The sequence below is a fragment of the Ranitomeya imitator genome, chromosome 1 (assembly GCF_032444005.1).
Source record: "Ranitomeya imitator isolate aRanImi1 chromosome 1, aRanImi1.pri, whole genome shotgun sequence".
NCBI classification, from domain to species: Eukaryota; Metazoa; Chordata; class Amphibia; order Anura; family Dendrobatidae; genus Ranitomeya; species Ranitomeya imitator.
This window is the reverse complement of record NC_091282.1, coordinates 819916305-819977252: the sequence shown is the minus strand read 5'-3', so window position 1 is coordinate 819977252 and position 60948 is coordinate 819916305. Positions and strand designations below refer to the sequence as shown.

The 60948-nt window shown below is 46.0% G+C and overlaps 1 protein-coding gene across 1 annotated transcript; it reads right to left on the bottom strand.

Annotated features, from left to right (window-relative positions):
- Positions 1 to 13226: 13226 nt before the first annotated feature.
- Positions 13227 to 41950, bottom strand: ATP5ME (ATP synthase membrane subunit e). Its single transcript, XM_069740104.1, has 4 exons — positions 41786 to 41950; positions 26593 to 26647; positions 14567 to 14662; positions 13227 to 13397 (listed from the first exon to the last, which is right to left on the bottom strand). Exons 1-4 carry the CDS (start codon positions 41933 to 41935, stop codon positions 13372 to 13374), a joined length of 327 nt encoding a protein of 108 aa, XP_069596205.1. The 5' UTR covers positions 41936 to 41950; the 3' UTR covers positions 13227 to 13371.
- Between the last annotated feature and the right edge of the window lie 18998 nt (positions 41951 to 60948).

Here is a 60948-nt window from a genome sequence, read left to right as displayed (position 1 = left end):
AGCGACGCGAGGAGAAGACGACTGAGGGTATTTCTGTCCATGGTTCCTGGCCAGATCATGAAACCAACTGGAGTTTCAGAGAAATGCATACCTTGCTAAAATTGTGTAGCCAGGCTCGAATCCATACAGTCCGACAGGTTCCCTTTAGTATAGGAGCTGATTAATACAAGTTTGGCTACTATAGGGAAAATATACTGCGTTCCAAATTTTGATGCAAATTAGATTTAAGTGTCATCATTAAGATAAAAAATTGTTTTTCAAATAAACTAATGGATGGTATTGTGTCTCAGGGCTCTTTGGATCAGTTTCAAACACTTGTGAATATTAATTTGCCAGGTGAGAGCAACTAAAACTACTTAAGAAGGACGCTCCATATTATTAAGCGGCCACAGGTTTCAAGCATTATGGGAAGGAAAAAGGAACTCTCTGTTGGTGAAAAGCATCAAATAGCAAAAACCTTCTATATGGCCACCCCTAAACAGTGTTCACAAGCAGAAACGGATGCAGTGGGCCCAGACATACATGAACAATAATCTTTTATCACTGTTGTTTACTGATGAGTGCCGTGAAACCCTGGATGGTCCAGATTTTGTTTACCATAAGATATTTCAGTGAGGAGTCTATATTTACCTCTACAGATGACATATCCATCAACCATTCATTTTGACATGATTATTCCCTTTTACTTTGCCTGTTCTTTTAAATAGTGGAATTTAAGTTATATTCTGACTCCATTAGTCAATGTTTTTGATATACTAATTAATTTACTTTCTTTATAATATGTTTTTGGAACTCATTTATTAATCTTGGGATCCACTGTGATGATTAAATACGGTGCATTATGTTACTTACTCTTACCTTTACTGTGACTTTTCTTGGTACATTTATAACATTATTCTGATGTATCTTGTATTTTTACCTTGGATTTTTTTTTTCAATAAAATTGATAGTAAAAGTACTCCATTTTTCGCTTTTGGCATGAAAGAATACATGAGTAACATTGGCTGCTATGGGCACATAAGAATAGAAATTCATGGTGTGGCCACCATCCTCCCCGGGCCTCAACCTTATGGAGAACATCTTGAGTATCCCCAAGCAACATATCTATGAAGGTGGGAGGTGATTCACATCAAAAGTCTATTCTGACTTCATGCAAAAGAAGAATCAAGCAGAAGCCATCCGATACCTCACAAGTACAATGGTCGCAGAAATCGTGAAGGAGATATGAAAGGAGTCCTATGTTACCATGTAACTTGGCCTGTTAGGAGGTTTTTCCACTGGAAAAGCTTTTGATTTCAGCAAATCACCATTTTAATTTCTTCACAAGCTATAAAATGTTGGTAATTCTGTTGTGCTTAATAATTTGGAGCAGGGCATTGTGAGTTATTATTGGGAGGTCTGTCCAATACAATGTGATTTATACCCCGATGATTGGATTATTATACTGACTCACAAGCATCGACCATTTAGGAAAATCAGAGAAAAATGGAATTTGTGTAATAATTGGGAGCACAGTGTATGGAATTACATGCATCATTCAGATGAATCGCCACCGTGCAATACATGGATGCTCCACAGAGAAGTGCGGCTTATTAGCTGGTCCGTGCAAGAGCTCATAGACCTCTCCACCTCGACATCCCAATAAAGGCAAGGTCCAGACACCATTGCCAACTTTTGTAGCCTTTTAAATGGATTCTGTTCTGATCTGATCACACCTTAGGCACACAGCAGGATCAGATCTGGGCTCCAGTTGTGTAAAAAACAAAAATGCCCCTTCGGAGGAAAGTGTCTTTGACGATCCTTTCCCTACAGTAAAAAAAAGGAAGAAAAAAAGTATGTTTTTTGCATATTCTGGGTGCAGGAAAGTGAAAGATTTGTCACAGATGTATAGTAAAAACTCCCAACATATTGCATAACACAAATGTAGTTTGCTGAGCTCACATCTCCCTTTTTGGACTGCATATTGACCGATACAGGCCTTAACATCTACTGTTATGTCTTCTACAATTATGTGATTTGTGATTCAGGTCATTACTTATTTTTCTAACCAAATTCATACATATGTGGCACTCAGCAAGAAGTGTAGACCCATGGCCTAGCTGTTTGTTAATGTACTGCACAGTCAATAGTCTATGACTCAAAGTCATGTATTCTTCCAATCAGTTGTATAACTGTCCTTGAAAACCAAAAAAAATAAATTCCTGAAGTTGTGCCAATGACATGTATTAGCTTACTATATTTGGGCTGTATTACTGTAGATGCCTGCTCTTGTGTGCCACCTGGTGGACAAATGACTGTACTACAGATGTTATTGTGCTTCATTCAGTGTACCTCATCTCTGCTATTTTTCACTTTGTGAGTATATATTTGTGTATTTGTGTTTCGTCAGATACTTTATAATACTATGCCTGATGAAGAGATCTAAGAAGTCCAGAAAGCTTGCTTTGTAACATCACTTATTTAATTTTTGTTAGCCATTAAAAGACATCTTAACAAGACTACAAGATTATTATTCTGCTTCTCCCACTGAGAACAATCAATCTTTTTTCAACTGGCTAAGCCCCTTCACACATCCTGATATTTCTGGGACTGGAAAAAAGAGTACCAGTGCTATCCGTGTGCCATCCATGTGCACCATCCGTGTGACACATACTGGAATAAAATGAAGACTACACACGACAGATGTTTAGGTGTTAGATGCTCAAAGATAGAAAAAGATGATAGCTATATAGATAGAGAATATATAGATATAAAGATAGTGTGACAGGGTCACTGGCACGGTATATGAGGGGATATATATGTCACTGCGCATATTGGCATCATATACACTGCTCAAAAAAATAAAGGGAACACTTAAACAACAGAGTATAACTCCAAGTAAATCAAACTTCTGTGAAACTGTCCACTTAGGAAGCAACACTGTTTGACAATCAATTTCACATGCAGTTGTGCAAATGGAATAGACAACAGATGGAAATTATTGGCAATTAACAAGACACACTCAATAAAGGAGTGGTTCTGCAGGTGGGGACCACAGATCATATCTCAGTACCAATGCTTTCTGGCTGATGTTTTGCTCACTTTTGAATGTTAGTTGTGCTTTCACACTCGTGGTAGCATGAGACGGACTCTACAACCCACACAAGTGGCCCAGGTAGTGCAGCTCATCCAGGATGGCACATCAATGTGAGCTGTGACAAGAAGGTTTGCTGTGTCTGTCAGAGTAGTGTCCAGAGGCTGGAGGCTCTACCAGTACCAGTACACCAGGAGATGTGGAGGGGGTCATAGGAGGGCAACAACCCAGCAGCAGGACCGCTACCTCAGCCTTTGTGCAAGGAGGAACAGGAGGAGCACTGCCAGAGCCCTGCAAAATGACCTCCAGCAGGCCACAAATGTGCATGTGTCTACACAAACGATGAGAAACCGACCCCATGAGGATGGTCTAAGTCCTGATGTCCACAGATGGGGGTTGTGCTCACAGCCCAACACCGTGCAGGACGCTTGGCATTTGCCACAGAACACCAGGATTGGCAAATTCGCCACTGGCGCCCTGTGCTCTTCACAGATAAAAGCAGGTTCACATTGAGCACACGTGACAGACGTGAAAGAGTCTGGAGACGCCATGAAGAGCGATCTGCTGCCTGCAACATCCTTCAGCATGACCGGTTTGGCAGTGGGTCAGTAATGGTGTGGCATTTCTTTGGAGGGCCGCACAGCCCTCCATGTGCTCGCCAGAGGTAGCCTGAATGCCATTAGGTACCGAGATGAGATCCTCAGACCCATTGTGAGACTATATGCTGGTGCAATTGGCCTTGGGTTCCTCCTAATACAGGACAATTCCAGACCTCATGTGGCTGGAGTGGGTCAGCAGTTCCTGCAAGATGAAGGCATTGAAGCTATGGACTGGCCTGCCCGTTCCCCAGACCTGAATCCGATTGAACACATCTGGGATATCATGTCTCGCACCATCCACCGTCACGTTGCACCACACTGTCCAAGAGTTGGCGGATGCTTTAGTCCAGGTCTGGGAGGAGATCCCTCAGGAGACCATCCGCTGCCTCATCAGCAGCATGCCCAGGCGTTGCAGGGAGGTCATACAGGCACGTGGAGACCACACACACTACTGAGCATCATTTCCTTGTATTGAGGCATTTCCTCTGAAGTTGGATCAGCCTGTAACTTCATTTTCCACTTTGATTTTGATCATCATTCCAACTCCAGACCTCCTTGGGATATTAGTTGTGATTTACATTGAACAATTTTAGGTTTTACTGTTCTCAACACATTCCACTATGTAATGAATAAAGATTTACAACTGGAATATTTCATTCAGTGATATCTAGGATGTGGGATTTTAGTGTTACTTTATTTTTTGAGCAGTGTATATTGGCATTTTTTGGTATGTGTTGAGAGGGTTAATTTAAAGTTGCATACATGGGCTGGTTTTATGTGTGCATCCATAGAGTGGTGAGAGGGTGCCCACTATATCTCCACCTGCAAAGCCGACACAGGCAGGTGTACTGACAGGACCTGGGATGATGTCACGGTCATATGATCATCACCTGGTTTATTTTAAATACCGGGACATGAGAGTCAGTGTGTGTTGTGTTTTAGGTTTGGTAGTGGGGCAAATCCCTCCCTCCACGCTGGGTTTTGGGAGTGGCTCTGTGTCCACGAATCCCATTTAAACTCAGTTTTGTATTGGGTGGGTCAGTTTTGGGTTTTGCAAGGTGCAGAGCAGGAGACTCTGTGCAACCCAGGCCTGTATGAGGGTAAGGCCGGGATCACACATGCGAGAAATACGTCCGTGTCTCGCTTATGTAAACCAAGCTCTGGCGCCGGCACTTGGGAGCGGAGCGTGCGGCTCCATGTGTTGCTATGCGGCCTTCACACTCCGCTCCCAAGTGCCGGCGCCAGAGCTTGGTTTTCACATGGGAGACACGGACGTGTTTCTCGCATGTGTGATCCCAGCCTAACACGGAGCTCGGGACTTCACAGCGGCTGATGCGCCCAAGAGATACGGCAGTGCAGTTTGGACCCGGACTGTTTGGAGGACCCGGCTGTGAACTGGAGGATATCGTTTACCTGTTCATGTGAGTTTTTTGGAATAAAAGACATTTTATGTTGAACTTTCTGTGGTCCCTGCCTATCTGTTGCACTGTGTGAACACCGCTGCACTACATACACTGTGTGCAGAATTATTAGGCAAGTTGTATTTTGATCATATGATACTTTTTATACATGTTGTCCTACTCCAAGCTGTCCAGGCTTGAGAGCCAACTACCAATTAAGTAAATCAGGTGATGTGCATCTCTGTAATGAGGAGGGGTGTTGTCTCATGACATCAAAACCCTATATAAGGTGTGCTTAATTATTAGACAACTTCCTTTCCTTTGGCAAAATGGGTCAGAAGAGAGATTTGAGGGGCTCTGTAAAGTCCAAAATTGTGAGATGTCTTGCAGAGGGATGCAGCAGTCTTGAAATTGCCAAACTTTTGAAGCGTGATCACCGAACCATCAAGTGTTTCATGGTAAATAGCCAACAGGGTCGCAAGAAGCGTGTTGGGCAAAAAATGCGCACAATAATTGCCCATGAATTGAGGAAAATCAAGCATGAAGCTGCCAAGATGCCATTTGCCACCAGTTTTGCCATATTTCAGAGCTGCAACGTTACTGGAGTAACAAAAAGCACAAGGTGTGGATACTCAGGGACATGGCCAAGGTAAGGAAGGCTGAAAAAACGACCACCTTTGAACAAGAAACATAAGATAAAACGTCAAGACTGGGCCAAGAAATGTCTTAAAGGGAACCTATCACCCCCAAAATCGAAGGTGAGCTGAGCCCACTGGCATCAGGGGCTTATCTAAAGCATTCTGTAATGCTGTAGATAAGCCCCCGATGTAACCTGAAAGATGAGGAAAAGAGGTCAGATTATATTCACGCGGGTGGGCGGTCTGGTCCGATGGGCGTCGCGGTCCAGGGCCTCCCATCTTCTTAGTATGACGCCCTCTTCTTATCTTCACGCTTCGGCTCTGGCGTAATTTGTCTGCCCTGTTGAGGGCAGAGCAAAGTACTGCAGTGCACAGGCGCCGAGCTTCTCTGACCTTTCCCGGTGCCTGCGCACTGCAGTACTTTGCTCTGCCCTCAACAGGGCAGACAAAGTATGCCTGCAGCGGAGCCACAGCGTGAAGACAAGAAGAGGACGTCATCGTAAGAAGATGGGAGGCCCCGGACCACGGCGCCCTTCGGACCGGACCTGGGTGAGTATAATATAACCTTTTTCTCATCTTTCAGGATACATCGGGGGCTTATCTACAGCATTACAGAATGCTGTAGATATGCCCCTGATGCTGGTGGCCTTAGCTCACCTTCGATTTTGGGGGTGACGGGTTCCCTTTAAGACGGACTTTTCAAAGGTTTTATGAATGGATGAAATGAGAGTGACTCTTGATGGGCCAGATAGATGGGCCAGAGGCTGGATCAGTAAAGGGCAGAGAGCTCCACTCCGACTCAGACGCCAGCAAGGTGGAGGTGGGGTACTGTATGGGCTGGTATCATCAAAGATGAACTTGTGGGACCTTTTTGAGCTGAGGATGGAGTGAAGCTCAACTCCCAGACCTACTGCCAGAGTCTGGAAGACAACTTCTAGCAGTGGTACAGGAAGAAGTCAGTATCGTTCAAGAAAAACATGATTTTCATGCAGGACAATGCTCCATCACATGCCTCCAACTACTCCACAGCGTGGCTGGCCAGTAAAGGTCTCAAAGAAGGAAAAATAATGACATGGCTCCCTTGTTCACGTGATCTGAACCCCATATAGCAGGGGTGTCAAACTGAATTCCTCGAGGGCTGCAAACAGGTCATGTTTTCAGGATTTCCTTGTACTGCACAGGTGATAATTTAATCACCTACACAAATAATGAGTTGGTGATTAAATTATCACCTGTGCAGTACATGGAAATCCTGAAAACATGACCTGTTTGCAGCCCTCGAGGAATTCAGTTTGACACCCCTGCCATAGAGAACCTGTGATCCCTCATAAAATGTGAGATCTACAGGGAGGGAAAACAGTCCACCTCTCGAAACAGTGTCTGTGAGGCTGTGGTGGCTGCTGCACGCAATGTTGATCATAAACAGATCAGCAACTGACAGAATCTATGGATGGAAGGCTGTTGAGTGTCATCATAAAGAAAGGTGGCTATATTGGTCACTCATTTTTGGGGGTTTTGTTTTTGCATGTCAGAAATGTTTAATTTCTAAATTTTGTGCAGTTATGTTGGTTTACCTGGTGAAAATAAACAAGTGAGATGGGAATATATTTGGTTTTTATAAAGTTGCCTAATAATTCTGCAATTAGTAATAGTTACCTGCACAAATAGATATCCTCCTAAGATAGCCATATCTAAAAAAAAAAACACTCCAGCTCCAAAAATATTAAGCTTTGATATTTAGGAGTCTTTTGGGTTGATTGAGAACATATCCTCTAAAATACAACTTGCCTAATAATTCTGCACACAGTGTATAGTGTAGAATGTGGGTAGTGTGAGGCATACCCCAAAGCAAGCTGCATGTCAGTGGTCAAGCCTGCAATACTACAGCTCAGGCCTGCCGACATGATGGAGGAAATACTAAATCAGTTAACCCTCATGCAGCAGCTGCAGTTTCAGTGGTAACAGCAGGAGCAACTGCAACTGCAACATCAGCTGCTGTACCAGCAACAGAAGATGACTAACAATCTGATTCTACAGCAGATTGCGGCCCTGCGAGAGACACCCTCATTACCGACCCCGTTCCATTCTGAGGCGTGAGTTTGGTCAGCGTTCAGGAAGTTTAGTCCGAGGGATGACGTGGAAACCTTTTTCACCATCTTTGAACGCACAGCAGAGCGTTCAAAGATGGTGGCTCCATTCCTGATGGGAGACACTCAGAAAACCTCAGTCAGGAGGATGCCCAGGACTATGGGAAACTGAAAGGTGAGATCCTTGCCCGACTAGGGCTTAAAGGGACTCTGTCACCTGAATTTGGAGGGAACAATCTTCAGCCATAGAGGCGGGTTTTCGGGTGTTTGATTCACCCTTTCCTTACCTGCTGGCTGCAATATTGGATTGAAGTTCATTCTCTGTCCTCCATAGTACACGCCTGCGCAAGGCAAGCTCAATTTGTGTTTTTTCTTTGTATTTTTGCATTCTGTGCAAGCTGGGGTGTGGCCTCCCTCTCCTGAGCTGGAAATGACATTTAAAGGCTTCCTTAGACTGGTGTCCACTGGTTGTGACCCAGTCCTTTTGTCTGCCCTTATTCACACACTGATTCTAGCTCCACCCCGTGGTTGCCATTTTCTCATTGGTGGATGCGCTGCTGAGCTCCTTGTTGGCAGAGCTGCTCAATCTTCTGCAGAAACGTTCATTAGGGAAGCTGGGACTACAACACCCATCTTTCTTCATTTATGCACTTATTTCATTGTCAAGTCACTTTTTTCATCTTTTCCTTTTTTTTTTCTTTATTAATATGTGCATAATTTTAATTTTTTGCAGTTTTTAATTTTCTATTACTTTTTCAATTTAGATTTTTTTTATTCATTTTATTTTTTATTATTCATTCATATTTTTCTTACATTATTTTGCCACTTTTCATCAATATTTTTACAAAACACTTGCATTTTCTCTTTGTGTCCTATGTTAATGTGGTTTTACGCCTCTATACTTGCCCATTATCATCTTACCATCTGTAGGCTTTTGATTAACCCTTTAAGGACAAGGGGTATTTATGTTTTTGAGTTTACATTTTTTGCTCCCCTACTTCCCACAGCCATAACTTTATTTTTCCGTCAATATGGCCATGTGAGGGCTTGTTGTTTTGCAGGACGAGTTGTACTTTTGAATGACACCATTGGTTTTACCATATAAATTTACTGGAAAACGGGAAAAAAAAATTGCAAATGCGGTGAAATTGCAAAAAAAAAAGTGCAATTCCTCAATTGCTTTTTGGATTTTTTTCACCATGTTCACTGAATGCTAAAACTGACCAGCCATTATGATTCTCCACGTCATTACGAGTTAATAGACACCAAAGATGTCTAGGTTCTTTTTTAATTTAAGTAATGAAAAAAAAAAATAAAATCCAAGTTCGTAAAAAGAAAAAAAAGTTGCCATTTTCCGAGACCCGTAGCGTCTTTATTTTTTGGAGATCTGGGGCCGGGTGAGAGCTTATTTTTTGGGCGCTGAGCTGACGTTTTTACTGATACCATTTTGTTGTGTATATAAATTTTTTTTTTATTTTTTTTTTTTTATTGCATTTCATTGCAATGTTGCAGCGACCAAAAAAAACAAAACAAAAAACAACTATTTCTGGAGTTTAGATTTGTCTCGCTATGCCGTTTAACGATTGGATTAATTCTTTTTATATTTAGATTGTGAGCCCCAATGGGGACAGCGATGAAAACGTGTGCAAAAACTGTAAAGCGCTGCGGAATATGTTGGTGCTATATAAATTATTAACCCTTCATGACCGTGGGATTTTCCGTTTTCCGCTCCCCTCCTTCCCAGAGCCATAACTTTTTTATTTTTCCGTCAATACGGCCATGTGATGGCTTATTTTTTGCGGGACGAGTTGTACTTTTGAACAACATCATTGGTTTTAGCATGTCGTGTACTAGAAAACGGGAAAAAAATTTCCAAGTGCGGTGAAATTGCAAAAAAGTGCAATCCCACATTTGTTTTTTGTTTGTTTTTTTTGCTAGGTTCATGAAATGCTAAAACTGACCTGCCATTGTGATTCTCTAGGTCAGTGTTCCCCAAGTCCGGTCCTCAAGAGCCACCAACAGGTCATGTTTTCAGGATTTCCTGAGTATTGCACAGGTGATGGAATTATTGCCTGTGCAGGTGATGCAATTATCACCTGTGCACTACTATGGAAATACTGAAAACATGACCTGTTGGTGGCTCTTGAGGACCGGACTTGGGGAACACTGCTCTAGGTCATTACGAGTTCATAAAAAATAACCTAGTCATGTTAGGTGTCTAAGTGGTGAAAAAAAATTCCAAACTTTGCTAAAAAAAAAAATAAATTGTGCCATTTTACGATACCCGTAGCGTCTTCATTTTTCTTAATCTGGGGTCGGTTGAGGGCTTATTTTTTGCGGGCCGAGCTGGCGTTTTTAATGATACCATTTTGGTGCAGATACGTTCTGTTGATCGCCCGTTGTCGCGGCGACAAAAAAAAAAACAATTCTGGCGTTTTGAATTTTTTTCTCGCTACGCTGTTTAGCGATCAGGTTAATGCTTCTTTTTTGATAGATCGAGCGATTCTGAACGCGGCAATACCAAATATGTGTAGGTTTGATTTTTTTATTGATTTTATTTGGGGTGATTTTAAACTTATATTTTATTTTTTTCACTTTTTTAACTTTTTTTTACTTTTACCATGCTTCAACAGCCTCATCAGATCGCTGCTATGCAGCAGAAATGCAGGTGTGCTATGAGCGCCACAGGGTGGCACTCACAGCTACCGGGGATCAATAACCATAGAGGTCTCAAGGATCTCTATGGTTACTATACAGAAGCATTGCTGACCCCCGATCATGTGACGGGGGTCAGCGATGCGCTCATTTCCAGCCGCCTGGCTGGAAGCGCCAGTTAAATGCCGCTGTCAGCGTTCGACAGCAGCATTTAACTAGTTAATGGCGGCGGGTGAATCGCGATTTCACCCGCCGCTAGTGCGGGCACATGTCAGCTGTACAAAACAGCTGACATGTCCCGGCTTTGATGTGGGCTCACCGCCGGAGCCCGCATCAAAGCGGGGGTTCTGACCTCGGACGTACTATCCCGTCCGAGGTCAGAAAGGGGTTAATATTTTTTTTTTTTACTTTTGGCATCCTTTAATAGTTTCCATGGGAGACTAGAAGCTGCCACAACCCGATCAGCTCTGCTACATATAGGCGATGATCAGATCACTTGTATGTAGCAGAATTACTCACTTGCTATGAGTGCCGACCACCGGCATACGCTCATAGCAATCAGTGACAACCATAGAGGTCTGCAGGAGACCTCTGGTTGTCATGTCACCATCACGTGACGGGGTCACAGATTTCCGGAACGCTTGCCAGAAGCATGTTTTAAATGCCTCTGTCAGAGTTTAACAGCAGCATTTGACAGGTTAACAGCCAGGGGAGGATCACAAATCCCCCCCCCAGGGGCACATGACAGCTTATCATATCAGCTGTCATGTGCCAGAAAAGGTGTGGGTTCATCGCCATAGCTGCACCAAACAGATCAGTCATTGGACGTTAAGGGGTTAAGTGCAGTATTATTGACTATGCCAATACGGCCAGCGCTACACTTGTCAGAGAAATTAAATACAGACACTTCACCTAGTCAGCACCTTGTTTTGATAAATCAAACACTATTTCTTCCCAGACCCCTGGAATACCACACTTTACGGGTAAGCGGTCTTCACTTATGTTACGATTCACATTGCTTGGTCAGTCTAGGAATGGATGTGATGGCTCCACATGAAATCTAAAGACACTGTATTTACAAATGACTTACCTCTTTATAAGTGACCTGCAAGGGTTTTGGATCATGAGTCTAACCATCTCTCTCCACTCTGATCTTACAAGGGCTGTGTTTTTAAACCGATTTATTCTTTTTAGGGATTAATTTCCTTTCATGAGAGTATCTATCGTTTGTACAGCAACTCTTGTATGTATTCTGTACGTACTTACAATTACTAGCCTGCATACTGCTAGGTACTGCATTGTGATCTTAGAATTTACCTCTTATATTTTGTTCTCATTGTGATTAATTGTATTTTATTAGTGAAATAAAATTTGCAATTTATTGAATTAAAGTGCTCCAATTGTTTCTTTTGGTTGTTTTAGAGGTTCCGATTTTCAATCCTATGAGCAGCTCTCACTGAAATTTTGCTTGGTCTTCCAGACCTTGTCTTGTCCTCCACTCTTTCTGCTAACTTCCATTTCAAACTGAGGAAAGGCCATCTTGAAAATTCTTTGCCATCTTCTTATAGCCTTATCCCGTGTGGGTCTCCCCCGTTTTCATTGTCAGAGTGCTTGACAGCTGCTTAGAAGAGCTCATAGCTGAATTTTTTGGGGACAAGTTTATAAAGCTGGGAAATTCATCAATTGGCCTTTCCTAACTACGATAGTGAACAAGCATGAACACTAACAGGTTAATTAGGGTCTGAACGTCGTCAGTTATCTGAGCACACAAATCTACAAGGTTGCCGAAACTTTTGAAATCGACCCATTTTCCCTTTTGTAATTTTTAAAATGTAAAAGATAAAATATTTATTTTGAATGCATAAAATACATAGGAAAAGTAATATCTTTAACTTTAGGCCTTTTAGAGATCATTTCATCTTCAACTTGCTTATCTGTTCACAACAACAGTAATTTTGCCCAGGGGTACCAGAACTAGCCCAAACCCAGAAACAGAAGTCAATAATGCCACTTTGTTTCAGGGAGGAAGCAGAGGCTGCAGCAGTGACTGATTCTTAGCATGCAATGGGAATTCACAAACAAAATGCTATTGGGGAGTTAAAAAAAAAAAAAAAACTGTCAGGAAGTCAGACAGGAGAGGGGAGGTTAGAAAATCTGTACCTGAAGTACAGTATATTAGAAAAGGAGATTAGATTACTAAATTAGACATTCAGAATGACACTCTGCTTTGGTTTCTGACTGTCCCTTTAAGTTGAACTGATTGTTCGGCGCTCCACAGCAGTGCAAGTTTCTCATGACGCCTCTCGAGAAAGTTAATTGTCTCACCCCTTAGGGTATGTGCACACGTCAGGATTTTTTCCTGACAAAATCCTGAGAATTCTGCCAGAAATCCGCGTGCTTTTTTCGCGCGGATTTCTCGCAGAATTTGCGCGTTTTTTGCGCTGATTTTTTTGCGGATTTTTAGCGTTTTTTTTTTTTTTTTTAATTTTCCTGAATGTCCTTTTTGATAGGAAATCCACAGAAAATCCGGAAAAAGATAGAGCATGTCCGGATTTTTTGCGGGAAAAAAAGGCTAACATATGCACAAAAAATGCGGAATGCATTTTAAAAGATAGGATGCATAATGTTAGCGTTTTTTTACCGGATTTATAGCGTTTTTATGGCGAAATTCCGCAAAAAAAACGCTAAAAATTCGGACGTGTGCACATACCCTTAAACTAAATACATTTCATTAGCAAACAGCTTTTAAATAATCTAGACTATTCACAAACAGCTGCATTTGGAGAAGTAAAATGTTTATTACATGGGTCACATAAATTGGAGGTGCATTTACAAAAGCTGTTCTTTGAACAATTTATGCAACAACAGTAGGTGACTGCAGTGTCCCGGGGAGGGTTGCTGAAGATGTTGCTAGAATTATCACTTGAGAATGGTATCTTCTTGGGCTGTAGTAAAACAAGAAAGATCACAATATTTTACTATGCATCATTCAATAAAACGTAACAGTCATAAGTAACTGGCCATTCATGTATAGAACCAGTGAGGCTTGCTACTGTTGAGAATTTTCCACACAAGTTATTATATTTCCCTGGTGGGAGCATTTTCTGGTTTAGCAACAGAAGTGACTTATTTTAGTGTTATGTGGAGATCGGAAAGAAAATTAAAAGAATCAGGGCCATACTAATTTTTTCATGGACTTAATAGAACTGGTAGTGAGGCCCATTCATCAACATGCGGTGTCAAAATGAAAAAAAGAATGCGGTGGCACACAAAGGTGAACATGGGCATCTGCATCTGAATCCAGATCAGAACGGTTTGTCAGAACTCCAGTCATTTTGCGATGAACACAAGCAGATTTCTCCATTATCCACGACTGATCTTGGCACAGCCGCACAGGCATACCTGGCTGTAGAGCATAGAAAGTGTGATTTTTGTGTTACAAGTTGTACAAGCTGGTGAACAGAGTGAGCCTGGCTTCCCCCAACCAAAGATGAGTGGCATCTATATAGTTAAACCGCATGTTAGGACAAAATATGCTAACTTCTATTAACTCCTGGAAGTGTGACTTATAGGGATCATGCTTCGCGTCAATCAATACTTACTTGGTTAAGATTTTGCACACGGCGTAATTTAAATATATGCTACTGTGAGCAGTGTAACAGACTGTAGAACTGTCAGAGGACCTTTAGTATTGACTGCCCTAATGTCAGTAGACAAGAGGTTTAGAGCAGTAGTAGTTTGGAAACAGTAAGACCCAAGAACCGCCGTAGAGCAACCTTTACCCTGCTGACCGGATGTAAGGCGAGAATTGGTGAAATAGAAAACCCACCATCACAAGATGCCTTGCTGAGGTTCCAAATGTCGTGAGTCAACAAATGAAAACTTATTTTAGAGTAGAATTCAGACGGCCATGAATCACAGACCACATCTCCTCTCCCAAACTGAACAGCCACATATATGCCTATGAGGTTTGCGGCAGTTAGCCCATGGCCAGTTCATGCTTCGCGGATGGTGTTTCATTATGATATTTCCAACGTTAGCTGCAGGAGAAAAGCCTGGCTGACAGCGAGCTGTTGTGTTGGGGCAAGCCCCTCTAGCAAAGTACATTACCCACCTGCCAATTCTCTTGCAATGCGTGCCGCTTCCTCCTGCTTCTTTTTTTCCTCAGCTTCTATCCTTCTATCCTCCTCAGCATATGGCTTTAAATAGGCTAGATAGATTAAAGATAAAAGTGACAAATAGAAATACTAAGAAATAAACTACTAAGCAGCAATATACAGCATAGAACAGTACAGGGAAGAACAGACATATTAGAGCTCTGTTATTTACCTTAAGGCTGTGTACCCACGGTGCATTTTTTTTCATGCATTTCTGCCACGTTTTTTTTTGCTGCAGCGGAAACGCATAAAAACCGCATTCTCATGCAATTCTATGGGATTCCGCAGTTGCTGTGCCCATGCTGCGGATTTTCCCGATGCGGAATCGCATAGCGGTAAAATCCGCAGCATGATCATTATTTCTGCGGAATCACGGCGATTCCGCAGCCATAGGATTGCATTGAAATGCTCACTTTACGCATGTGGCTATGCCCACCAGGCGTAAAGTGAGCGCTTCATGTGCGGCTGGTACCCAGGATCTGGAGGAGACTCTCCTCCAGACCCTTGGGAACCATATTTCTGTAAAAAAAAAAAAAAAAAAGGAATTAAAATAAAAAATATGGTTATTCTCACCTTCCAACGGCCCACCGGGGGCTTCCGTTCCCAGGGATGCATTGTGCAAAAGACCTGGGATGATGTTGCGGTCACGCGACGTCACAAAGGTCCTTTGCGCAAAGCATCCCTGGGAATGGAACGTACCGGCAGCGCCGCTGAGGAGATCGGGGGCTGTCGGAAGGTGAGCATAACCATATTTTTAAAAAATTATTTTTAACATTCTATCTTTTACTATTGATGATGCATAGGCAACATCAATAGTAAAAAGTTGGTCACACCTGTGAATCATTTTTACAAGCGATGCTTCAAATCGCTTGGAAAATGTAAGCATTCTGCAAGCTAAAAACGTTTGCAGAACGCTTGTGTTTTGCGGGAAAAAGCATCTGCCACCACATCTGACCCATGTAAACTATTAATATGGGCACACAGGTTATAGACTGCTGGGGAGAGTGATACCTGTATGCCTCATCAGATGCCTTGTTGTGGAGAACTCTTTATGAAAAATTATCTCTTCCAGGCTCGGGGGAGGACACTTACTGGAAGATACAGTAGCTCTGCCTCCAGAGCTTAGTTTACACGACGGGAGAGTTACTAGTGTGATGTGTAAGGGTATGTGCACATGTTCAGGAATTGGCAGTGCTTTGGAGGCAGAACATGTTCGCTGTGTCCAAAGTGTTTCCGGCTATTGAACGCAGGTGAATCCTCTGATCACTGAACCGTGTGGAATCACCGCATCCAATACGTTGTAAGGGTGAGATTTATCTTGCGGAGACTCGCGTTTCCGCAAGATAAATAGACATATTGCGGACTGGAAAGACGTGCCACATCTCCGTATCCACAGGTGATCCCTGGGCGTCTGCGCACGCATAGTGGGCACTATGCTGTAACATGTGGACACTGCAAGTTGGACGCTGCACAAGTACACAGCATCCGACCGGCAGCGTTTACTGATCGTGTGTACCATAATGGGCGCTCTGCTCTCCTGATCTCACTGCAAAGCTGTGTGTGATTATACCTGACATGTGCAGGTTCCTCAGCTTCCAGCTCACAGGCAGACAGGATTGCAATATTTTGCTCTATTTTGTGATGCCCTTACATTTCTTTAGATTCCCTTATTTATACACTTATTTAAGTTATAGTTACTTAACCTTTTCACATCATGGTCCTGCCATCCCAGCAATTCTAATAATGATTTTTCAGTAAGTCTGATTATTCAACGACCCTTCTCCTCCCTCCGTGTCACAGCCCTGCATACCTTTCACATCCACGGCTGCTTCATCTCGGCACTCAGTTCACGCATGCTCGGTTTGGGAAGGCCTTGTGACATTCGGCCCTGCTCACTGGGTGATGTCAACCGTCCACGCTTGCGTTCCAAGCACGGGGACCCGGAAGTCACTTTTTACAGAGAGGCAGTCTGGCGGGTGATCTCCGAGTATTTGTGAGTGCTCAGAGATTTAGTTTGTCACCACCGCTGCATAATTTGCGCCTACTAGGCAGCTTGATTACATGTGGGGATTCCCTAGCAACCAGGCAACCCCCACATGTACTTATGCTGGCCAACAGCCGTAAATCATGCAGCTGCGTAGACAAAAACTAAATCTCCGAGCAGTCACATACTTGGAGACCATCCGAGCAACGAGTATACTCACTCATCACTAGTTATATTTTATTTAGTCGCTGCTAAGTTTTTAGCAGAGCTCAAGAGCTGGAAAAAAAATTGTAGTTACTTACCGATAACAGTATTTCTCTGATCCCATGACGGCACCACGGAGAGAGGGATCCGCCACCGACAGACACAGCCTGTATATCACTAATCCTGCGAGCGAGCTGATGTTAGTGTTACGAGCAGAGAGATTTTGAGGGACACGAGTTTTAGAGAGGCTTGTGACAACAGCTCGAAGGGTGCCTTGGTCAATGCAGGGAGTACCAAGTTTAGATCCCAGGGAGGTGTAGTGCGGTGGAAAATGGGTCTAGATCTACCTGAGGCTTTAATAAACCTCATTACCCAGTGATTCCCCGCTAAGTCGTAATTGTAAAGGGCTCCTAAAGCTGCTACTTGAACTTTAAGTGTGCTTGTTGCTAACCCCTTTTCCAACCCCTTCTGAAGGAACTCTAGCACTTCTTTGATTAGGATCTCCCCGGATAAACTGGCACCTGAGACTGACAAAAATCTCCTCCAAACCTTCGCGTATGCCCTAGTAGTGACAGGTTTCCTACTTGAAAGGAGAGTAGAAACTAGGTTTGCAGAGAATCCCTTCTTAATCAGAAGATCCCTTTCAAATTCCAGGCAGTCATATTTTAGTTTTTTACTTGTGGATGATTCACCGGCCCCTGAGACAGAATATTCAGGATGTCTGGAAGAACCCAAGGGTCTGTTATGGACATTATCCGTAGCCACAGAAACCATGCTCTTTTCGGCCAAAAAGGTGCCATCATAATTACCCTTGCCCTGTCCTCCCGAATCTTCCTCAACACTAAGAGAATTAACACTATTGGGGGAAAAGCATAGGCCAGTTGAAAATCCCAGGGAATTGAAAAGGCGTCTAGGGTCACTGGGCTCCCCCATGGGTCGAGTGAACAGAAAGCGCGAGTTTTCGGGTTTCGACTGTTCACGAATAAGTCAATTTCCGGGAGACCCCAAAGCAGTACTATGTGGTTGAAAACTCCCTGGATCAATTCACACTCCCCTTGCCTCAACTGTGTTCGGCTTAAATAAAAATAAAATCTGTGGCTCGATTCTCAGTGCCCTTGATATGAACGGCTGATAAAGAGGCTAGGTTGGACTCTGCTAATAGCAGGATGGATCTCGTAACTCCCATCAATGCCCAAGACCTGGTGCAGCATTGGTGATTCAAATATGCTACCACCACTTTGTTGTCCAAGAGCACCCTTATGTGATGGATTGGAGAGAGTCTAGAAAGTGGTTGATGGCACACTACCGCCAGGAGTTCTTTCCTATTTGAGGAGACGAGTTTTTGCTCTTCCGACCAAGGACCCGGAGCAATCCGATTGTCTACATGAGCCCCCCAGCGCCAGGGACTTGCGACTGTGGTCAGAGTTATAGATATTGGCCATACCCAAGGGACGCCTCTCGCTAGGTTGCCCGGATGCACCCACCAAGCTAGGGAATGTATTGTTTTTGAGGAGATTTTTAAACGCTTTTCTAAATTCCCTTTTAAGCGAGGCTCTGCTTCTAGTATCTCCCATTGTAGGTCCCTGGTATGACTTTGGGCCCATTGGACCGCTGGGATACAGGCCGTCATTGATCCTAGTATGGACATCGCTTTGCGCAAGGTGATGACCTGGGATCCCCTCAGTTGAGCTACTAACTGTGTCATGTTTGAAATTTTCCCTTCAGGCATACGGCATTCTTGTCTGAGTCTATCATTATTCCTAAGTACTGCTGTACTTGGGATGGGGTAGTTCTGGACTTTGCTAGGTTCAACATCCAACCTAGACTTGTCAGGGATGTCATCACTTTGTCCAACTGTTGACTGCAATGGAGAGAGGACTTGCCAGTTACCAGGAGGTCATCCAGATATGGGACTATTAGTATATCTTGCTCTCTTATGTGAGCCATGACCTCCGCCAGCAGTTTCGTAAAAACCCTCGGGGCTATGGCAAGGCCAAAGGGGAGGGCTTTGAATTGGTAATGGTTTTAACTCCCCTTGCATCATTACCGCCACCCTGAGGAATCTCTGGTGATCTAAATGGATTGGTACATGGTAATATGCATCCTTTAAAATCGATGACACTCATGAAACAAGAGGGATAAAGAGTTCTCACACAAGTTTTTATTGTTTCCATTTTGAAACTTTCCGTCACCAAGAATTAGTTAATTTTTTTCAAGTTTATAATTGTCCTGTAAATTCCATCCTGTTTTGTCCAGAGAAACAGAGGGGAGTAAAACCCAGTGCCTTTCTCCTCTTGTAGGACTTCCTGCAGGACGTTTTTTGTCAAAAGAGTCTGTACTTTCTGAAGGGCTAGTTGTTTGGCCTCTATTTTCCTTTGCGGGGGTTATGACAAAGTGATGGGACAGTGTGGAATTTTAGCTTCAGCCTGTTCTTATTATGTTTAATACCCATACACTCCCCGAAATCTTTTCTCATGCTGAAAGAAAGTGGGTTAACCTCCCTCCCACCTGGGGCACACCCTCATTGGGGTTGTTTTTTGTTTTCAGGTTTATTCAACATGAAGCCTTTTCCCTTATATCTTTTGTCTTCCCAACCCTCTTTTTGTTTGTAGGGGGCTTCCTGCACATAAATCTTCAGCCCCGAAAGGGCCATCTATAGGACTGGTTTGGAAACCCTGGGAAGGCCTTTTTCTTATCCCCTGCCTTTTCAAGAATGTCATCTAGGGTTGGCCCAAATAAGAATTCCCCTTCACAGGGAATGGAGCATAGCTTGGATTTTGTTTCCCGGCCAGCTCTTGAGCCATAAAGCCCTTCTTGCCACATTTGAAAAAGAAGCAGATCTTGCCGCTAGACTAACCGAGTCATCAGAGGCATCCGCTAAGAACGCAGCTGCTCCTTTCATAATTGAGATCGAGTCAAAAAGTGATTCTTTTGGAGATTTATGTTTTAACTGTGACTCTAGGTGGTCTAGCCACACCATTAATGCTCTGGCAGTGCATGTAACGGCTACAGCTGGTTTCAATCCTCCTCCGGCCGCCTCCCAAGAGCCTTTTAAGAATACCTCTGCCTTGTCAATAGGGTCCTTCAGGGTCCCCATGTCTTCAAAAGGGAAGGCAAATGTTTTTTAGACGCTTTTGCAATAGCAACGTCTAGTTTTTTCGCTTTTCCCCAGAAAGAACACGCAGGATCATCGAAGGGGTATTTTCTCTTTGGGGTTAAGAGAACTTTTTTATCTGGCCTTTTCCATTCCTTTCCTATTAGAGATTGTATTTTCTCATTTAATGGAAACGCCCTCCGTTTTTTTTTTTTTGTTCTAGGCCACCAAACATCAAATCTTGTGCCGTTTTTTTGGCCCGAGGCTCTACCAGCCCCTTTGTTGCCCTAACCACTTTTACAAAGGCATCTGTTTCTACAATAGGGAAGCAATTGCGACCCCCCTCCGAGGATGAGGATGGAGGGTGAAGAGGGTGAACTGTTTGAACTGGAATGGTCGCTATCTTCCTCACTGGAACTTAATTTCGGGGATCTATGCCTGGAATTACGTTTTCTTTTTGAGCTTTTAACCCCTTCGAGTGCGTCTTCCACCTGAGATTTGATTAACTCCTTTAAGTCGGATGCAAATATTGGGGACTCTTCACATATGGTATTCTCTATGCACATAGTACAGAGCTTTTTCACCCATGTAGTGGGCAGCTCCATGGAACAGATCGCACATACTCTGTGCCTAACTTTTGCGGTACACTTCTTTCCCTAAGACGACAATAAACCCCATTTAGAAGGTGGACTTTCACGGAGATCACTTACCCTCCTGCTGTAAGGGAAATACCGGTTCTGGCATAGGAGGTGTCTCCATTACTTGAATGGCTGCTGGCATTTCGGATCCACCGGAGCCTCTGCTGCGCTGGGATCCTGAACTGCGACGCTGGGAGGAGGCATCTCTTTGCTGCTGTCGCTGCTGCGGTCGATGGTGCTGCTGTTGGTGGTGCTTCTTAGGAGGGGACTGCAGGGCCTGCTCACTCACGGTGAATATTGAGCACCGGCTCCCGCAAATGCCCCCCTTTAATCCTTCATGCAGGCAGCGGCCACAGCATCCATTACCCCATAATGCAGTGCGCCGCCCTGGAAACACCTACTTTCGCCTGCGCACTCTGGATTACCAAGAGATGCTTTGCGGCGCAGGTGCCTCACTATCCCGGCATCCAGCCCTCAGAAGGGAGCGTCGGAAGTGCTGGGCAGCTGCTGATGCCCCGTAAGTCGCGGCGCTTCCATGTTGGTAGCTGCTGCCACCATCTCCTCCTGGCCCTATGTGGTCTGGCTGCATAGCGCCAGGAGACCGCCGTCCCCTATTACCGGCCATAGAGATCTTTTCAAGGGAGAGGCAGACTGGACCATGCTTCACTGCCTCTCCCCCTGTCTACGCACGGAGCCCGCTGACCCCAGAATCGTGGCCTTCGGAGGGGAGAAAAAAAAAAACACCAGGTCGGAGGCAGGCACCCCCCCCCCCACTCCCTATATCAGCCTGACGGAACCCCGGCATCCCACAATGACTTTTCCAGGTATGCTGCAGGTTCCCCGTCAGGGACAGGAAACCGAACTGATGTGGGAGAGAGGTACCGCCTTTTTCACCTGTAGGTTTCCTGTCCCTGAGGGCAGATCCCTCTCTCTCCGCGGTGCTGACTTGGGGGGGAAAGAGAAATATTTTTGCAAGAATTCCACTTCACCTGTTCTGTGTTAGTTACATGTCTTCTTGCACTGGTAACTCTCCATTCATGTAAAATAAGCTTTGGGGAGGCAGAGTTATCTTGCAGGTAACATAATAAACATAGACGGGAAGAGGTCATTTACATATAAGAAACATGAGGATTTATCTGGAATAAGACATCAGATCACAGTATCATTTTATTCAGCTTCCTATAATCTGTGTGCCTGTATAGATGGCTTAGGAGGGTTAATCCAAATGACAGATTAGCTTTAAAGTTGTAGCACTCTTAGGGCTTTTTCACACGATATTCCCAGTACCGGAGCTATCAATGTCTGTTACATACGTGTGGCACCTACCAGAGCCTAGAAAATGTGGTACAGTTTGCGCTGTCTCCAAGCGACAGGTGCTGAAAATCAGGGTGAGCATGCGATAATGATGGGAGTTGTATTCAGCACTAGCAGTGTGCATCACTTGTAAAATAAAGACTTTAGAGGGAAAAAAAAAGGTGTAGGCTTCCATGCAATTTTCATAACCAGCAAAATTCTCGCTAGCAGTAACATCATGAAGGTTACAGAAGTTCATCAGCCGGCTCACACTGAACGGAGCGTGGAAACGGCCAGCAGCAACCGGCGATCACCTCTATGACGTTACCGATAGTCACTGAAGCTGTGTCCCAAGCTCGGCGTGTCCTGGATATCAGGCAGACCAGTTGCAACATGCCACTGCTCAGCCATGTAATCCAGATGTAGCAGAGCTGGATTACGTTGGACAAAATAGACTGATGTTGGACAGAGCAGGAATTTTTTTTCCCCATTATTATTTCAATCTTTATAGTGATAAATGGGAAAGGGGGTGGGGTGTTTCTTTCAAATAAAGGACTTTATTATGGCTGCATGTTTTTTACACTATGACTATAGGGCTAGTAATGGGGGCATCTTATAGACACCTTGCCATTACTAACCCCTGGGCTTAATGTCAGCAGTCATAAAGCAGCTAATATCAAGCCCAACTCTATTACCCAACTTGCCACCGCACCAGGGAAACTGGGAAGAGAGAGGCTAATCGCCAGATTTGGTGCATATTGTGGATGTGCAGTTTCTGGAGCAGTTGAGGGCTGATTTTGTTAGCTTGGGAGGGGGCCAATATCACAGGCCCCTTCCCAGGATATTACTATCAGCCCAGAGCTCTGTTTAACCCTTGTTGGTTAGAATTTATAGGTGAACCCTACGTCATTTCTTTTTGCTGGGGTTCCCCATAAACTAACCAGTAAAAGCTAAGCAAACAGCTGTGAGCTATTATTAATAGACTGCAAACCTTTTGAGATGCGGTCCCCTTACCCAGATTATAAAAATCAGCATCAAGCCATGAGTTTTTCCTCTGCTGGTTATGAAAATTATGACGGACAACGCTTTTTTTTTTACATTTATTTGCCACAAGATGAACACAGCAGGTGCTGAATACAATTCCCATCATTGTCGACTGTTCGCACTGAGCTCAAGGAAACCAGGCGATAATGATGCAAGCTACCTTCAGCAACTGGTGCCTGGAAACAGCGTATGCTGTACAGCTTTTTCCCAGGCGCCGTTACGTGTCACAGTTGAAGGACGTTTTGTAGTCCATGCTGCGGATTTAAAAAAAATAAATAAAAAAATGGACATGTCAGTGTTTTTCCCACAAACACACAGTCCGTGACACACTGACATGTGCGCAGACCCATTTATTTAAATGGATCTATGTGTGTGTCTCCAATACATGTGAAATCTGTCACCACACCTACCGGAGACACGGAAGTGTGAAAGAGGCCTCATTCTGTTATAGCACATGTCTTTGAAAAGCCACCATGTAATGGAGCTAATGGCTGATGCCAGTGGTTCCAGTAGGCAGGTCAAAGGCAATCAGCTCACTATTTACAGTAAGCACTATTTGCAGCTTAAAGGTACCGTCACACTGAACGATATCGCTAGCGATCTGTGACGTTGCAGCGTCCTGGCTAGCGATATCGTTCAGTTTGACAGGCAGCAGCGATCAGGATCCTGCTGTGATGTCGTTGGTCGCTGCAGAAAGTCCAGCACTTTATTTTGTCGCTGGACTCCCTGCAGACATCGCTGAATCGGCGTGTGTCACGCCGATTCAGCGATGTCTTCACTGGTAACCAGGGTAAACATCGGGTTACTAAGCGCAGGGCCGCACTAAGTAACCCGATGTTTACGAGCGTAAAAGTTAAAAAAAACAAACACTACATACTTACCTTCCGCTGTCTGTCTCCGGCGCTGTGCTTCTCTGTACTGGTTGTGAGCGCCGGCCAGCCAGAAAGCAGAGCGGTGACGTCACCGCTCTGCTTTCCAGCCGCTGTGCTCACAGTCAGTGCAGGAAAGCACAGCGCCGAGGACAGACAGCGGAAGGTAAGTATGTAGTGTTTGTTTTTTTTTACTTTTACGCTGGTAACCAGGGTAAACATCGGGTTACTAAGCGCGGCCCTGCGCTTAGTAACCCGATGTTTACTCTGGTTACCGGCATCGTTGGTCGCTGGAGAGCTGTCTGTGTGACAGCTCTCCAGCGACCAAACAGCGACGCTGCAGCGATCAACATCGTTGTCGGTATCGCTGCAGCGTCGCTGAGTGTGAAGGTACCTTAAGGCTTGTAGCTTAAGACTGGACAGCATAGAGGGGGGCAGGATTTTTGTCCCTCTGCTAATTGCACCTAATCTCCTCACACAAGCGAGTCCACTAATGACTTGAGCTTGGAAGAAACGCGTCGGGACAACACAGGGAGAGTGCAGGGCATATGTTTACAGGGGTAGATGTGGACTGCCCTTGTAAGGGCGGGAGCTTGGGGGATAGTTTATCGTAGCCCAATAGGGATTGACATAGGGACTGTCATCTCTTCATGGTCCGGATATCTGCTTGACTAAAAGAATATCTGGTGCTCCTTTGCCTGCCTACGGAATTGGTGAGACCATTCCTGTTTATTTATTAGCACAGTAAGCATATTTTACAGTACATGCTGATTACTGTTTATTGTGTCTATATCCGTCTGGTCGTATAGAGTTAGTTGCTGTCTTACATATTTGAACAACTTCTTTTGGATACTCTATCCCGGATTGATTCCGCATATATTGCTGGAAACTTTTAATCCTGTGTAGGACCTGTCATCTTTCTATGTCCATTTTATATGGTGGTGACATGGTCCCGTATTAAGTGTTCACTTGGGTGACTGTTTTTAGCTACTTTTGAGTATTAAAAGTTATGTTTTATTTTTCCACTTTGTGCTTTTTTCGTAGCTTAAGACTGGACAAGCCCTTTAACACTAAATCATGAAGGTGGCTCCATGGTTAGCACAGCAGCCTTGCAGCGCTGGAGTTCTGGGTTAACATCCCACCAAGGACAACATCTGCAAGGAGGTTGTATGTTCTCTCCGTGTTTGCGTGGGTTTTCTCCGGGGTCTCCAGTTTGCTCCCACATTCCAAAGACATACTGATAGGGAATTTAGATTGTGAGCCCCATCGGGAACAGTGATGATAATGTGTGCAAACTGTAAAGCGCTGCGGAATATGTTAGTGCTATATAAAAATAAAGGTTATTAGTTTATGATGCATTGTACCTTTGGATGTTTTGGGTTAAGGCCAAGATAGGATCCTGGTATTTGCACGCTTAATCAAATCATGGGCAGCACGGTGGCGCAGTGGTTAGCACCGTAGCCTTGCAGCGCTGGGGTCCTGGGTTCTAATCCCACACAGGACAACATCTGCAAAGAGTTTGTATGTTCTCTCCGTGTTTGCGTGGGTTTCCTCCGGGCACTCCGGTTTCCTCCCACATTCCAAAGACATACTGATAGGGATTATAGATTGTGAGCCCCATCGGGGACAGTGATGATAATGTGCGCAAAAACTGTACAGCGCTGCGGAATATGTTAGCGCTATATAAAAATAAAGATTATTATTATTATTGTAAAGTAGTTAAAGGGAACTGGGCAGCAGGTTTTTACTATGTAATCTGAGATCACCATGATGTATGGCAGTTGTCACCAACCTTACAGACAGAGCCATTTTCAGCTCAGAGCATTGTCAGCCACATTCAGCTCCCGCCCCCCTCACATTAGTAGCATCCAGAACCCCCATCATTACCGGTATAATAACAGCCAAAGATCAGAAAAGCACAAGGCAGGGGTTCCCACTGTACCACCTCAGTATTCTCACATACAGCTTTAAGCACTCCTCTGACCCCACCTAATGTATTTATCCACCCCAATGCCAGACTATGCACATCCAGATCTGCTCTTAAGTGCCGGACTGATCACAAAAGTCACCATCTATTCTTCATAGCAGTTTGCTGAATGTGCTGCTAATGCACCAAGCTGGCAGACAGTTGCAACCTACACTTTGCTACAGAACCAAAGGTTGGGTACCCCTAAAGTAAGGAGACCCTGGTTCGAACAGTGTCACATTGCTACAATTACTGTCTTCTCTGCTATATATCGAGTAGTGCTCAGAATGCTAAGCTCTGTATAACCCCACAGTATAGATTGGCAGAAAGCTGCTACTTGGTTGACCAGTAGGCATGAGACACTGTAGTGAATTGTCTGCTGATCACACCGCTCCCCAGCCGACTGTTTGCCGGGAGCAGTACGCTCCTTAAAGAATAACAGTATGAGCCAGCCCAGCAATATGGATGAGCTGCTGGCCTAAACTGTGCGCTCTCTGATGCTACAAGCATTAGACCAATGCTGCAGAGGCAAGTCTGAGGAGTGCTGCGATGGCAAGCAACAGTGCAGCATTCAAGGCTGTATAGCAAACTGCTAGCAAGAGTGACGATAGATTGCAGGAGGTGGCCAGTGACCTTGGCAATTAGAGGGAAAAAAAATTATAAATTATTGAGAATAGAAATGATTTTTTTATAATTGGCAAATTGTATTTAACCCTTAGCAATTTTACTCTTTTAATAAGATGAAGAAATCACTAAGTACAAGTCCCCAGGAAAAATCAAATTGAAGAGATCTGTATTTTCCCCATTCTGTTAGCACCTATACCAGTGCCAGCTTGTCAGTACACAGTTTCCAAAAAGAATAACGGGTTCAGTGGCAAAGTGAATACTTACAAAACCTTAGACTTCCATATCCAATCCCAAGCAATAGCGCAGAGTATCTGGCAAACTAAAAGATAATAAAGGGTTAGGGGAATGCTTTGCGAAAGAAAAAAAAAAATAGTTTTAATTAAAGGAGAAAAAAATAAGAATGTTGTAGCTGATACGAATGAGTGTAATATCTTATGTCTGAAGTGGTTGATGTTTATCACCCTACAACTACAATAACAAAGTCCCGGGTCCCTGCATGAATGGGACATTGATCAATCTGATTATTACACCTGTGCACAAAAATAAAGAAAATGGTGCAATTAAGAAGCCAACTTCAGCATTGTGCCTGGGGGGGGGAGGGGCACAGATTTGCTGCTGCCCATGTGCACATGATCAGTAAACGCTGCGGGTTGGCCGCTGGTACATGCCCACATGTGCATCGGCGCCACAGATGGACATGCGGCACCACGAACGGACATGCGGCGCGTCTTTCTAGACCGCCGCACGGCAATTGATCTTGGAAACACGCATGCCTCTAAAATAAATGTCACCCGTACAATATCCAACACCGCTGATCGGGTGGACAGATTACTGGGAGGGGCTGGTGAGGACCCAGCGGTCATGGTGCACATTGGCACTAATGACAAAGTTGGAAGTAGGTGGAAGGTCCTTAAAGATGATTTCAGGGAATTAGGCTGCAAGCTGAAAGCAAGGACCTCCAACATGGTATTCTACGAAATACTGCCTGTACCACGTGTCACGCCAGAGAGGCAACGGGAGATTAGGCAGATAGATAAGTGGCTAAGGAATTGGCGTAGGAAGGAGGGGTTTGGGATCCTGCAGAACTGGGCCGACTTCTCAGTTGGCTACAGGCTCTACGCTAGGGATGGACTGCACCTCAATGGGGAGGGTGCAGCTGTGCTGGGGGAGAAAATGGCTAGAAGGTTGGAGGAGTGTTTAAACTAGGAATTAGGGGAGGGAGGGTATTTATTTTATAGGAGGGGAAGATAGTGCAGATAGAGACCTGGGCACAAATAAGGAAGTTGGGGGTGGCGGTGGCATGGGGGGTGGGGTTAGAACAGTTAATAATTTAAGAAAGAATAGAGGTAACATAGTAACATAGTTAGTAAGGCCGAAAAAAGACATTTGTCCATCCAGTTCAGCCTATATTCCATCATAATAAATCCCCAGATCTACGTCCTTCTACAGAACCTAATTGTATGATACAATATTGTTCTGCTCCAGGAAGACATCCAGGCCTCTCTTGAACCCCTCGACTGAGTTCGCCATCACCACCTCCTCAGGCAAGCAATTCCAGATTCTCACTGCCCTAACAGTAAAGAATCCTCTTCTATGTTGGTGGAAAAACCTTCTCTCCTCCAGACGCAAAGAATGCCCCCTTGTGCCCGTCACCTTCCTTGGTATAAACAGATCCTCAGCGAGATATTTGTATTGTCCCCTTATATACTTATACATGGTTATTAGATCGCCCCTCAGTCGTCTTTTTTCTAGACTAAATAATCCTAATTTCGCTAATCTATCTGGGTATTGTAGTTCTCCCATCCCCTTTATTAATTTTGTTGCCCTCCTTTGTACTCTCTCTAGTTCCATTATATCCTTCCTGAGCACCGGTGCCCAAAACTGGACACAGTACTCCATGTGCGGTCTAACTAGGGATTTGTACAGAGGCAGTATAATGCTCTCATCATGTGTATCCAGACCTCTTTTAATGCACCCCATGATCCTGTTTGCCTTGGAAGCTGCTGCCTGGCACTGGCTGCTCCAGGTAAGTTTATCATTAACTAGGATCCCCAAGTCCTTCTCCCTGTCAGATTTACCCAGTGGTTTCCCATTCAGTGTGTAATGGTGACATTGATTCCTTCTTCCCATGTGTATAACCTTACATTTATCATTGTTAAACCTCATCTGCCACCTTTCAGCCCAAGTTTCCAACTTATCCAGATCCATCTGTAGCAGAATACTATCTTCTCTTGTATTAACTGCTTTACATAGTTTTGTATCATCTGCAAATATCGATATTTTACTGTGTAAACCTTCTACCAGATCATTAATGAATATGTTGAAGAGAACAGGTCCCAATACTGACCCCTGCGGTACCCCACTGGTCACAGCGACCCAGTTAGAGACTATACCATTTATAACCACCCTCTGCTTTCTATCACTAAGCCAGCTACTAACCCATTTACACACAATTTCCCCCAGACCAAGCATTCTCATTTTGTGTACCAACCTCTTGTGCGGCACGGTATCAAACGCTTTGGAAAAATCGAGATATACCACGTCCAATGACTCACCGTGGTCCAGCCTATAGCTTACCTCTTCATAAAAACTGATTAGATTGGTTTGACAGGAGCGATTTCTCATAAACCCATGCTGATATGGAGTTAAACCGTTATTCTCATTGAGATAATCCAGAATAACATCCCTCAGAAACCCTTCAAATATTTTACCAACAATAGAGGTTAGACTTACTGGCCTATAATTTCCAGGTTCACTTTTAGAGCCCTTTTTGAATATTGGCACCACATTTGCTATGCGCCAGTCCTGCGGAACAGACCCTGTCGCTATAGAGTCACTAAAAATAAGAAATAATGGTTTATCTATTACATTACTTAGTTCTCTTAGTACTCGTGGGTGTATGCCATCCGGACCCGGAGATTTATCTATTTTAATCTTATTTAGCCGGTTTCGCACCTCTTCTTGGGTTAGATTGGTGACCCTTAATATAGGGTTTTCATTGTTTCTTGGGATTTCACCTAGCATTTCATTTTCCACCGTGAATACCGTGGAGAAGAAGGTGTTTAATATGTTAGCTTTTTCCTCGTCATCTACAACCATTCTTTCCTCACTATTTTTTAAGGGGCCTACATTTTCAGTTTTTATTCTTTTACTATTGATATAGTTGAAGAACAGTTTGGGATTAGTTTTACTCTCCTTAGCAATGTGCTTCTCTGTTTCCTTTTTGGCAGCTTTAATTAGTTTTTTAGATAAAGTATTTTTCTCCCTATAGTTTTTTAGAGCTTCAATGGTGCCATCCTGCTTTAGTAGTGCAAATGCTTTCTTTTTACTGTTAATTGCCTGTCTTACTTCTTTGTTTAGCCACATTGGGTTTTTCCTATTTCTAGTCCTTTTATTCCCACAAGGTATAAACCGCTTACACTGCCTATTTAGGATGTTCTTAAACATTTCCCATTTATTATCTGTATTATTAGTTCTGAGGATATTGTCCCAGTCTACCAGATTAAGGGCATCTCTAAGCTGGTCAAACTTTGCCTTCCTAAAGTTCAGTGTTTTTGTGACTCCCTGACAAGTCCCCCTAGTGAAAGACAGGTGAAACTGTACAATATTGTGGTCGCTATCTCCTAGATGCCCGACCACCTGCAGATTTGTTATTCTGTCAGGTCTATTAGATAGTATTAGGTCTAAAAGTGCTGCTCCTCTGGTTGGATTTTGCACCAATTGTGAAAGATAATTTTTCTTGGTTATTAGCAGAAACCTGTTGCCTTTATGGGTTTCACAGGTTTCTGTTTCCCAGTTAATATCCGGGTAGTTAAAGTCCCCCATAACCAGGACCTCATTATGGGTTGCAGCTTCATCTATCTGCTTTAGAAGTAGACTTTCCATGGTTTCTGTTATATTTGGGGGTTTGTAACAGACCCCAATGAGAATTTTGTTACCATTTTTCCCTCCATGAATTTCGACCCATATGGACTCGACATCCTCATTTCCTTCGCTAATATCCTCCCTTAAAGTGGACTTTAGACAAGACTTTACATAGAGACAAACCCCTCCTCCTCTCCGATTTTTACGATCCTTTCTAAACAGACTGTAACCCTGTAAGTTAACTGCCCAGTCATAGCTTTCATCTAACCATGTCTCGGTTATTCCCACTATGTCAAAGTTACCTGTAGTTATTTCTGCTTCTAGTTCTTCCATCTTGTTTGTCAGGCTTCTGGCGTTTGCAAGCATGCAGTTTAGAGGATTTTGTTTTGTTCCAATCTCCTCGCTGTGGATTGTTTTAGAAATGTTCTTACCTCCCTTCTGAGTATGTTTTCCTGGATCTTCTTTGTTCAAGTCTAATGTTTTTCTTCCCGTCCCCTCTTCTTCTAGTTTAACGCCCTCCTGATGAGTGTAGCGAGTCTTCTGGCGAATGTGTGTTTCCCAGGTTTGTTGAGGTGTAGTCTGTCTCTGGCGAGGAGTCCATCGTACAAGTAAGGTACAGAGAGGAACATCAAGTGCATTTATACTAATGCCAGAAGCCTCACCAACAAAATGGACGAATTAGAATTAATGTTGTTGGAGCATAATTATGACATGGTGGGGATATCTGAAACATGGCTGGATGAGAGCCATGACTGGGCTGTTAACTTGCAGGGCTATAGCCTGTTCAGAAATGACCGTACAGATAAGCGAGGGGGAGGTGTGTGTCTATATGTAAAAATCGTCCTTAAAACCCATCCTGCGCAATAATATAGGTGAATTTAATGAAAATGTAGAATCCCTGTGGGTGGAGATAAGGGGAAAAAATAATAAATTACTGATAGGGGTTTGTTATAAATCTCCAAAAATAATGGAAGCAATGGAGAATATCCTCGTAAAGCAAATAGATGAAGCTGCAACTCAAGGAGAAGTCATTATTATGGGGGACTTCAACTACCCTGAAATAGATTGCGGAACAGAAACCTGCAGTTCCAGCAAAGGTAATCGGTTTTTGACAACTATGAGAGACAATTACCTTTCACAACTGGTTCAGGACCCAACAAGAAGGGGGGCACTGCTAGACCTAATATTAACCAACAGGCCAGACCGCATAGCAAATGTAAGGGTTGGGGGTCACTTGGGTAATAGCGATCACAAAATAATAAGTTTTCATGTATCCTTTAATAAGATGTGTAGTAGAGGGGTTACAAGGACACTAAACTTCAGCCCCCTTAAAAATAGCCTGGGTGAAATGGTGGATGAGGATGAGGAAAAAGCCAATAAGCTAAATGACTTATTTTCATCAGTATTTACACAAGAAAATCCCATGGCAGATAATATGATCAGTGATAACAAAAATTCCCCATTCAGTGTTACCTGCTTAACCCAGCAGGAAGTACTTTGGAGTCTAAAAAAGCCGGATTACGTACCGGTAATGCCCTTTTAATGAGCCACGACAGCACCCACTTTGAGAGAGGGACCCGCCCATAGGAACAGGAAACCTACAGAGATAATAGGGCGGTCCCCCTCTCCTCCTCAGTTGTTTTTCAGAGTACGAGAGGAACCGCCGTTGTTAAAATTAGTGTACATCCTTAATTACAAGTATATCTTATCATATCTATAATCACCCATGCGAATATTTTAGTATTAATAAACATACATATCTACAAGGGTGGGAAGTGACAGGGTGCTGTCGTGGCTCATTAAAAGGGCATTACCGGTACGTAATCCGGCTTTTTACCCTTCGCCACGACAGCACCCACTTTGAGAGACTTCCAGAGAACCTTCACCTGGGTGGGATTACCGTACTAAGGACGGCTCTCCCGAATGCCAAGTCAGAGGTGGAAGACAGATCAAGTCTATAGTGTTTATAGAATGTTGAAGGCGACGACCAGGTTGCGGCCTTACATATAAGCTCGATGGAGATGTCTTTATTCTCCGCCCATGAGGATGATACGGCTCGAGCTGAATGCGCCTTTACTCCCTCTGGAGGATCTTTGCCTTTTGACAAGTATGCAAGACAGATGGCATCTTTGATCCATCGAGACAAGGTAGCTTTTGTGACCCCGTAGCCTTTTCGATGACCCTGAAAAGAGACAAACAGAGCCCTACTCTGTCTGTAGGACTGGGTTCTCTCTATGTAGCTCAGGACCGCTCTTTTTACATCCAACATATGTAGCATCTCCTCCTCTGAATTTGCTGGATTATCATAAAAGGAAGGTAGAAAAATTTCTTGGGATCTATGGTATTTTGTAGCTACTTTAGGGAGATATAAAGGATCGGGTTTGAGAACTACTCTGTCCTGATATGTCATTAGGAACGGAGGATCTATGGAAAGAGCTTGGATATCTCCCACTCTTCTGGCAGAGGTCAAGGCTATTAATAAAGCTACCTTGTATGTAATATTTTTTAAAGGGATAGAATGCAAGGGCTCAAAGGGAGGTCCCGTTAAGGCATCTAGGACTAAATTCAAATCCCAGGGAGGCAAACGTGGGACATGTACAGGTGTACATCTTTCACATGCTCTAATAAATCTTTTTATCCATCTATTAGCAGCAATATTAGCACTATAAAGGGCTCCCAGGGCAGATACTTGAACCCTCAAAGTATTGACTGATAACCCCAGCTCATGGCCTTTTTGTAAAAATTCAAGGATAGCATTAATAGGGACCTTGCTGGAAAAAGGTTTTGTATAGAAGTCGAGGAATTTTCTCCATATCCTACTATATATTATAGTTGTAGACTTTTTTCTGCTTAACAGTAGTGTGTTAATTAGCTCTTGAGAGAACCCTCTCGAAGTCAGTATCTGCCTCTCAAGTTCCACGCCGTGAGGTGGAGGCCCTTCACTTGTGGATGGTAGAATGGACCTTGGGAGAGTAGATCTGGTGTCATTGGCAGAATCCATGGATCGCAAACTGACATCGCTCGAAGACAGGAGAACCAGGGCCTCTTCGGCCAAAATGGAGCTATCAGAATCACCCTCGATTTTTCTTCTCTTATTTTCTTGACCACCAATGGAATTAGCATCATTGGTGGGAAGGCGTAGGCTAGATCGTAATTCCAAGGATACTGGAGTGAGTCTACTATATCTGGACGATCTGCCAGACTCAGGGAAGCAAACATTGGTACCTGCCTGTTGCTCCTGGTTGCAAACAAGTCTATCTGCGGAAGACCCCATATGTCCACTATGTTTTTGAATATGCGAGGATTGAGGGTCCATTCTCCCTGGCGGAGCATGTGACGACTTAGGAAGTCGGCTCTTAAGTTTTCTATTCCTCTGATATGGACAGCCATGAGAGAAAGGAAATTGGGTTCTGCTAGATCGAATATTTCTGCCGCCGAACACATCAGACTTCCCGATCGTGTTCCGCCTTGCCGATTTAAATATGCGACGACAGTTGTGTTGTCCGATTGGATCTTGACATGAGAACCACGAAGCTGGGGAAGAAAAAATTTCAAAGTATAATATACTGCATTTAGTTCTTTCCAGTTGGAAGACTGCTGAATCTCTAAAGCATTCCAGCGACCTTGGGCTATATTTTGGTCTAGATGGGCTCCCCACCCTTCTGGGCCTGCGTCAGTAGTGAGTAATTTAGAGGATCTAATTGTCCTTGAGACTCCTCTGGACAAATGGTCTTTATTCAACCACCAAAGAAGTGATTGAAGCACGTTATCAGATAAGGTAATTTTTGAATTTAGATGCTCCTGGCAATATGACTGGGCATGGAGTATCTGGTGTTGTAGAGCCCTAGTATGGTATTGGGCCCATTGAACCGCCGGAATGCAGGAGGAGAGTGAACCTAGGAGAGACATGGCCTCTCTAAGGGACATACGAGGACTAGATCTTGCTGTAATGATTTTTGAAATTATGATTGATTTTTTGGCTTCTGGTAAGAGACATTTTTGACTTACAGAGTCCAAGAGTAGTCCTAGGAAGGACTGAAGAGTTTCTGGAAGCAGCCTTGATTTTTTGAAGTTTACAATCCAGCCTAGAGCCTGTAACGATGAAATGGTATTAGACAAGCGTTCTTCACACTGAGATGCTGAATTACCAATTATTAGGAAATCGTCTAAATAGGGCACAATCAGCGTGTCCTGATGACGTAGATAGGCCATCACCTCTAGCATGACTTTCGTGAAAATTCGAGGAGCCATAGAAAGGCCGAATGGCATGGATGTAAACTGGAAGTGACGGACCCGGCCTTGCAGGTTTATCGCCACCCTGAGATATTGTTGGTGGTCTGCATGGATTGGAAGATGATAATATGCATCCTTTAGATCCAGCCCTGCCATAAAGCACCTAGGAAACAAAAGTTTTATGGTTGATCTTATTGACTCCATCTTAAAGGTATGCCCATGCAAAAAGGAATTTAATTTTCTTAGATTAATTATAGTACGAAAAGTACCATCTGGTTTCGGAACCAGAAATAAAGGGGAATAAAATCCCCTCCCTTTCTGACTGTGTGGTACTTCGATGAGAACATTCTTAGCCAAAAGGCTCAGACTTTCTAACTGAAGCGCTTCTTGTTGTTCCGGCGCTTTTAATGATGTTACTACAAAGTTATCCTGTGGTAATTTACAGAAATCTAGTCTTAGTCCAGTTTTTATTAGACGGAGAATCCACTGATTTGATGTTATCTCTTCCCATTTATGATAAAAAAACTTCAGTCTGCCACCAACTGGGATTTCATTACTGATAGTATCGCCCCCGCCTAGATGTTTCGGGGTTACTATATACGGCACCTTTTGGCTTGGTGTCTTTTGATTTCCAGCGATCTTTTTGTGGCTCGTACGGCCTCCTCCTGTTAAATGGCCGTCTTCTAAACGCTCTCCTGTAAGAAGGAAGAAACTGTTTAGGGAAGCCTTTCCTTCTCTCTCCAGCTTTGTTAAGTAGGTCATCTAGGACCTTTCCGAACAAGAACTCACCCTGGCATGGGATTGAACATAGTCTAGTTTTTGACTGAGCATCTCCCTTCCATCCTTTGAGCCAAAGGGCACGCCGAGCTGCATTGACCAGACCTGCTGACCTCGCTGCTAAACGGAGAGAGTCCGCTGAAGCGTCAGCTAAGAATGCCGTGGCACTTTTAATCAGTGGCAAAGCTTGGAGGATTTCATCTCTTGAGACCTTGCCTCTTACTTGTTGCTCCAGTTGGTCTACCTAGACTAATAGGGAAAGATTGGAGTTCATGTCCATAAATAATAACAAATTTTTATTGAATTTACAGCAATTATACCCTAAGTACAAAAACATATCACATACACAATCACATAAATATAAGAAACATCAGAAACAAAGAAGAGTGGTGGTAGCAAAAAGATGGAACACAACACACTGCGTGGAGAAACCTACTGCTCACAAATTTTTTTCCTTTAAAGTGCATAGTGCAACTCATACCTGGTCCTAGGATCGAAGCACTGTAATGCTTCCATAAAGGGTCAACTCACGTACTACATAAGGTACGCCGGGCCCTGCGCACAGGCACCGGAGACCGACAGGGCCCCCTGAAGAAGCTGACGCGAAACGCGCGTAGGGGCCACTGCGTGGAGCATCCTCACTGCTGTCATCTGGGTAAGGATTATGGGCGTACTTTTTTAGCGGCGTACTTTGACTGTCGGTCTCCGGTGCCTGTGCGCAGGGCCCGGCGTACCTTATGTAGTACGTGAGTTGACCCTTTATGGAAGCATTACAGTGCTTCGATCCTAGGACCAGGTATGAGTTGCACTATGCACTTTAAAGGAAAAAAATTTGTGAGCAGTAGGTTTCTCCACGCAGTGTGTTGTGTTCCATCTTTTTGCTACCACCACTCTTCTTTGTTTCTGATGTTTCTTATATTTATGTGATTGTGTATGTGATATGTTTTTGTACTTAGGGTATAATTGCTGTAAATTCAATAAAAATTTGTTATTATTTATGGACATGAACTCCAATCTTTCTTTGTAAATTCAGCTCTTTGGAGTGTCCGATTTATAGTTGTGTTTCTCTCTGAGAGGCTCCCCCACCAGGGCTGCGAGCATGGTAGAGAATTTTCATAAAAAATCTCTTAATTTGGTCTTTTTCTGCTAGACTAATAGGGACCTGGCTGTGCACGTGCCTGATATGGCCGGTTTGAAAGCTCCTGTATTCGTCTCTCAGGATCTTTTCAGGAGAGCCTCTGTTTTGCGGTCTAAGGGATCTAGCAAGATTCCTGCATCTTCCACAGGAAGAGATGACTGTTTCGAGGTGGATGCCACAGCTGCATCCACTTTTGGGACTTTAGACCATACTGCTAAGTCCTCATCGCTAAAGGGGTAACTCCTCTTAGAAGAGGACGGGAGAAACCCCTTCCCCTGTTTGTCCCATTCTTTCTTTACCAGGTCCTTGATGGCAGAGACTACTGGAAAAGCTCGTCTCTTTTTATGACCCAGACCTGCAAACATAATATCTTCAGCAGATTTGGCTCCTTTAGTGTCTGGGCACCCCATAGTATTTCTGATGGATTTTATAAGGCTGTCAATGCTTTCAACGGAAAAACATGCTCCACCTTCATCTTCAGAGGAACTATGAGATGATTCTGAGGTGTTGGATGAATAAATTAAGCCCTCTTCAGATTCTGAACTGGGGTCAGGAGACTGGCGTTTATTATCATGTTTTTTATGGACCCTGATCCCAGAGACTGTATTTCTTGCCGTATTATGGCTCTAATACTTGTGGCTGTAACAGCCGCCTCATCCTGTAAGGTTTGACTTATACAGGACTGACACAGCCTTTTAGGATATGTGTCCGGCAAGGGCTGCGTGCACAAAGCACACTCTTTATGTTTAGACTTATTGGTCTTCTTAGCCTAGGGGAGATCAGAGAAGGAAGGAATCAGCTTATAGGTAGAGGATTTTTTGTAACACTCACCCAGTGAAGCCTTAATTTCCATTATCATACCGGTCTTGGAGGAGGAGACGCTGTGCGGGGTCTGAGTACTGTATCCGTACTCCTTGATTTACTTCTGTGAGTGTCAGATCCCTCCATGGAACGACCACTCTTTTTCGCTGAAGATTTAGAACTTTTAGCGCTGCTTTTATCAGCGCTGTCGTGTTCCACTACCAGTGGAAGCTCACTCTCTGCCGGGAACGACATGTTGAGCACCAGCTCTGCGTCCCGGCCTCACATTTGAATCGCGCGGCTCCCAGCAGCGCGCCGCCCCCCACGAACCGGAAGTGCTCCAACCACTTCCGGTTCAATTGAAGCAGCGCAGACTTACTTGCGCGTCAGGGTCGGCGCCGCTCCTAGAACGTCCGGAACCGGCCCCCATGCACACGCTCCCTCCAAAGGCCGGACTTCCATGCCCGGAACCTGCCGGCCCGTACTCAGACGAGGGGGGAGGCTGCATGCAGTGGCTCCCCCGCCGCTGCTTCTGATGCCGCAGCCCCTGCTGTCACCGAGAGAACCACACAGGCGGGTGCATAGGCTCAGGTAGGAAAGAAAAGCGGAGGTGCTCCAACCACCTCCATCTGTAGGTATTCCAGGGATTTCCGATAGGAACAGGAAACCAACTGAGGAGGAGAGGGGGACCGCCCTTTTATCTCTGTAGGTTTCCTGTTCCTATGGGTGGGTCCCTCTCTCAAAGTGGGTGCTGTCGTGGCGAAGGGTAAAAATTGACAAATCTCCGGGCCGGATGGGATACACCCTCGAGTACTGCAGGAATTAAGTACAGTCATTGATAGACCATTATTTTTAATCTTTAAAGACTCCATAATAACAGGGTCTGTACCACAGGACTGGCGTATAGCAAATGTGGTGCCAATATTCAAAAAGGGGACAAAAACTGAACTCGGAAATTATAGGCCAGTAAGCTTAACCTCTACTGTGGGTAAAATCCTGGAGGGTATTCTAAGGGATGCTATACTGGAGTATCTGAAGAGGAATAACCTCATGACCCAGTATCAGCACGTGTTTACTAGGGACCGTTCATGTCAGACTAATTTGATCAGTTTCTATGAAGAGGTAAGTTCTGGATTGGACCAAGGGAACCCAGTGGACGTAGTGTATATGGACTTTTCAAAAGCTTTTGATACGGTGCCACACAAAAGGTTGATACATAAAATGAGAATAATGGGGATAGGGGAAAATATGTGCAAGTGGGTTGAGAGCTGGCTCAGGGATAGGAAACAAAGGGTGGTTATTAATGGAGCACACTTGGACTGGGTAGCGGTTAGCAGTGGGGTACCACAGGGGTCAGTATTGGGCCCTCTTCTTTTTAACATATTTATTAATGACCTTGTAGGGGGCATTCAGAGCAGAATTTCAATATTTGCAGATGACACTAAACTCTGCAGGGTAATCAATACAGAGGAGGACAACTTTATATTACAGGATGATTTATGTAAACTAGAAGCTTGGGCTGATAAATGGCAAATGAGCTTTAATGGGGATAAATGTCCTCCCTCCTTATGTACCCGTGTGCCTTGTTATCTGCTCATGTTTAATGTATTTGTCTATATTTGCCCCGTTTTCACATGTAAAGCACCATGGAATAAATGGCGCTATAAAAATGCATAATAATAATAAAATAAATGTAAGGTTATGCACCTGGGTAGAAGTAATAAGATGTATAACTATGCGCTTAATTATAAAACTCTGGGCAAAACCGTCAATGAAAAAGACCTGGGTGTATGGGTGGATGACAAACTCATATTCAGTGGCCAGTGTCAGGCAGCTGCTACAAAGGCAAATAAAATAATGGGATGCATTAAAAGAGGCATAGATGCTCATGAGGAGAACATAATTTTACCTCTATACAAGTCACTAGTTCGACCACACTTAGAATACTGTGCACAGTTCTGGTCTCCGGTGTATAAGAAAGACATAGCTGAACTAGAGCGGGTGCAGAGAAGAGCGACCAAGGTTATTAGAGGACTGGGGGGTCTGCAATACCAAGATAGGTTATTACACTTGGGGCTATTTAGTTTGGAAAAACGAAGGCTAAGGGGTGATCTTATGTTAATGTATAAATATATGAGGGGACAGTACAAAGACCTTTCTGATGATCTTTTTTACTCATAGACCTGAGACAGGGACAAGGGGGCATCCTCTACGTCTGGAGGAAAGAAGGTTTAGGCATAATAATAGGCGCGGATTCTTTACTGTAAGAGCAGTGAGACTATGGAACTCTCTGCCGTATGATGTTGTAATGAATGATTCATTACTAAAATTTAAGAGGGGACTGGATGCCTTTCTAGAAAAGTATAATGTTACAGGTTATATATAATGGATTCCTTGTTAGGGCGTTGATCCAGGGAACTAGTCTGATTGCCGTATGTGGAGTCGGGAAGGAATTTTTTTCCCCAATGTGGAGCTTACTCTTTGCCACATGGTTTTTTTTTGCCTTCCTCTGGATCAACATGTTAGGTTATGGGTTGAACTAGATGGACTTAAAGTCTTCCTTCAACCTTAATAACTATGAAACTATGTAACGTATTGTCGCAGTGATTTCGCACGGTTCAGTGAACATATGCAGAATCACCTGCGTTCAATAGCCGGCAGCGCTTTACAGATGCAAAGGACATGTGCTACGTCCAAGGTGCTGTCAATTACTGACCGTCTACACACATCCTTAAGACTATGGCCTCTAAGCTTGTCACACAGTACAGGGTCCTGGGAAGGAGACAAGCAATACTACAGGAAACAATGGCGGCATCCCTTCCTCCCATGCAGCAGGCGCCGACACCAGCCACCACAGGGTTAAGGTACCGTCACATGACGATATCGTTGCTTTTTGTGACGTAGCAACGATATCGTTAACGAAATTGTTATGTGTGACAGCGACCAACGATCAGGCCCCTGCTGGGAGATCGTTGGTCGCTGGGGAAAGTCCAGCACTTTATTTTGTCGCTGGATCTCCCGCTGACATCGCTGAATCGGCGTGTGTGACGCCGATTCAGCGATGTCTTCACTGGTAACCAGGGTAAATATCGGGTTACTAAGCACAGGGCCGCTGGTAACCCGATGTTTACCCTGGTTACCGTTGTAAATGTAAAGAAATCAAACACTACATACTTACATTCCGGTGTCTGGTCATGACCCTCGCCTTCAGCTTCCCGCACTGACTGGTGAGCGCCAGCCGTAAAGCAGAGCACAGCGGTGACGTCACCGCTGTACTTTACGGTCGGCGCTCAGTCAGTGCGGGAAGCTGATGGCAAGGGACATGACCAGACACCGGAATGTAAGTATGTAGTGTTTGTTTTTTTACATTTACAACGGTAACCAGGGTAAACATTGGGTTACTAAGCGCGGCCCTGTGCTTAGTAACCCGATGTTTACCCTGGTTACCCGGGGACTTCGGGATCGTTGGTCGCTGGAGAGCTGTCTGTGTGACAGCTCTCCAGCGACCAAACAGCGATGCTGCAGCGATCGACATCGTTGTCGGTATCGCTGCAGCGTCGCTTAGTGTGACGGTACCTTTACACAGGGGCCTGCTGCAGGCACCGACACCAGCCACTACAGGGTCACACAGGGGCCCGCTGCAGGTGCCGACACCAGCCACTACAGGGTCACACAGGGGCCTGAAGCAGGCGCCGACACCAGCCACCACAGGGTCACACAGGGGCCCGCTGCAGGCGCCGACACCAGCCACCACAGGGTCACACAGGGGCCCGCTGCAGGCGCCGACACCAGCCACCACAGGGTCACACAGGGGCCCGCTGCAGGCGCCGACACCAGCCACCACAGGGTCACACAGGGGCCCGCTGCAGGCATTGACACCAGCCACCACAGGGTCACACAGGGGCCCGCTGCAGGCATTGACACCAGCCACCACAGGGTCAGACAGGGGCCTGCTGCAGGCATTGACACCAGCCACCACAGGGTCACACAGAGGCCCGCTGCAGGCGCCGACACCAGCCACCACAGGGTCACACAGAGGCCCGCTGCAGGCATTGACACCAGCCACCACAGGGTCACACAGGGGCCTGCTGCAGGCATTGACACCAGCCACCACAGGGTCACACAGGGGCCTGCTGCAGGCATTGACACCAGCCACCACAGGGTCACACAGGGGCCCGCTGCAGGCATTGACACCAGCCACCACAGGGTCACACAGGGGCCCGCTGCAGGCGCCGACACCAGCCACCACAGGGTCACACAGGGGCCCGCTGCAGGCATTGACACCAGCCACCACAGGGTCACACAGGGGCCCGCTGAAGGCATTGACACCAGCCACCACAGGGTCACACAGGGGCCCGCTGCAGGCATTGACACCAGCCACCACAGGGTCACACAGGGGCCTGCTGCAGGCATTGACACCAGCCACCACAGGGTCACACAGAGGCCTGCTGCAGGCATTGACACCAGCCACCACAGGGTCACACAGGGGCCTGCTGCAGGCATTGACACCAGCCACCACAGGGTCACACAGGGGCCCGCTGCAGGCGCCGACACCAGCCACCACAGGGTCACACAGAGGCCTGCTGCAGGCGCCGACACCAGCCACCACAGGGTCACACAGGGGCCTGCTGCACAAGTATTCACCTTAATGAGCGGGGACACTTGCACCGGTGGAACCATCTTGTCTCCTCCAAGTGACACTGTGAGAGCGGAGCAGCCTGGGATAACAAGGCGGAGTGTAACGTGACGTCTGTTCGCGTCACCGGATGTTCCTGGGACAGCGTGAGGCCTCATTGCCCCGCCTCTCCGCCCTCCCTCACCCTCGCCCCGCCTCCCTGCTCCGGCTCACTGACGCCCCGCCTCCCTGCTCCGGCTCACTGACGCCCCGCCTCCCTGCTCCGGCTCACTGACGCCCCGCCTCCCTGCTCCGGCTCACTGACGCCCCGCCTCCCTGCTCCGGCTCACTGACGCCCCGCCTCCCTGCTCCGGCTCACTGACGCCCCGCCTCCGGCTCACTGACGCCCCGCCTCCGGCTCACTGACGCCCCGCCTCCCTGCTCCGGCTCACTGACGCCCCGCCTCCCGGCCTCTCCCTTATACTTGTGCATTTCACCGTCATAGTGTGGCTGAGCCTACAATGTCTGCGCTCCTGCCCGGTCCTCCCTGCGCCCATTAGTGATGGGCAGTCCGGCTCTTTCGGCTCCGCTCACCATAACGAGCCGGCTCTTTTTTAAATAAAAATGCATTTTACACTGTCATCATCCCAGGTGTGTGCCTGCACAGTGAGGGCCTCATTATACCCCTGTATACGATCTAGTGACGCAGCACAGACTGTTTTTTTGCATTGCTGTTTCCTCAGATTGTCAGCTCTTGTGAACAGCGCCTGCTGCTTCCTTGTAGTGTTAACGTGTTAGGCTCCTTTCACACTAGCGTCAGAATCTCCCTGTCGCAGTGCGTCGGGGAGAGATTTCGACGCTAGCGTTTAACGCATTGCACAATGGGTGCAGCGGATGCATTTCTCCAGCGCATCCGCTGCCCCATTGTGAGGTGCGGGGAGGTGGGGGCGGAGTTCTGGCCACGCATGCGCGGTCAGAAAAAGCGGTCCGTCAGGAGCAAAAAACGTTACATGTAGCGTTTTTTGCTCCTGACGGTCCGCCAAAGCACGACGCATCCGTCGCTCGATGGATGCGACGTGTGGCAATCTGTCGCAAAAGCGTCGTCAATACAAGTCTGGGGAAAAAACGCATCCTGCAAGCACTTTTGCAGGATGCGTTTTTTCTGCAAAACGACGCATTGTGACGGATTGCAGAAAACGCTAGTGTGAAAGTAGCCTTACTCTCTAATATGTGGCGGTTTTGCACATTGGTGCAGTCATTCCCTCTTGGACACAATTTATCTGCATCCGTATTCTCCTGATCAGGATGTCTGCAGATTTTTTTAACACCCAAAATTCGCAACAAGCCGCGTTTTGGGAGCACATGAAAAATCCTGATGCAAACGCAGGTCCATGCGTCCCTATGTTAAGTATAGAGATGTAATCTGGATCGGGATGCATCAGGATTGCTACACATCACAACGCACCAAAGCGCTAGTGTGCAGGCAGAGCCCCCCCGTGCGGCCCCTAACCAGGATCCCCATGTTAGGCCGGAGTCACACATGCGAGAAACACGTCCGTGTCTCGCATGTGAAATCCAAGCTCTGGCGCCGGCACTGTGGAGCGGAGTCTACATTATGTCTGCATCCTGTTCCCATACAGCACATCCCTTGCTTCCCAGCATGCTCAGTCCCGCATAACAGATCCCTGCACACGTAGTCATATGGATCCGCGCGTGTCCTGGATCCGTGCTCCATGGTAACTGCAGACGTGTAGCCACGGGTCCGTCCGTGTCCCTGTCCCTGCGTGTTTTTCAGACGACACAAAACTGCAGCAAGCTGCGTTTTTGTGCTTCTGGTAAAATATGCAGATACACGGATCCGTGGGAAAACGTTGACAACTAGATGCACACGCAAGGCCCATCTGTCACCACAGAAAGGCAAAGGAGACGTAAACGGATCCGTGTGCAGCCATTGTCACACGCAATGCGAAAGATGCTAGAGTGAAACCAGTGTAACGCTATATGATTGGAGCTGTGCTAGATCTCAGCACAGGTTCTGCCTAAAATCACTTTATATTACCCGCAGCAGCAACAACTAATCCATCCTCAGTCCACAATGTGCTGAGTCCCTCCTCATATACACACTATATCTATAATATAACGCTGGGAGCGTCACTCTGTCCGAAGCCTTTATAGACTGCGCAAGCGCCGGCGCAGTCTGGACCCCACAGAGTGACGCTCCCAGGTGATCGCGGTATGCGTAAACACTGAACGCACACCGCGATCTCCAACGGAGAAGCAGGGACGCGCAAGGAGGGTGAGTATCGGCCTATATTCACCTGTCCCCCGTTCCAGCGCTGCGTGCGGCTCCGTCTCCATGTCCCGGTCCTCTGCCTGTGACGTTCAGTTCAGAGGGCGCGATGAGGCGCTTAATGCGCGCCGCCCTCTGACTGACCAGTCACAGCCAGACGACCCGAAAGATGGCGGCGCGCAGCGGTGGAACGGGACCAGATGAATATAGCAAGTGCTGGGGGGCCTGAACTAGCGGCGATACCGTCACCTGACCCCCACAGCGCGCCGGTGTCCCCGCCTGCTCAGGCCCCCCAGCACTCGGCGCCCAGCGACGATAGGTGAGTATGGTATTTTTTTTATATATATTGCAGCAGCATACGGGGCATATACAATGGAGCATCTTATGGGGGCCATCAACCATAATGGAGCAGTGTACGGGGGCATATATTATGGAGTATCTTATGGGCCATAAACAATAATGGAGCAGTGTACGGGGGCATATACCATGGAGCATCTTATGGGGGCCATAAACCATAATGGAGCAGTGTACAGGGGCATATACCATGGAGCATCTTATGGGGGCCATAAACCTTTATGGAACAGCGTACAGGGCATACACTATGGAGCATCTTATGGGGCCATCAACCATAATGGAGCAGTGTACGAGGGCATATACTATGGAACATCTTATGGGGGCCATCAACCTTTATGGAGCAGTGTACGGGGGCATGTACCATGGAGCATCTTATGGGGGCCATAAACCATAATGGAGCAGTGTACAGGGGCATATACCATGGAGCATCTTATGGGGGCCATAAACCTTTATGGAACAGCGTACAGGGCATACACTATGGAGCATCTTATGGGGCCATCAACCATAATGGAGCAGTGTACGAGGGCATATACTATGGAACATCTTATGGGGGCCATCAACCTTTATGGAGCAGTGTACGGGGGCATGTACCATGGAGCATCTTATGGGGGCCATAAACCATAATGGAGCAGTGTACAGGGGCATATACCATGGAGCATCTTATGGGGGCCATAAACCTTTATGGAACAGCGTACAGGGCATACACTATGGAGCATCTTATGGGGCCATCAACCATAATGGAGCAGTGTACGAGGGCATATACTATGGAACATCTTATGGGGGCCATCAACCTTTATGGAGCAGTGTACGGGGGCATGTACCATGGAGCATCTTATGGGGGCCATCAACCATAATGGAGCAGTGTACGGGGGCATATACCATGGAGCATCTTATGGGGGCCATAAACCATAATGGAGCAGTGTACAGGGGCATATACCATGGAGCATCTTATGGGGGCCATAAACCTTTATGGAACAGCGTACAGGGCATACACTATGGAGCATCTTATGGGGCCATCAACCATAATGGAGCAGTGTACGAGGGCATATACTATGGAACATCTTATGGGGGCCATCAACCTTTATGGAGCAGTGTACGGGGGCATGTACCATGGAGCATCTTATGGGGGCCATAAACCATAATGGAGCAGTGTACAGGGGCATATACCATGGAGCATCTTATGGGGGCCATAAACCTTTATGGAACAGCGTACAGGGCATACACTATGGAGCATCTTATGGGGCCATCAACCATAATGGAGCAGTGTACGAGGGCATATACTATGGAACATCTTATGGGGGCCATCAACCTTTATGGAGCAGTGTACGGGGGCATGTACCATGGAGCATCTTATGGGGGCCATAAACCATAATGGAGCAGTGTACAGGGGCATATACCATGGAGCATCTTATGGGGGCCATAAACCTTTATGGAACAGCGTACAGGGCATACACTATGGAGCATCTTATGGGGCCATCAACCATAATGGAGCAGTGTACGAGGGCATATACTATGGAACATCTTATGGGGGCCATCAACCTTTATGGAGCAGTGTACGGGGGCATGTACCATGGAGCATCTTATGGGGGCCATCAACCATAATGGAGCAGTGTACGGGGGCATATACCATGGAGCATCTTATGGGGGCCATAAACCATAATGGAGCAGTGTACAGGGGCATATACCATGGAGCATCTTATGGGGGCCATAAACCTTTATGGAACAGCGTACAGGGCATACACTATGGAGCATCTTATGGGGCCATCAACCATAATGGAGCAGTGTACGAGGGCATATACTATGGAACATCTTATGGGGGCCATCAACCTTTATGGAGCAGTGTACGGGGGCATGTACCATGGAGCATCTTATGGGGGCCATCAACCATAATGGAGCAGTGTACGGGGGCATATACCATGGAGCATCTTATGGGGGCCATAAACCTTTATGGAGCAGTGTACGGGGGCATATACCATGGAGCATCTTATGGGGGCCATAAACCATAATGGAGCAGTGTACGGGGGCATATACCATGGAGCATCTTATGGGGGCCATAAATCATAATGGAGCAGTGTACGGGGGCATATACCATGGAGCATCTTATGGGGGCCATAAACCTTTATGGAGCAGTGTACGGGGGCATATACCATGGAGCATCTTATGGGGGCCATCAACCATAATGGAGCAGTGTACGGGGGCATATACATGGAGCATCTTATGGGGGCCATAAACCTTTATGGAGCAGTGTACGGGGGCATATACCATGGAGCATCTTATGGGGGCCATAAACCTTTACGGAGCAGTGTACGGGGGCATATACCATGGAGCATCTTATGGGGGCCATAAACCTTTATGGAACAGCGTACGGGGCATACACTATGGAGCATCTTATGGGGCGATCAACCATAATGGAACAGCGTACGGGGCATACACTATGGAGCATCTTATGGGGCCATCAACCATAATGGAGCAGTGTACGAGGGCATATACTATAGAGCATCTTATGGGGGCCATCAACCTTTATGGAGCAGTGTACGGGGCATATGGATGGGAGCAGCAAATTAAAGAACGGTGGCGCAGGATGGGAGCAGCACATGACAGAATAGGGCAGCACATGACAGAACGGGGGTGCAGGATGGCAGCAGCACATGACAGAACGGGGGTGCAGGATCGAAGCAGCACATGACAGAACAGGGGCGCAGGATGGGAGCAGCACATGACAGAACGGGGGCGCAGGATGGCAGAAGCACATGACAGAACGGGGGTGCAGGATGGAAGCAGCACATGACAGAACGGGGGTGCAGGATGGAAGCAGCACATGACAGAACGGGGGCGCAGGATGGGAGCAGCACATGACAGGATGGGGACGCAGGATGGAGCAGCACATGACAGAATGGGGGCGCAGGATGGAGCAGCACATGACAGAACGGGGGCGCAGGATGGCAGCAGCACATGACAGGATGGGGACGCAGGATGGAGTAGCACATGACAGGATGGGGACGCAGGATGGAGCAGCACATACCAGGATGGAGACCATATACCAATATAAATGTTCGCCACCCGGGCGTAGAACGGGTTCAATAGCTAGTACAGTATATAATGCCATGGATGAGGCCAGTAAACTATAGCTTTATTTGGGACTACGGTCAGGGCCGGCTCCAGGATTTTGTGGGCCCCGGGCAAAAGAGTCTCAGTGGGCCCACATACCAAAATTCATGATGCACAGATACGGCGGAGAAATAAAGATATACTACATAGGGCCTAGCCTTCCCCTTCATCCTTCACATAGGCAGATATGCACACACACACAATACGCAGACATACACACACATCTACAGTACGCAGACATGCGCACTCACACACACACAATAGGCAGACATGCTCACACACACACAATACGCAGACATGCACACACAATACGCAGACATGCGCACACACACACACAATACGCAGACATGCACACACACACACTACGCAGACATGCACACACACACAATACGCAGACATGCACACACACACAATATGCAGACATACACACACAATATGCAGACATGCACACACACACAATACGCAGACATACACACACAATACGCAGACATGCACACACATACAGTACTCAGACATGGACACACACAATACGCAGACATACACACACACTACGCAGACATGCACACACACAATACGCAGACACACACACAATACGCAGACATGCACGCACACACAATACGCAGACATGCACACACACACAATACGCAGACATGCACACACACACAATACGCAGACATGCACACACACACAATACGCAGACATGCACACACACAATACGCAGACATACACACACACAATACGCAGACATGCACACACACACACACACACAATACGCAGACATACACACACACAATACGCAGACATACACACACAATACGCAGACACACATAATACGCAGACATACACACACAATACGCAGACATACACACAATACGCAGACATGCACACACAATACGCAGACATGCACACACATACAGTACTCAGACATGGACACACACAATACGCAGACATACACACACACACACAATACGCAGACATACACACACAATACGCAGACATGCACGCACACACAATACGCAGACATGCACACACACACACAATACGCAGACATACACACAATACGCAGACATACACACACAATACGCAGACACACACACAATACGCAGACACACACACAATACGCAGACATACACACACAATACGCAGACATACACACACATACAGTACTCAGACATGGACACACACAATACGCAGACATACACACACACACACTACGCAGACATGCACACACATACAGTACTCAGACATGCACACACACACACAATACGCAGACATACACACACAATACGCAGACATGCACACACATACGGTACTCAGACATGCACACACAATACGCAGACATGCACACACACAATACGCAGACATGCACACACACACAATACGCAGATACACACACAATACGCAGACATACACACACAATATGCAGACATACACACACATACAGTACTCAGACATGGACACACACAATACGCAGACATACACACACACTACGCAGATATGCACACACACAATACGCAGACATACACACACAATACGCAGACATGCACGCACACACAATACGCAGACATGCACACACACACACAATACGCAGACATGCACACACACACAATACGCAGACATGCACACACAATACGCAGACATGCACGCACACACAATACGCAGACATGCACACACACAATACGCAGACATGCACACACACACACAATACGCAGACATGCACACACACACACAATACGCAGACATACACACACACACACACAATACGCAGACATACACACACAATACGCAGACATGCACGCACACACAATACGCAGACATGCACACACACAATACGCAGACATGCACACACACACACAATAAGCAGACATACACACAATACGCAGACATACACACACAATACGCAGACACACACAATACGCAGACATACACACACAATACGCAGACATACACACACATACAGTACTCAGACATGGACACACACAATACGCAGACATACACACACACACTACGCAGACATGCACACACATACAGTACTCAGACATGCACACACACACACAATACGCAGACATACACACACAATACGCAGACATACACACACACACACAATACGCAGACATGCACACACACACAATACGCAGACATACACACACAATACGCAGACATGCACGCACACACAATACGCAGACATGCACACACACAATACGCAGACATACACACACAATACGCAGACATGCACACACACACAATACGCAGACATGCACACACACACACAATACGCATACACACACAATACGCAGACATACACACACAATACGCAGACATGCACACACATACAGTACTCAGACATGGACACACACAATACGCAGACATACACACACACTACGCAGACATGCACACACACAATACGCAGACACACACACAATACGCAGACATGCACGCACACACAATACGCAGACATGCACACACACACAATACGCAGACATGCACACACACACAATACGCAGACATACACACACAATACGCAGACATGCACGCACACACAATACGGAGACATGCACACACACAATACGCAGACATGCACACACACACACAATACGCAGACATGCACACACACACAATACGCAGACATACACACACAATACGCAGACATGCACGCACACACAATACACAGACATGCACACACACACAATACGCAGACATGCAAACACACACAATACGCAGACATGCACACACACAATACGCAGACATACACACACAATACGCAGACATACACACACAATACGCAGACATGCACACACATACAGTACTCAGACATGGACACACACAATACGCAGACATACACACACACACTACGCAGACATGCACACACACACACAATACACAGACATACACACACAATACGCAGACATGCACGCACACACAATATGCAGACATGCACACACACACACAATACACAGACATACACACACAATACGCAGACATGCACGCACACACAATACGCAGACATGCACACACACACAATACGCAGACATGCACACACACACAATACGCAGACATACACACACAATACGCAGACATGCACACACATACAGTACTCAGACATGGACACACACAATACGCAGACATACACACACACACACACACTACGCAGACATGCACACACATACAGTACTCAGACATGCACACACATACAGTACTCAGACATGCACACACACACAATACGCAGACATACACACACAATACGCAGACATACACACACAATACGCAGACATGCACACACATACAGTACTCAGACATGCACACACACAATACGCAGACATGCACACACACAATACGAAGACATGCACATACATGCAATACGTAGACATGCACGCATACAATACGCAGATATTTACATACATATATTTGAAGACAAATTCACAAAAATACATAAATATATACAGTCAAACACACTGATATACACAGATATGCACATCATACAGGCATACACAGACATACAGACACAGGCCTCACTCACCTCCCCCAGGCTTGTCACCCATCAGGCTCCTCTGGCATGTGGCTGTGGAGGGAGCGCTGCTTGATCGATGGCCGTCACTTAAACAGACATGGCCACCCACAGTGCACGCTGCAGCTGTGTCTGCTGCTAATGATGCAGTCAGGCAGACACTGTGCCTTTAACTTTGCTTGTGTGTCCGCCCGGCCACGTCATTACTAGAAGACATCGCTGCAGAGTCCACTGTGCACGGCATGTTTATTTAAGTGATGGCTGAGCTCAAATAGTGCCGAAGCTGCTGGGGGAGCGGACCGGGCCCCCTGGTATCCCGGCCACGAGTGGGCCCCCCCATTTGTTCAGGGCCCCGGCACTTGCCCCGGTACGCCGGGTGCTGACGCCGGCCCTGACTATGGTAACTCAGATCCTGACTCCAGCACTGAAGGACGGTGTAACACTTAGGCTATGTGCACACGATGCGGATTTTGCTGTGGATCCGCAGCAGCTTCCCATGCGTTTACAGTACAATGTAAACCTATGGTAAACCAAAAACGCTGTGCACATGCTGCGGAAAAAATGCGCGGAAACGCAACGGGTTACATTCCGCAGCATGTCACTTCTCTCTACATTTTCCGCAGCGGTTTTACAACTGCCCTTATGGAAAACCGCAGTGAAAACCACAGAAAAACCACGGTAAATCCGCGATAAATCTGCAGCGGTTTTCCACTGCGGATTTATCAAATCTGCTGGAATCTGCTGCAGAAAAATCCGCAGTGGACCCAGAATACGTGTGCACATACCTTAAGGGTATGTGCACACGTCCGGATTTTTAGCGTTTTTTTTGCGGAATTTCGCTATAAAAACGCTATAAATCCGGGAAAAAAACGCTAACATTATGCATCCTATCTTTTAGAATGCATTCCGCATTTTTTGTGCATATGTTAGCGTTTCTTTCCGCAAAAAAAACGCATTCCGCAAAAAGAATGGACATGCTCATTCTTTTTGCGAATTTTTTGCGGATTCCATGTCAAAAAGGACATTCAGGAAAAAAAAATAAACGCAAAAATTCCGCAAAAAATCCGCGCAAAAAACGCACAAATTCCGCGAGAAATCAGCGCGAAAAAAGACGCGGATTTCTGGCAGAATTCTCAGGATTTTGTCAGGAAAAAAACCTGACGTGTGCACAGGGCCGGCATCAGCACCCGGCACAGCGGGCAAATGCCGGGGCCCTGGGGAGAGAGGGGGGCCCACTCATGCTGTCATAGATACAGCTGGGAGAGCAGAGCAGGAGAACATGCTCTCTCCGCCTACAAAGTCACTGCTGGCTGCGTTCTCTTAACCCCTATGTGCCAGCTCTGACACAAGCATCTTCTCACTCAGTGAGTGCAGCCAGGCAGGCACACATAGGGGTTAAGAGAAGGCAGCCAGTGTGACACTGTTTGTGGGGGGAGAGAGCACGTTCTCTGCTCTGCTCTCCGCCCCTGGCTGGCTGCCATGCTGCTGAAGTTATGAGGCAGATTCAGGAGGAGCTCCTAGTCCTACCAGTGCATGAGTGAGTGGCACTGCTACATACTATGTGGGCTGCTATATGCTACGTGGGCTGCTATATACTACATGGGCTGCTATATACTACGTGGGCAGTGTTATATACTACATGGCTGTGTTTATATGCGATCATGAATCGGGGTATGTGTTAAAGGGGGGGCCCACTGAGACTCTTTCGCCCGGGGCCCTCAAAAACCTGGAGCCGGCCCTGCGTGTGCACATACCCTAATGCTTGCAGTCTGGGGGCACTTAAGGGTTAACAATAGGAACCTTTTTTTCCTTTTCCCAGCCACCCTGTCCTGTGCTTGTCTGCACCCTTTGAAGTTTCACCAGTACTCACATTTAGGCTACGTTCACATTTGCGTTGTGCGCTGCTGCGTCGGCGACGCAACGCACACAAGAACGCATGCAAAAACGCATAGTTTTGCGACGCATGCGTCCTTTTTTGCCGGATTTTGGACGAAAAAAAAATGCATCTTGCTGCGCCCTAATGCTTGCGGAAAAAAAGACGCATGCAACGCAAAACGCATGCAAACGCATGTCCATGCGCCCCCATGTTAAATATAGGGGCCGCATGCGTCGCAGCGGCTGCGCCCGACGCAGCCTGGCAGAACGCAAATGTGAACGTAGCTTTACTACAGTCCACAGCTGCTTCTCTCCTCACTGCTCCTCCCACATGAGTCACAGGCTGATAAGCTGCAGCCAAGAAAGAAAAACAAAAAGACTCGGCTCACTCACGCTGCAGAGCTGACTCCTTTCGTTCACAGCAGAGAGCCGGCTCTTTGGGTTGGCTCGTTCACGAACGACACATCACTAGCGCCCATACACTCTAGACCAGGGGTGGGAAATTTCCTGAGGGGACGCGTGAGAGACCGCGACTGTTGTGGGCCAATAAAAGGGTCTGTCCACTACTAGGATTATCCCCTCTCAGTCCCAATATTTGGCCCTGATAAAATGAACACGTGTCCACTCCCCTTCCGTAGCTATGACAGTGAGCCCGACCTTGGTGTCACTTTCTCCTTCTCAGGTAGCAGTAACTGGAGGCAGTGAGTGACCGGCCGCAGCGCCCGCTGCCTGTGTGTTATTAAGGAGGTCACGTCTAGGGATGAGCGAATAGCTGCCTCGGCGATAATCAGGTGTCACGGCTGTGTGTGTAGTGACTGTCACAGGCAGCCATCGGGAGCGCTCCAGGCATCCGGGTTACCGAGGCAGTTATTCGCTCATCCCTAGTCACGGATAAGAACAACCACATGTGAGCCTGAAGAACACGAGTGTTGGAATGGCGCCAGAGGTGAGTATCAGGCTGCGCTCACATCAGCGTCTAAAGTGTAATGTGAGGAAACCGCGCTCTGCACTCGCCACAGTCAGTGAGGCTGCGCTCATCCGCGAGTTTTTCCTCGCCTGAGATTGGGGGGAGGAGCATGCTGGGTACGGCGACGGCCGAGACTCACCAATGCAAGTCAGTGGGTGCGAGAAAAATCACAGGGGCGTGCGAGTGCTGAGGGATTTATACTCGCCCATCTCATAGGAAACCTGATATTTCATCAGCCGAGTACAGTAACTTCACACCCAAACTGTCAGCATACAGTAAAGATAGGTGTCAGTGAGTTATATAATTAGTACAGTCCGTGTGCAGCTTACTGTACATGTATTTATCTAATAATTAAAACAGAGAAAAAAAACGGCGTGGGGTTTCCCTTAATGTTCTTAACCAGCAGAGGTAAAGCTGACAGCTGGGGGGGGTGATGTTTATAGCCTGGGAAAGGGGTATTACCCACGGAGCTTCCCAGGCTATTAATATCAGCTCACAGCTGTATAATTAGCCTTCACTGGTTATTAAAATGGGGGACCCTCTAAAAAATGACATGGAGGCCCCCTATAATTAATAACCAGCAAAGGCTATGCAGACAGCTGCGGGCTGATATTATTAGATGGATATTGGTCCCCTATCAGACTAAGAACATCAGCTCTCAGCCGCCCCAGAAATGGCACATCCATAAGATGCACCAATTCTGGCACTTAGCCTCGGCTCCTCCTACTTGGCCTGGTGCAGTGGCAAGTGGGGTAACAGTATTGGGGTTAATCTCAACTTTGTATTGTCGGCTGACTTCAAGCTCAGGGGTTAGTAATGGAGAGGCGTCAATAAGACACCCCATTACAGTATTCCTCACCTGTCCGACGATAATCCATTTGTCCCACAATGATCTCCAACTCAGCTACATCTGCATGCATTGCGGTGACATGATGCCATTGCTCAGCCTGGCATCCAGGTTATTAAAAATAGAGGGACTCCAAGCCATGTTTTTGTGGGGTAACCTCTTGCTAATAAAGGCTTAGTATACAGCTCTGAGCGGATATTAACCCCTTTACCACCTTGGACGTATAGGTGGTAAAGGGGTATAGGTACATCCAAGGTGGGCTCCCCGTTTCTTACAGGCTCCAGCAATGAGCCTGAAACTTTTCTGACATGTCAGCTGATTTGAACAGCTGATATGTGCCCTTAAGGCCAGGATCACACATGCGAGAAATACGTCCGAGTCTCGCATGGTAATACCCGGCATTGCCGCCGTCGCTCTGGATTCCAATCTATCATCATTTATCCCTCCCAATTCAGCTTCCCATTTCCCTCTAGACTTGATGGGATGTTTGGCTAGAAAGGTGAATAATAAATCTCTATACACTTCTGATATTGCCCCCCTTGTTTCGCTGTTCTCCATAATGGAAGCCAGCGTGATATCAATCTGGATCTCAGTAAGTTTTCTCCAACATTGCGACTGATACGCATGCTGAAATCTTTTATAATGATATAAATTTAAATGTGATAACTGGAATTCTGTTTGTAACTCCACAAATGTCTAAAGCCTCCCTTGACCCATTAGCTGACCCAGCCTTCTAATTCCTGCCTCTCTCCAGGGCCCAAAACCTTGCATTTGCTTAAATTCTTGTAAATTTATATTATCCCATATAGGAGAGTATTTGTTAAGGCCTGTGATACCCCACCCCTAATCTGTTTAACTTTTTCCCATACCTTATGAATTAAGAGAACAGTATGAAATTGAGAGCCCAGTTTTAAAAAGCACCCCCTTCCAGGCTCTCACCCAGAGGCCATTTTCCAATCAGATATCTCAAACTACTGGGCGATTGCCCCTTTCCCGTCTCCTCCCCCCATCCTCTAATATGCTGGCATTGTGCTGATAATAATTTTATTTATATAGCGCCAACATATTCCGCAGTGCTTTACAAATTATAGAGGGGACTTGTACAGACAATAGACATTACAGCATAACAGAAATCACAGTTCAAAATAGATACCAAGAGGAGTGAGGGCCCTGCTCGCAAGCTTACAAACTATAGGAAAAATGGAGACACGAGAGGTGGATGGTAACAATTGCTTTAGTTATTCGGACCAGCCATAGCGTAAGGCTCGGGTGTTCATGTAAAGCTGCATGAACCAGTTAACTGCCTAAGTATGTAACAGTACGGACACAGAGGGCTATTAACTGCATAAAGTGTATGAGAACAAGATGTGAGGAACCTGATTATGTTTTTTTTTTTTTTTGAATGGGCCACACAGGGATAGTTAGGTTAATGCGTTGAGGTGGTAGGCCAATCTGAACAAATGAGTTTTTAGGGCACGCTTAAAACTGTGGGTATTGGGGATAAATCGTATTAACCTAGGTAGTGCATTCCAAAGAATCGGCGCAGCACGTGTAAAGTCTTGGAGACGGGAGTGGAAGGTTCTGATAATTGAGGATGCTAACCTGAGGTCATTAGCGGAGGGCACGGGTAGAGTGGTAGACTGAGACCAGAGAGGAGATGTAGGGTGGTGCTGAGCCATGGAGAGCTTTGTGGATGAGGGTAGTAGTTTTGTACTGGATTCTTGAGTGGATGGGTAACCAGTGTAATGACTGGCACAAGGTCGATTCATAGAAAAACAGCCGCACACAAATATTTGGAGTTTTTTCAAATGCAAAGGAGAGTAGTTTATTGAATTCACCACAGAAGTATAGTAGCGTAGAGGTAACGTTTCGGCCCAAGGCGGGCCTTTGTCAAACCTCACTTGTTGTAGAGAAAGGTATGGTAAAGAAGGACCCCGCAGAGACGGGACAGACAATTGAGATAAGCAGGCTCCAACAGGAGAGAACACTGGGCGATGCGTGGAATACTTGAAGGCTAAAGCAAGAAAAGTGATCCCAGTCAGGGCTGCGGGTCCGGTTTGTAGGGGTACCTGTGGTGATGTGACACATCAAAAGATACAGTGAAGGAGCGGTCAGAGAGATAGGAGGAGAACCAGGAGAGAACGGTGTCCTTGAGGCCGATGGAGCGGAGCATAGTGAGGAGGAGCTGATGATCCACAGTGTCGAATGCTGCGGAGAGATCCAAGAGAATTAGCATGGAGTAGTGACCATTAGATTTAGCTGTTAGTAGTTCATTAGAGACTTTAGTGAGGGCAGTTTCAGTAGAGTGTAAAGAGCGGAAACCAGATTGAAGAGGGTCTAGAAGAGAGTTATCTGGGAGATAGCGGGTAAGATGGGAGTGGACCAGGCGCTCGAGGAGTTTAGAGATGAAGGGAAGATTAGAGACAGGTCTATAATTAGCGGCACAGTTTTGATCGAGGGATGGTTTTTTAAGTAATGGGTGTATGATGGCATGCTTAAATGAGGATGGAAAAATACCGGAAGTGAGAGAAAGGTTGAATATTTTTGTTAGGTGAGAGGTGACAGCCGGGGAAAGGGACTGGAGGAGATGTGACGGAATGGGGTCACTGGTGCAAGTGGTTGTTCGAGAAGATGCAAGGAGCCTGATTACTTCTTCTTCTGTAACTGGTTCAAAGTCAGAGAGTGAACTAGATGCAGTGGGGGAGGGAGGACAGTGCATGGTACGAAGAGATTGGGAGATGATTTCCTGTCGAATGTGGTCAATTTTTTCTTTGAAGTAATTGGCCAGATCGTCAGTGCAGAGATCTGTGGTTGGGGCCTGCACTCTTGGGTTGAGTAGGGACTGGAAAGTGTCAAAGAGACGTTTAGGGTTACTGAACAGCGAGGTGATGAGAGTGTTGAAATAGGTTTGTTTGGAGAGGTGAAGGGCAGAGTTGTATGTTTTTAGCATGAACTTATAATAGATGAAATCTTCGGGTAGATTAGATTTTCTCCACAGACGTTCGGCGCACCTGGAGCACCGCTGCAGGAAATGTGTTTGCAGCGTGTGCCACGGTTGTCGCCATCTGTGCGGAGTTGTTTTATTTATAGGAGAAGCAGCTTCATCCAGGGCACTTTGCAGGGTTTCATTGTAATGCTTCAGAGCAGAATCAGGACATGAGATGGAGGAGATTGGGGCCAATGAGGACTGCAAGTTCTTCATAAGTTTCTGGGTGTTAATGGCCTGTATGTTTCTATAAGTGTGGAAAGTGGGGGTGACCTGAGCGGGATGGCCCGATATAAACTTAGGCCCGAACCCAAGGCACAACAAAACCGACCACAAGTGATTCCATTCAACACAATCAAAGGCCTTATGGGCATCCAAAGACACTACTACTCTCTTACCAGCATTTTCGGCTGGAATTTGCATATTTAAATATAATCTCCTTAAATTTATTGCTGTAGATTTATTGGCCATAAATCCAGATTGATCTGGGTGGATTACTTTATCAATCACATGGGTTAGGCTATTGGCCAAGGCCTTCGCTAAAATCTTTATATCCACCGTCAGGAGTGAGATTGGTCTGTAGGACTCAGGATTCAACGGATCCTTATGAGCTTTAGGAAAGACCACAACAATGGCCTCTCTCATAGATGTCGGTAATATTCCCCTCTCCAACGACTCATTAAATACCTTCTCCAATTTAGTTATTTCTTCATTAAGGATTTATACACCACTACCGGAATGCCGTCCGCCCCCAGGGCCTTATTACCCGCCTTGTCCGCCAGCGCCAACCTCAACTCCTCCGCTACAAGTGGCGTATCCATCCACTCTTTGTCTTCAACCCCTAGTCTAGGGAGCGTAATCGCACTCATATACCTGTCCATTTCCTCTTGACTTTTGTGTATCTTAGAAGAATATAACTCACTGTAAAATTTTTTAAATACATCTAAAATTTGATCCCCCTGTGTAACCACATTACCTTCCTTTGTTTTAATTGCATATACATGTGAAGATTCCCGTTGTGCCGAAGCTACCACTGAGAGCAAATGTCCCACTTTTTCACCTTCCACATAGAATGCCTCGTTCTGAAATGCCAGCAGTCTCTCTGCCTTATGGATGTGAAGTTTATTAACATCCGACTGGGCCATTCTCATGCGAGTCTGTGCAGCTTCTGAACACTGTGCACCCAATGCCTCCTCCGCTGCCCTTAATTCCTCCATCACTGCTTTATCTAGTTTTTGAGACCTAGTCTTATATCGAGATACTTCTCTGAATAAAATCCCTCTCAAAAACGCCTTCATAGTATCCCAAACTATATGACCCTCTGCACTACCTTCGTTTATCCTAAAGAATTCTCCCAGTTCCTCTCCTATCTTTCCCATATCCAGCAAACGTAACCAGAAGGGGTGAATTTTCCATCCCATACCTGACAACCACCGCTGTTCTCCCAATTGTAGAGATACCACAAGTGGACAATTGTTGTGAATTCTGTTGTCGGGCTCCCTCCTGTGGTCATGAATGGTACTTCGGCTGGTTCTGTCCATGGACTTCCTCTGGTGGGTGTTTCTGAGTTTCCTTCCACAGGTGACGAGGTTAATTCGTTAGCTTGCTGCTCTATTTAACTCCACTTAGATCCTTGTTCCATGCCACCTGTCAATGTTCCAGTATTGGTCTAGTTCACTCCTGGATCGTTCTTGTGACCTGTCTTCCCAGCAGAAGCTAAGTTCCTGCTTGTATTTTCTTTGGTTTGCTATTTTTCTGTCCAGCTTGCTATTTTTATTGTTGTCTTGCTTGCTGAAAGCTCTGGGACGCAGAGGGAGCGCCTCCGCACCGTGAGTCGGTGCGGAGGGTCTTTTTGCGCCCTCTGCGTGGTCTTTTTGTAGGTTTTTGTGCTGACCGCAAAGTAACCTTTCCTATCCTCAGTCTGTTCAGTAAGTCGGGCCTCACTTTGCTAAATCTATTTCATCTCTGTGTTTGTATTTTCATCTTTACTCACAGTCATATGTGGGGGGCTGCCTTTTCCTTTGGGGAATTTCTCTGAGGCAAGGTAGGCTTTATTTTTCTATCTTCAGGGCTAGCTAGTTTCTTAGGCTGTGCCGAGTTGCATAGGGAGCGTTAGGAGCAATCCACGGCTATTTCTAGTGTGCGTGATAGGATTAGGGATTGCGGTCAGCAGAGTTCCCACGTCCCAGAGCTCGTCCTTTATTATCAGTAACTATCAGGTCATTCTGTGTGCTCTTAACCACCAGGTCCATTATTGTCCTGACCACCAGGTCATAACAGACAACGATCCGATAGGACTCTGGGCAAATATTCCACTTCCTGCACCAAGTTATCCATCCCTTCATTTCCCAAAGCCACATCAATGCAAGACAAGGAGCCATACGTCGCCGAGTAGCACGAGTAAGTGTAGTTCTCTACATTTCGAACTCTCCATAGGTCTATCCAATTTCCCTCATGTAGTTTCCAAAAGGTGTTACATTCCCATCCTCTCTGTTCCCTGCGTGTTTGCCCTTATCCCAATGATCGTTGCCAATATTATTCACATCGCCTATTACAAGCAACGGGACCCCAGTCCATTTCCCCGATATGTTAAAAATTTCCTGCATCTTTTTTCTAGAAAGCGGTGGAGGGATATACAAGGACACAATACATAATAATCTATTCAGTATTTTACATACAATAAACACGTATTGCCCCTTCTTGTCTATTATAACCTCCACATCATATGGAGTAGAAGTGTGAATTAGTATTGACACTCCCCTAGCGTAGGCTGGGTACCTCGAGTGATAAGCCTTCCTCACCCATCTTTTTTGTAACACAGCTACTTTGTCTTCTGCCAGGTGTGTTTCTTGAAGGCAAATCACTGAGGGCCTCAGCTTCAACAGATATTGTAAAATTGCGGCCCGCTTTGAGACATTGGCGAGACCCCTAAGGTTCCAGCTTAGAATTTTAATTCTACCCCCCATAATATATTATAGTACCAAATATTTGACTTGTTATACATACGGTCTCGATCCTTCCCCTTTGCCCTCCCTTCCCCGCCCCCCCACCTTCCTGCTTTTTCCCATCCCAACCTTCCAACTAAAATAACTCCCTTCCTCCCCTTCCATCCCCCTCCCAAAAAATTTTAATTGTCTCCCACCAACTTTTAAAATGATAAGCATTCACTCTCCCTCTCTGTTTGAGATCTAGGAGGGCTTTTTACAGCCTAACAATACAAGCTCTGTGCTCCAACTACTCTCCCGTTCACGTTCATCAAA

Coding starts and splice junctions, on each gene's coding strand:
- ATP5ME (XM_069740104.1), bottom strand. CDS start 41,935: ATGAGGCCTCACGCTGTCCCAGGAACATCCGGTGACGCGAACAGACGT. Junction 26,648..41,785: donor AAGTGTCCCCGCTCATTAAG/GTGAATACTTGT, acceptor ATTATCTTTTAG/TTTGCCAGATACTCTGCGCT. Junction 13,398..14,566: donor CATTGCAAGAGAATTGGCAG/GTGGGTAATGTA, acceptor GTTTTACTACAG/CCCAAGAAGATACCATTCTC.